Source organism: Myotis nattereri, assembly GCF_964212035.1.
Source record: "Myotis nattereri genome assembly, chromosome: 13".
Lineage (NCBI taxonomy): Eukaryota > Metazoa > Chordata > Mammalia > Chiroptera > Vespertilionidae > Myotis > Myotis nattereri.
Genome location: NC_138088.1, coordinates 7,649,992 through 7,722,080, shown reverse-complemented (window position 1 = coordinate 7,722,080; position 72,089 = coordinate 7,649,992).

Below are 72,089 nucleotides of genomic sequence, written 5' to 3'. Positions count from 1 at the left end.
CAATCCCTTCTATGAAGTCACAATGCAGTCTATGAATTAAGAATCCTCTCCATTAGTAACCAATCCTGTCTATGATGTAACAACACTGTCTATGAAGTAAAAATACTGTCTATGAAGTAACAATCCTGTTTATGAAGTAACAATCCTTTCTATGAAGTCACAATCCAGTGTATGAAGTAACAATCCTGTTTATGAAGTAACAATCCTGTCTATGAAGTCACAATGCTGTCTATGAAGTCACAATCCAGTCTATGAAGTAACAATCTTCTCTATGAAGTCAAAATGCTCTCTGTGAAGTAGGAATCCTGTCTGTGACGTAACAATCATCTCTATGAAGGCACAATCCAGTCTATGAGGTAACAATACTCTCGCTGACATAACAATCCTGTCGATTATGTAAGAACCCTCTCAATGAAGTAACAAGGCTGTCTATGAAGTCTTAATCCATTCTATGAAGCAACAGTCCTCTCCATGAAGTCACAATCCTTTATGTGAAGCAGCAATCCTGTCTGTGACGTAAGTATCGTCTCTATGAAGGCACAAAACAGACTGTGAGGTAACAATACCCTCGATGATTTCACAATCCTATCCATTATGTAAGAACCATCTCTAAGAAGTAACAATGCTGTCTATTAAGTCACAATCCAGTCTATGAAATAACAATGCTGTCTATGAATTCACAATCCAGTCTATGATGTAACCATCGTATCTATGACGTCACAATCCTGTCTATGATGTAACAATTCTGTCAATGACATCACAATCCTGTCTATGATGTAAGAACCCTCTCTATGAAGTAAAAATGCTGTCTATGAAGTAACAATGCTGTCTATGATGTAACAACCCTGTCTATGAAGTTACAATCCAGTCTATGATGTAACAATCCAGTCTATGAAGTAACACCCCTACGTATGAAGTAACAATACTGTCTATGAAGTCACAATGCAGTCTATGAAGTAACAATCCTCTCTATGAAGTCACAATCCTGTCTATGATGTAAAAATACAGTCTATGAGGTAACAATCCTCTCCATGAGTTAACAATCCTGTCTATGAAGTAACAACACTGTCTATGAAGTAACAATACATTCTATGAAGTAACAATACCGTTTATTATGTAACAATCCTGTCTATGAAGTCACAATGCTGTCTATGAAGTCACAATCCAGTCTATGATGTCAAAATACAGTCTATGAAGTAACAATCCTCTCTGTGAGTTAACAATCCTGTCTATGATGTAACAACACTTTCTATGAAGTAACAATACATCCTATGAAGTAACAATACTTTTTATTATGTAACAATCCTGTCTATGAAGTCACAATGCTGTCTATGAAGTCACAATCCAGTCTATGAAGTAAAAATCCTCTCTATGAAGTCAAAATCATCTCTGTGAAGTAGGAATCCTGTCTGTGACGTAACAATCATCTCTATGAAGGCACAATCCAGTCTATGAGGTAACAATACTCTCGATGACATCACAATCCTGTCTATGATGTAAGAACCCTCTCTATGAAGTTACAGTTCTCTCTATGAAGTCACAATCCAGTCTATGAAGTAACAATGCTGTCTATGAAATATCAATCCATTCTATGATGTAACCATCGTATCTATGACGTCACAATCCTGTCTATGAAGTAACAATACTCTCGATGACATCACAATCCTGTCTATGATGTAAGAACCATCTCTATGAAGTAACAATGCTGTCTATGAAGTAACAATGCTGTCTATGATGTAACAACCCTGTCTATGAAGTAACAATCCTCTCCATGAGTTAACAACCCTGTCTATGATGTAACAGCACTGTCTATGAAGTAACAATACAGTCTATGAAGTAACAATCCTGTTTATGAAGTAACAATCCTCTCTATGAAGTCACAATCCAGTCTATGATGTAAAAATACAGTCTATGAAGTAACAATCCTCTCTGTGAGTTAACAATCCTGTCTATGAAGTCACAATCCAGTCTATGATGTAAAAATACAGTCTATGAAGTAACAATCCTCTCTATGAATTAACAACCCTGTCTATGATGTAACAACACATTCTATGAAGGAAAAATACAGTCTATGAAGTAACAATCCTGTTTATGAAGTAACAATCCTTTCTATGAAGTCACAATCCAGTCTATGAAGTCACAATCCAGTCTATGAAGTAAGAAATCTCTCTTTGATGGTACAATCCTTTTTATGATGTAACAACCCTGTCTATGCAGTAACACTCTAGCCTATGATGTAACAATCCTGCTTATGAAGTAACAATCCCTTCTATGAAGTCACAATCCTGTCTATGAAGTAACAATCCATTCTATGAAGTAACACTCCTGCCTATGAAGTAACAATCCTCTCTACGAAGTCACAATCCTGTCTATGATGTAAAAATACAATCTATGAAGTAAAAATCCTCTCCATGAGTTTACAACCCTGTCTAGGATGTAAAAACACTGTCTATGAAGTAAAAATACAGTCTATCAAGCAACAATCCTGTTTATGATGTAACAATCCTGCCTATGAAGTCACAATCCAGTCTATGAAGTAACAATCATCTCTTTCATGGCACAATCCTGTTTATGATGTAACAGCCCTGTCTATGAAGTAACACTCTATCCTATGAAGTAACAATCCTGCTTATGAGGTAACAATCCCTTCTATGAAGTCACAATGCAGTCTATGAATTAAGAATCCTCTCCATGAGTAACCAATCCTGTCTATGATGTAACAACACTGTCTATGAAGTATAAATACTGTATATGAAGTAACAATCCTGTTAATGAAGTAACAATACTGTTTATGAAGTCACAATCCTTCCTATGAAGTAACAATCCTTTTTATGAGGTAACAATCCTGTCTATAAAGTCACAATCCAGTTTATGATGTAAAAATATAATCTATGAAGTAACAATCGTCTCTATGAGTTAACAATCCTTTCTATGATGTAACAACACTGTCTATGAAGTAACATTACATTCTATGAAGTAACAATACTGTTTATGATGTAACAATTCTGTCTATAAAGTCACAATGCTGTCTATGAAGTCACAATCCAGTCTATGAAGTAAGAAATCTCTCTTTGATGTCACAATCCTGTTTATGATGTAACAACACTTTCTATGAAGTAACACTCTAGCCTATGAAGTAACAATCCTGCTTATGAAGTAACAATCCCTTCTATGAAGTCACAATGCAGTCTATGAAGTAACAATCGTCTCAATGAAGTCACAATCCTGTCTATGAAGTAACAATCCATTCTATGAAGTAACACTCCTGCCTATGAAGTAACAATCCTCTCTATGAAGTCACAATCCTGTCTATGATGTAAAAATACAGTCTATGAAGTAAAAATCCTCTCCATGAATTTACAACCTTGTATAGGATGTAAAAACACTGTCTATGAAGTAAAAATACAGTCTATCAAGCAACAATCCTGTTTATGATATAACAATCCTGCCTATGAAGTCACAATCCAGTCTATGAAGTAACAATCATTACTTTGACGTCACAATCCTGTTTATGATGTAACAGCCCTGTCTATGAAGTAACACTCTACCCTATGAAGTAACAATCCTGCTTATGAAGTAACAATCCTGTCAATGGAGTCACAATGAACTCTATGAAGTAACAATTTCTCTCTATGATGTCACAATCCTGTATATGAAGTAACAATCCAGTCTATGAGGTAACAATACTCTCAATATCATCACAATCCTGTCTATTATGTAAGAAACCTCTCTATGATGTAACAAGGCTGTCTATGAAGTCACAATCCATTCTATGAAGCAACAGTCCTCTCTATGAAGTCACAATCCTTTCTGTGAAGCAGCAATCCTGTCTGTGACTTAAGAATCATCTCTATGAAGGCACAATCCAGACTGTGAATTAACAATACTCTCGATGACATCACAATCCTGTCTATGATGTTAGAACCCTCTATATGAAGTAACAGTGCTGTATATGAAGTCACAATCCAGTCTATGAAGTAACAATGCTGTTTCTGAACTCACAATCCAGTCTATGATGTAACCATCATATCTATGATGTCTCAATCCTGTCTATGAAGTAACAATACTCTCCATGACATCACAATCCTCTCTATGATGTAAAAACCCTCTCTATGAAGTAACAATGCTGTCTGTGAAGTAACAATGCTGTGTATGATGTAACAACCCTGCCTATGAAGTAACAATACAGTCTATGAAGTAACACTCCTGCCTATGAAGTTACAATCCTGTCTATGAAATCACAATGCAGTCTATGAAGTAACAATCCTCTCTATGAAGTCACAATCCTGTCTATGATGTAAAAATACAGTCTATGAAGCAACAATCCTGTTTATGATGTAACAATCCTTTCTATGAAGTCACAATCCAGAGTATGAAGTAACAATCCTGCCTATGATGTAACAACACTGTCTATGAAGTAACAATACATTCTATGAAGTAACAATACTGTTTATTATGTAACAATCATGTCTATGATGTCACAATGCTGTCTATGAAGTCACAATGCAGTCTATGAAGTCACTATCCTCTCTATGAAGTCAAAATCCTGTTTGTGAAGTAGGAATCCTGTCTGTGACGTAATTATCATCTCTATGAAGGCACAATCCAGTCTATGAGGTAACAATACTCTCAATGACATCACAATCGTGTCTATTATGTAAGAACCCTCTCAATGAAGCAACAAGGCTGTCTATGAAGGCACCATTCATTCTATGAAGCTACAGTCCCCTCTATGAAGTCACAAGCCTTTCTGTGAAGCAGCAATCCTGTCTGTGACGTAACAATCGTCTCTATGAAGGCACAATCCAGTCTATGAGGTAACAATACTCTAGATGACATCATAATCCTGTCTATTATGTAAGAACCCTCTCTATGAAGTAACAGTGCTGTCTATGAAGTCACAATACAGTCTATGAAGTAACAATGCTGTCTATTAAGTTAAAATCCTCTCTGTGATGTAGAAATCCTGTCTGTGACGTAACAATCCTCTGCAAGAGTTAACAACCCTGACTATGATGTAACAACACTGTCTATGAAGTAAAAATACAGTCTATGAAGCAACAATCCTGTTTATGATGTAACAATCCCTTCTATGAAGTCACAATGCAGTCTATGAAGTAACAATCGTCTCAATGAAGTCACAATCCTGTCTATGAAGTAATAATCCATTCTATGAAGTAACACTCCTGCATATGAAGTAACAATCCTCTCTATGAAGTCACAATCCTGTCTATGATGTAAAAATACAGTCTATGAAGTAAAAATCCTCTCCATGAATTTACAACCTTGTCTAGGATGTAAAAACACTGTCTATGAAGTAAAAATACAGTCTATCAAGCAACAATCCTGTTTATGATATAACAATCCTGCCTATGAAGTCACAATCCAGTCTATGAAGTAACAATCATCACTTTGACGTCACAATCCTGTTTATGATGTAACAGCCCTGTCTATGAAGTAACACTCTACCCTATGAAGTAACAATCCTGCTTATGAAGTAACAATCCTGTCAATGGAGTCACAATGAACTCTATGAAGTAACAATTTCTCTCTATGATGTCACAATCCTGTATATGAAGTAACAATCCAGTCTATGAAGTAACAATCCTCTCTATGAAGTTAAAATCCTGTCTGTGAAGTAGCAATCCTGTCTGTGACGCAACAATCCTCTCTATGAAGGCACAATCCAGTCTATGAGGAAACAATACTCTCGATGACATCATAATCCTGTCTATTATGTAAGAAACCTCTCTATGATGTAACAAGGCTGTCTATGAAGTCACAATCCATTCTATGAAGCAACAGTCCTCTCTATGAAGTCACAATCCTTTCTGTGAAGCAGCAATCCTGTCTGTGACTTAAGAATCATCTCTATGAAGGCACAATCCAGACTGTGAATTAACAATACTCTCGATGACATCACAATCCTGTCTATGATGTTAGAACCCTCTCTATGAAGTAACAGTGCTGTATATGAAGTCACAATCCAGTCTATGAAGTAACAATGCTGTCTCTGAAGTCACAATCCAGTCTATGATGTAACCATCATATCTATGATGTCTCAATCCTGTCTATGAAGTAACAATACTCTCCATGACATCACAATCCTCTCTATGATGTAAAAACCCTCTCTATGAAGTAACAATGCTGTCTGTGAAGTAACAATGCTGTGTATGATGTAACAACCCTGCCTATGAAGTAACAATACAGTCTATGAAGTAACACTCCTGCCTATGAAGTTACAATCCTGTCTATGAAATCACAATGCAGTCTATGAAGTAACAATCCTCTCTATGAAGTCACAATCCTGTCAATGATGTAAAAATACAGTCTATGAAGCAACAATCCTGTTTATGATGTAACAATCCTTTCTATGAAGTCACAATCCAGAGTATGAAGTAACAATCCTGCCTATGATGTAACAACACTGTCTATGAAGTAACAATACATTCTATGAAGTAACAATACTGTTTATTATGTAACAATCATGTCTATGATGTCACAATGCTGTCTATGAAGTCACAATGCAGTCTATGAAGTCACTATCCTCTCTATGAAGTCAAAATCCTGTTTGTGAAGTAGGAATCCTGTCTGTGACGTAATTATCATCTCTATGAAGGCACAATCCAGTCTATGAGGTAACAATACTCTCAATGACATCACAATCGTGTCTATTATGTAAGAACCCTCTCAATGAAGCAACAAGGCTGTCTATGAAGTCACATTCCATTCTATGAAGCTACAGTCCCCTCTATGAAGTCACAAGCCTTTCTGTGAAGCAGCAATCCTGTCTGTGACGTAACAATCGTCTCTATGAAGGCACAATCCAGTCTATGAGGTAACAATACTCTAGATGACATCATAATCCTGTCTATTATGTAAGAACCCTCTCTATGAAGTAACAGTGCTGTCTATGAAGTCACAATACAGTCTATGAAGTAACAATGCTGTCTATTAAGTTAAAATCCTGTCTGTGATGTAGAAATCCTGTCTGTGACGTAACAATCCTCTGCAAGAGTTAACAACCCTGACTATGATGTAACAACACTGTCTATGAAGTAAAAATACAGTCTATGAAGCAACAATCCTGTTTATGATGTAACAATCCCTTCTATGAAGTCACAATGCAGTCTATGAAGTAACAATCGTCTCAATGAAGTCACAATCCTGTCTATGAAGTAACAATCCATTCTATGAAGTAACACTCCTGCCTATGAAGTAACAATCCTCTCTATGAAGTCACAATCCTGTCTATGATGTAAAAATACAGTCTATGAAGTAAAAATCCTCTCCATGAATTTACAACCTTGTCTAGGATGTAAAAACACTGTCTATGAAGTAAAAATACAGTCTATCAAGCAACAATCCTGTTTATGATATAACAATCCTGCCTATGAAGTCACAATCCAGTCTATGAAGTAACAATCATCACTTTGACGTCACAATCCTGTTTATGATGTAACAGCCCTGTCTATGAAGTAACACTCTACCCTATGAAGTAACAATCCTGCTTATGAAGTAACAATCCTGTCAATGGAGTCACAATGAACTCTATGAAGTAACAATTTCTCTCTATGATGTCACAATCCTGTATATGAAGTAACAATCCAGTCTATGAAGTAACAATCCTCTCTATGAAGTTAAAATCCTGTCTGTGAAGTAGGAATCCTGTCTGTGACGCAACAATCCTCTCTATGAAGGCACAATCCAGTCTATGAGGTAACAATACTCTCGATGACATCACAATCCTGTCTATGATGTAAGAACCCTCTCTATGAAGTTACAGTGCTCTCTATGAAGTCACAATCCAGTCTATGAAGTAACAATGCTGTCTATGAAATATCAATCCAGTCTATGATGTAACCACCGTATCTATGATGTCACAATCCTGTCTATGAAGTAACAATACTCTCCATGACATCACAATCCTGTCTATGATGTAAGAACCATCTCTATGAAGTAACAATGCTGTCTATGAAGTAACAATGCTGTCTATGATGTAACAACCCTGTCTATGAAGTAACAATCCTCTCCATGAGTTAACAACCCTGTCTATGATGTAACAGCACTGTCTATGAAGTAACAATACAGTCTATGAAGTAACAATCCTGTTTATGAAGTAACAATCCTCTCTATGAAGTCACAATCCAGTCTATGATGTAAAAATACAGTCTATGTAGTAACAATCCTCTCTGTGAGTTAACAATCCTGTCTATGATGTAACAACACTGTCTATGAAATAACAATACATCCTGTGAAGTAACAATACTGTTTATTATGTAACAATCCTGTCTATGAAGTCACAATGCTGTCTATGAAGTCACAATCCAGTCTATGCTGTCAAAATACAGTCTTTGAAGTAACAATCCTCTCTGTGAGTTAACAATCCTGTCTATGATGTAACAACACTTTCTATGAAGTAACAATACATCCTATGAAGTAACAATACTTTTTATTATGTAACAATCCTGTCTATGAAGTCACAATGCTGTCTATGAAGTCACAATCCAGTCTATGAAGTAAGAATAATCTCTATGAAGTCAAAATCCTCTCTGTGAAGTAGGAATCCTGTCTGTGACGTAACAATCATCTCTATGAAGGCACAATCCAGTCTATGAGGTAACAATACTCTCCATGACATCACAATCCTGTGTATGATGTAAGAACCATCTCTATGAAGTTACAGTGCTCTCTATGAAGTCACAATCCAGTCTATGAAGTAACAATGCTGTCTATGAAATATCAATCCAGTCTATGATGTAACCATCGTATCTATGACGTCACAATCCTGTCTATGAAGTAACAATACTCTCGATGACATCACAATCCTGTCTATGATGTAAGAACCATCTCTATGAAGTAACAATGCTGTCTATGAAGTAACAATGCTGTCTATGATATAACAACCCTGTCTATGAAGTAACAATCCTCTCCATGAGTTAACAACCCTGTCTATGATGTAACAGCACTGTCTATGAAGTAACAATACAGTCTATGAAGTAACAATCCTGTTTATGAAGTAACAATCCTCTCTATGAAGTCACAATCCAGTCTATGATGTAAAAATACAATCTATGTAGTAACAATCCTCTCTGTGAGTTAACAATCCTGTCTATGATGTAACAACACTGTCTATGAAATAACAATACATCCTGTGAAGTAACAATACTGTTTATTATGTAACAATCCTGTCTATGAAGTCACAATGCTGTCTATGAAGTCACAATCCAGTCTATGAAGTAACAATCCTCTCTATGAAGTCAAAATCCTCTCTGTGAAGTAGGAATCCTGTCTGTGACGTAACAATCATCTCTATGAAGGCACAATCCAGTCTATGAGGTAACAATACTCTCGATGACATCACAATCCTGTCTATGATGTTATAACCCTCTCTATGAAGTTACAGTGCTCTCTATGAAGTCACAATCCAGTCTATGAAGTAACAATCCTGTCTACGAAGTAACAATCCAGTCTATGAAGTAACACTCCTTCCTATGAAGTAACAATCCTGTCTATGAAGTCACAATCCTGTCTACGAAGTAACAATACTCTCGATGACGTCAAAATCCTGTCTATGATGTAAGAACCCTCTCTATGAAGTAACAATGCTGTTTATGAAGTAACAATGCTGTCTATGATGTAACAACCCTGTCTATGAAGTAACAATCCAGTCTATGAAGTAACACTCCTTCCTATGAAGTAACAATCCTGTCTATGAAGTCACAATGCTGTCTATGAAGTAATAATCCTCTCTATGAAGTCTAAATCCTGTCTATGATGTAAAAATACAGTCTATGAAGTCACAATACTCTCGATGAGTTAACAATCCTGTCTATTATGTAACAACACTCTCTATGAAGTAATAATACAGTCTATGAAGCAACAATCCTCTTTAAGATGTAACAATCCTTTCTATGAAGTCACAATCCAGTGTATGAAGTAGCAATTCTCTCTTTGACGTCACAATCCTGTTTAGGATGTAACCACCCTGTCTATGAAGTAACACTCTAGCCTATGAAGTAACAATCCTGCTTATGAGGTAACAATCCCTTCTATGAAGTCACAATGCAGTCTATGAATTAAGAATCCTCTCCATTAGTAACCAATCCTGTCTATGATGTAACAACACTGTCTATGAAGTAAAAATACTGTCTATGAAGTAACAATCCTGTTTATGAAGTAACAATCCTTTCTATGAAGTCACAATCCAGTGTATGAAGTAACAATCCTGTTTATGAAGTAACAATCCTGTCTATGAAGTCACAATGCTGTCTATGAAGTCACAATCCAGTCTATGAAGTAACAATCTTCTCTATGAAGTCAAAATGCTGTCTGTGAAGTAGGAATCCTGTCTGTGACGTAACAATCATCTCTATGAAGGCACAATCCAGTCTATGAGGTAACAATACTCTCGCTGACATAACAATCCTGTCGATTATGTAAGAACCCTCTCAATGAAGTAACAAGGCTGTCTATGAAGTCTTAATCCATTCTATGAAGCAACAGTCCTCTCCATGAAGTCACAATCCTTTATGTGAAGCAGCAATCCTGTCTGTGACGTAAGTATCGTCTCTATGAAGGCACAAAACAGACTGTGAGGTAACAATACCCTCGATGATTTCACAATCCTATCTATTATGTAAGAACCATCTCTAAGAAGTAACAATGCTGTCTATTAAGTCACAATCCAGTCTATGATGTAACCATCGTATCTATGACGTCACAATCCTGTCTATGATGTAACAATACTGTCAATGACATCACAATCCTGTCTATGATGTAAGAACCCTCTCTATGAAGTAAAAATGCTGTCTATGAAGTAACAATGCTGTCTATGATGTAACAACCCTGTCTATGAAGTAACAATCCAGTCAATGATGTAACAATCCAGTCTATGAAGTAACACCCCTACGTATGAAGTAACAATACTGTCTATGAAGTCACAATGCAGTTTATGAAGTAACAATCCTCTCTATGAAGTCACAATCCTGTCTATGATGTAAAAATACAGTCTATGAAGTAACAATCCTCTCCATGAGTTAACAATCCTGTCTATGAAGTAACAACACTGTCTATGAAGTAACAATACATTCTATGAAGTAACAATACTGTTTATTATGTAACAATCCTGTCTATGAAGTCACAATGCTGTCTATAAAGTCACAATCCAGTCTATGATGTCAAAATACAGTCTATGAAGTAACAATCCTCTCTGTGAGTTAACAATCCTGTCTATGATGTAACAACACTTTCTATGAAGTAACAATACATCCTATGAAGTAACAATACTTTTTATTATGTAACAATCCTGTCTATGAAGTCACAATGCTGTCTATGAAGTCACAATCCAGTCTATGAAGTAAAAATCCTCTCTATGAAGTCAAAATCCTCTCTGTGAAGTAGGAATCCTGTCTGTGACGTAACAATCATCTCTATGAAGGCACAATCCAGTCTATGAGGTAACAATACTCTCGATGACATCACAATCCTGTCTATGATGTAAGAACCCTCTCTATGAAGTTACAGTGCTCTCTATGAAGTCACAATCCAGTCTATGAAGTAACAATGCTGTCTATGAAATATCAATCCATTCTATGATGTAACCATCGTATCTATGACGTCACAATCCTGTCTATGAAGTAACAATACTCTCGATGACATCACAATCCTGTCTATGATGTAAGAACCATCTCTATGAAGTAACTATGCTGTCTATGAAGTAACAATGCTGTCTTTGATGTAACAACCCTGTCTATGAAGTAACAATCCTCTCCATGAGTTAACAACCCTGTCTATGATGTAACAGCACTGTCTATGAAGTAACAATACAGTCTATGAAGTATCAATCCTGTTTATGAAGTAACAATCCTCTCTATGAAGTCACAATCCAGTCTATGATGTAAAAATACAGTCTATGAAGTAACAATCCTCTCTGTGAGTTTACAATCCTGTCTATGAAGTCACAATCCAGTCTATGATGTAAAAATACAGTCTATGAAGTAACAATCCTCTATATGATGTCACAATCCTGTATATGATTTAAAAATACAGTCTATGAAGTAACAATCCTCTCCATGAATTAACAACCCTGTCTATGATGTAACAACACATTCTTTGAAGGAAAAATACAGTCTATGAAGTAACAATCCTGTTTATGAAGTAACAATCCTTTCTATGAAGTCACAATCCAGTCTATGAAGTCACAATCCAGTCTATGAAGTAAGAAATCTCTCTTTGATGGTACAATCCTTTTTATGATGTAACAACCCTGTCTATGCAGTAACACTCTAGCCTATGATGTAACAATCCTGCTTATGAAGTATCAATCCCTTCTATGAAGTCACAATCCTGTCTATGAAGTAACAATCCATTCTATGAAGTAACACTCCTGCCTATGAAGTAACAATCCTCTCTACGAAGTCACAATCCTGTCTATGATGTAAAAATACAATCTATGAAGTAAAAATCCTCTCCATGAGTTTACAACCCTGTCTAGGATGTAAAAACACTGTCTATGAAGTAAAAATACAGTCTATCAAGCAACAATCCTGTTTATGATGTAACAATCCTGCCTATGAAGTCACAATCCAGTCTATGAAGTAACAATCATCTCTTTGATGTCACAATCCTGTTTATGATGTAACAGCCCTGTCTATGAAGTAACACTCTACCCTCTGAAGTAACAATCCTGCTTATGAAGTAACAATCCTGTCAATGGAGTCACAATGCAGTCTATGAAGTAACAATCCTCTCTATGAAGTCACAATCCTTTCTATGATGTAAAAATACAGTCTATGAAGTAACAATCCTCTCCATGAGTTAACAACCCTGTCTATGATGTAACAACACTGTCTATGAAGTATAAATACTGTATATGAAGTAACAATCCTGTTAATGAAGTAACAATACTGTTTATGAAGTCACAATCCTTCCTATGAAGTAACAATCCTTTTTATGATGTAACAATCCTGTCTATGAAGTCACAATCCAGTTTATGATGTAAAAATACAATCTATGAAGTAACAATCGTCTCTATGAGTTAACAATCCTTTCTATGATGTAACAACACTGTCTATGAAGTAACATTACATTCTATGAAGTAACAATACTGTTTATGATGTAACAATTCTGTCTATAAAGTCACAATGCTGTCTATGAAGTCACAATCCAGTCTATGAAGTAAGAAATCTCTCTTTGATGTCACAATCCTGTTTATGATGTAACAACACTGTCTATGAAGTAACACTCTAGCCTATGAAGTAACAATCCTGCTTATGAAGTAACAATCCCTTCTATGAAGTCACAAGGCAGTCTATGAAGTAACAATCGTCTCAATGAAGTCACAATCCTGTCTATGAAGTAACAATCCATTCTATGAAGTAACACTCCTGCCTATGAAGTAACAATCCTCTCTATGAAGTCACAATCCTGTCTATGATGTAAAAATACAGTCTATGAAGTAAAAATCCTCTCCATGAATTTACAACCTTGTCTAGGATGTAAAAACACTGTCTATGAAGTAAAAATACAGTCTATCAAGCAACAATCCTGTTTATGATATAACAATCCTGCCTATGAAGTCACAATCCAGTCTATGAAGTAACAATCATCACTTTGACGTCACAATCCTGTTTATGATGTAACAGCCCTGTCTATGAAGTAACACTCTACCCTATGAAGTAACAATCCTGCTTATGAAGTAACAATCCTGTCAATGGAGTCACAATGAACTCTATGAAGTAACAATTTCTCTCTATGATGTCACAATCCTGTATATGAAGTAACAATCCAGTCTATGAAGTAACAATCCTCTCTATGAAGTTAAAATCCTGTCTGTGAAGTAGCAATCCTGTCTGTGACGCAACAATCCTCTCTATGAAGGCACAATCCAGTCTATGAGGTAACAATACTCTCGATGACATCATAATCCTGTCTATGATGTTAGAACCCTCTCTATGAAGTAACAGTGCTGTATATGAAGTCACAATCCAGTGTATGAAGTAACAATGCTGTCTCTGAAGTCACAATCCAGTCTATGATGTAACCATCATATCTATGATGTCTCAATCCTGTCTATGAAGTAACAATACTCTCCATGACATCACAATCCTCTCTATGATGTAAAAACCCTCTCTATGAAGTAACAATGCTGTCTGTGAAGTAACAATGCTGTGTATGATGTAACAACCCTGCCTATGAAGTAACAATACAGTCTATGAAGTAACACTCCTGCCTATGAAGTTACAATCCTGTCTATGAAATCACAATGCAGTCTATGAAGTAACAATCCTCTCTATGAAGTCACAATCCTGTCTATGATGTAAAAATACAGTCTATGAAGCAACAAGCCTGTTTATGATGTAACAATCCTTTCTATGAAGTCACAATCCAGTGTATGAAGTAACAATCCTGCCTATGATGTAACAACACTGTCTATGAAGTAACAATACATTCTATGAAGCAACAATACTGTTTATTATGTAACAATCATGTCTATGATGTCACAATGCTGTCTATGAAGTCACAATGCAGTCTATGAAGTCACTATCCTCTCTATGAAGTCAAAATCCTGTTTGTGAAGTAGGAATCCTGTCTGTGACGTAATTATCATCTCTATGAAGGCACAATCCAGTCTATGAGGTAACAATACTCTCAATGACATCACAATCGTGTTTATTATGTAAGAACCCTCTCAAGGAAGCAACAAGGCTGTCTATGAAATCACATTCCATTCTATTAAGCTACAGTCCCCTCTATGAAGTCACAAGCCTTTCTGTGAAGCAGCAATCCTGTCTGTGACGTAACAATCGTCTCTATGAAGGCACAATCCAGTCTATGAGGTAACAATACTCTAGATGACATCATAATCCTGTCTATTATGTAAGAACCCTCTCTATGAAGTAACAGTGCTGTCTATGAAGTCACAATACAGTCTATGAAGTAACAATGCAGTCTATTAAGTTAAAATCCTCTCTGTGATGTAGAAATCCTGTCTGTGACGTAACAATCCTCTGCAAGAGTTAACAACCCTGACTATGATGTAACAACACTGTCTATGAAGTAAAAATACAGTCTATGAAGCAACAATCCTGTTTATGATGTAACAATCCTTTCTATGAAGTCACAATCCAGTGTATGAAGTAACAATCCTTTTCAAAAAGTAACAATCCTCTCTATGAAGTCACAATCCTGTCTATGATGTAAAAATACAGTGTATGAAGTAACAATCCTCTCCATCAATTAACAACCCTGACTATGATGTAACAACACTGTCTATGAAGTAAAAATACAGTCTATGAAGCAACAATCCTGTTTATGATGTAACAATCCTTTCTATGAAGTCACAATCCAGTGTATGAAGTAACAATTCTCTCTTTGACGTCACAATCCTGTTTATGATGTATCAACACTGTCTATGAAGTAACACTCTAGCCTATGAAGTACCAATCGTGCTTATGAAGTAACAATCCCTTCTGTGAGGTTACAATGCAGTCTATGTAGTAACAATCCTCTCTATGAAGTTACAATCCTGTCTATGATGTAAAAATATAGTCTATGAAGTAACAATACTCTCCATGAGTTAACAACCCTGTTTATGATGTAACAACACTGTCTATGAAGTAAAAATACTGTCTATGAAGTAACAATCCTGTTTATGAAGTAACAATACTTTCTATGAAGTCACAATCCAGTGTATGAAGTTACAATCCTCTCTATTAAGTCAAAATCATGTGTGTGAAGTAGAAATCCTGTCTGTGATGTAAAATCATCTCTATGAAGGCAAAATCCAGTCTATGAGGTAACAATACTCTCGATGACATCACAATCCTGTCGATTATGTAAGAACCATCTCTATGAAGTAACAGTGCTGTATATGAAGTCACAACCCAGTCTATGATGTAACCATCGTATCTATGATGTCACAATCCTGTCTATGAAGTGACAATACTCTCCATGACATCAAAATCCTGTCTATGATGTAAGAACCCTCTCTATATTTTGTATCAATGTTGTCTATGAAGTAACAATGCTGTCTATGATGTAACAACCCTGTCTATGAAGTAACAATCCAGTCTAGGAAGTAACAATCCTGCCTATGTAGTAACAATCCTGTCTAGGAAGTCACAATGCAGTCTATGAAGTAACAATCATCTCTATGAAGTCACAATCCTGTCTATAATGTAAAAATACAGTCTATGAAGTAACAATCCTCTTCATGATTTAACAACCCTGACTATGAAATAACAACACTGTCTATGAAGTAAAAATAGTCCATGAAGCAACAATCCTGTTTATGATGTAACAATCCTTTCTATGAAGTCACAAAACAGTGTATGAAGTAACAATCCTGTTTATGAAGTAACAATCCTGTCTATGAAGTCAAAATCCAGTCTATGATATAAAAATACAGTCTATGAAGTAACAATCCTCTCTATGAGTTAACAATCCTGGGTATGATGTAACAACACTCTCTATGAAGTAACAATACATTCTATGAAGTAACAGTACTGTTTATTATGTAACAATCCTGTCTATGATGTCACAATGCTGTCTATGATTTCCCAATGCAGTCTATGAAGTCACTATCCTCTCTATGAAGTCAAAATCCTGTTTGTGAAGTAGGAATCCTGTCTGTGACGTAATTATCATCTCTATGAAGGCACAATCCAGTCTATGAGGTAACAATACTCTCAATGACATCACAATCCTGTCTATTATGTAAGAACCCTCTCTATGAAGTAAGAGGACTGTCTATGAAGTCACAATCCATTCTATGAAGCTACAGTCCTCTCTATGAAGTCACAAGCCTGTCTGTGAAGCAGCAATCCTGTCTGTGACGTATCAATCGTCTCTTTGAAGGCACAATCCACTCTATGAGGTAACAATACTCTCGATGACATCATAATCCTGTCTATTATGTAAGAACCCTCTCTATGAACTAACAGTGCTGTCTATGAAGTCACAATACAGTCGATGATGTAACCATCGTATCTATGACGTCACAATCCTGTCTATGACGTAACAATACTCTCGATGACATCACAATCCTCTCTATGATGTAAAAACCCTCTCTATGAAGTAACAATGCTGTCTGGGAAGTAACAATGCTGTCTATGATGTAACAACCCTGCCTCTGAAGTAATAATCCAGTCTATGAAGTAACACTCCTGCCTATGAAGTTACAATCCTGTCTATGAAATCACAATGCAGTCTATGAATTAAGAATCCTCTCCATGAGTAACCAATCCTGTCTATGATGTAACAACACTGTCTATGAAGTAAAAATACAGTCTATGAAGCAACAATCCTGTTTATGATGTAACAATCCCTTCTATGAAGTCACAATGCAGTCTATGAAGTAACAATCGTCTCAATGAAGTCACAATCCTGTCTATGAAGTAACAATCCATTCTATGAAGTAACACTCCTGCCTATGAAGTAACAATCCTCTCTATGAAGTCACAATCCTGTCTATGATGTAAAAATACAGTCTATGAAGTAAAAATCCTCTCCATGAATTTACAACCTTGTCTAGGATGTAAAAACACTGTCTATGAAGTAAAAATACAGTCTATCAAGCAACAATCCTGTTTATGATATAACAATCCTGCCTATGAAGTCACAATCCAGTCTATGAAGTAACAATCATCACTTTGACGTCACAATCCTGTTTATGATGTAACAGCCCTGTCTATGAAGTAACACTCTACCCTATGAAGTAACAATCCTGCTTATGAAGTAACAATCCTGTCAATGGAGTCACAATGAACTCTATGAAGTAACAATTTCTCTCTATGATGTCACAATCCTGTATATGAAGTAACAATCCAGTCTATGAAGTAACAATCCTCTCTATGAAGTTAAAATCCTGTCTGTGAAGTAGGAATCCTGTCTGTGACGCAACAATCCTCTCTATGAAGGCACAATCCAGTCTATGAGGTAACAATACTCTCGATGACATCACAATCCTGTCTATGATGTAAGAACCCTCTCTATGAAGTTACAGTGCTCTCTATGAAGTCACAATCCAGTCTATGAAGTAACAATGCTGTCTATGAAATATCAATCCAGTCTATGATGTAACCACCGTATCTATGATGTCACAATCCTGTCTATGAAGTAACAATACTCTCCATGACATCACAATCCTGTCTATGATGTAAGAACCATCTCTATGAAGTAACAATGCTGTCTATGAAGTAACAATGCTGTCTATGATGTAACAACCCTGTCTATGAAGTAACAATCCTCTCCATGAGTTAACAACCCTGTCTATGATGTAACAGCACTGTCTATGAAGTAACAATACAGTCTATGAAGTAACAATCCTGTTTATGAAGTAACAATCCTCTCTATGAAGTCACAATCCAGTCTATGATGTAAAAATACAGTCTATGTAGTAACAATCCTCTCTGTGAGTTAACAATCCTGTCTATGATGTAACAACACTGTCTATGAAATAACAATACATCCTGTGAAGTAACAATACTGTTTATTATGTAACAATCCTGTCTATGAAGTCACAATGCTGTCTATGAAGTCACAATCCAGTCTATGCTGTCAAAATACAGTCTTTGAAGTAACAATCCTCTCTGTGAGTTAACAATCCTGTCTATGATGTAACAACACTTTCTATGAAGTAACAATACATCCTATGAAGTAACAATACTTTTTATTATGTAACAATCCTGTCTATGAAGTCACAATGCTGTCTATGAAGTCACAATCCAGTCTATGAAGTAAGAATAATCTCTATGAAGTCAAAATCCTCTCTGTGAAGTAGGAATCCTGTCTGTGACGTAACAATCATCTCTATGAAGGCACAATCCAGTCTATGAGGTAACAATACTCTCCATGACATCACAATCCTGTGTATGATGTAAGAACCATCTCTATGAAGTTACAGTGCTCTCTATGAAGTCACAATCCAGTCTATGAAGTAACAATGCTGTCTATGAAATATCAATCCAGTCTATGATGTAACCATCGTATCTATGACGTCACAATCCTGTCTATGAAGTAACAATACTCTCGATGACATCACAATCCTGTCTATGATGTAAGAACCATCTCTATGAAGTAACAATGCTGTCTATGAAGTAACAATGCTGTCTATGATATAACAACCCTGTCTATGAAGTAACAATCCTCTCCATGAGTTAACAACCCTGTCTATGATGTAACAGCACTGTCTATGAAGTAACAATACAGTCTATGAAGTAACAATCCTGTTTATGAAGTAACAATCCTCTCTATGAAGTCACAATCCAGTCTATGATGTAAAAATACAATCTATGTAGTAACAATCCTCTCTGTGAGTTAACAATCCTGTCTATGATGTAACAACACTGTCTATGAAATAACAATACATCCTGTGAAGTAACAATACTGTTTATTATGTAACAATCCTGTCTATGAAGTCACAATGCTGTCTATGAAGTCACAATCCAGTCTATGAAGTAACAATCCTCTCTATGAAGTCAAAATCCTCTCTGTGAAGTAGGAATCCTGTCTGTGACGTAACAATCATCTCTATGAAGGCACAATCCAGTCTATGAGGTAACAATACTCTCGATGACATCACAATCCTGTCTATGATGTTATAACCCTCTCTATGAAGTTACAGTGCTCTCTATGAAGTCACAATCCAGTCTATGAAGTAACAATCCTGTCTACGAAGTAACAATCCAGTCTATGAAGTAACACTCCTTCCTATGAAGTAACAATCCTGTCTATGAAGTCACAATCCTGTCTACGAAGTAACAATACTCTCGATGACGTCAAAATCCTGTCTATGATGTAAGAACCCTCTCTATGAAGTAACAATGCTGTTTATGAAGTAACAATGCTGTCTATGATGTAACAACCCTGTCTATGAAGTAACAATCCAGTCTATGAAGTAACACTCCTTCCTATGAAGTAACAATCCTGTCTATGAAGTCACAATGCTGTCTATGAAGTAATAATCCTCTCTATGAAGTCTAAATCCTGTCTATGATGTAAAAATACAGTCTATGAAGTCACAATACTCTCGATGAGTTAACAATCCTGTCTATTATGTAACAACACTCTCTATGAAGTAATAATACAGTCTATGAAGCAACAATCCTCTTTAAGATGTAACAATCCTTTCTATGAAGTCACAATCCAGTGTATGAAGTAGCAATTCTCTCTTTGACGTCACAATCCTGTTTAGGATGTAACCACCCTGTCTATGAAGTAACACTCTAGCCTATGAAGTAACAATCCTGCTTATGAGGTAACAATCCCTTCTATGAAGTCACAATGCAGTCTATGAATTAAGAATCCTCTCCATTAGTAACCAATCCTGTCTATGATGTAACAACACTGTCTATGAAGTAAAAATACTGTCTATGAAGTAACAATCCTGTTTATGAAGTAACAATCCTTTCTATGAAGTCACAATCCAGTGTATGAAGTAACAATCCTGTTTATGAAGTAACAATCCTGTCTATGAAGTCACAATGCTGTCTATGAAGTCACAATCCAGTCTATGAAGTAACAATCTTCTCTATGAAGTCAAAATGCTGTCTGTGAAGTAGGAATCCTGTCTGTGACGTAACAATCATCTCTATGAAGGCACAATCCAGTCTATGAGGTAACAATACTCTCGCTGACATAACAATCCTGTCGATTATGTAAGAACCCTCTCAATGAAGTAACAAGGCTGTCTATGAAGTCTTAATCCATTCTATGAAGCAACAGTCCTCTCCATGAAGTCACAATCCTTTATGTGAAGCAGCAATCCTGTCTGTGACGTAAGTATCGTCTCTATGAAGGCACAAAACAGACTGTGAGGTAACAATACCCTCGATGATTTCACAATCCTATCTATTATGTAAGAACCATCTCTAAGAAGTAACAATGCTGTCTATTAAGTCACAATCCAGTCTATGATGTAACCATCGTATCTATGACGTCACAATCCTGTCTATGATGTAACAATACTGTCAATGACATCACAATCCTGTCTATGATGTAAGAACCCTCTCTATGAAGTAAAAATGCTGTCTATGAAGTAACAATGCTGTCTATGATGTAACAACCCTGTCTATGAAGTAACAATCCAGTCAATGATGTAACAATCCAGTCTATGAAGTAACACCCCTACGTATGAAGTAACAATACTGTCTATGAAGTCACAATGCAGTTTATGAAGTAACAATCCTCTCTATGAAGTCACAATCCTGTCTATGATGTAAAAATACAGTCTATGAAGTAACAATCCTCTCCATGAGTTAACAATCCTGTCTATGAAGTAACAACACTGTCTATGAAGTAACAATACATTCTATGAAGTAACAATACTGTTTATTATGTAACAATCCTGTCTATGAAGTCACAATGCTGTCTATAAAGTCACAATCCAGTCTATGATGTCAAAATACAGTCTATGAAGTAACAATCCTCTCTGTGAGTTAACAATCCTGTCTATGATGTAACAACACTTTCTATGAAGTAACAATACATCCTATGAAGTAACAATACTTTTTATTATGTAACAATCCTGTCTATGAAGTCACAATGCTGTCTATGAAGTCACAATCCAGTCTATGAAGTAAAAATCCTCTCTATGAAGTCAAAATCCTCTCTGTGAAGTAGGAATCCTGTCTGTGACGTAACAATCATCTCTATGAAGGCACAATCCAGTCTATGAGGTAACAATACTCTCGATGACATCACAATCCTGTCTATGATGTAAGAACCCTCTCTATGAAGTTACAGTGCTCTCTATGAAGTCACAATCCAGTCTATGAAGTAACAATGCTGTCTATGAAATATCAATCCATTCTATGATGTAACCATCGTATCTATGACGTCACAATCCTGTCTATGAAGTAACAATACTCTCGATGACATCACAATCCTGTCTATGATGTAAGAACCATCTCTATGAAGTAACTATGCTGTCTATGAAGTAACAATGCTGTCTTTGATGTAACAACCCTGTCTATGAAGTAACAATCCTCTCCATGAGTTAACAACCCTGTCTATGATGTAACAGCACTGTCTATGAAGTAACAATACAGTCTATGAAGTATCAATCCTGTTTATGAAGTAACAATCCTCTCTATGAAGTCACAATCCAGTCTATGATGTAAAAATACAGTCTATGAAGTAACAATCCTCTCTGTGAGTTTACAATCCTGTCTATGAAGTCACAATCCAGTCTATGATGTAAAAATACAGTCTATGAAGTAACAATCCTCTATATGATGTCACAATCCTGTATATGATTTAAAAATACAGTCTATGAAGTAACAATCCTCTCCATGAATTAACAACCCTGTCTATGATGTAACAACACATTCTTTGAAGGAAAAATACAGTCTATGAAGTAACAATCCTGTTTATGAAGTAACAATCCTTTCTATGAAGTCACAATCCAGTCTATGAAGTCACAATCCAGTCTATGAAGTAAGAAATCTCTCTTTGATGGTACAATCCTTTTTATGATGTAACAACCCTGTCTATGCAGTAACACTCTAGCCTATGATGTAACAATCCTGCTTATGAAGTATCAATCCCTTCTATGAAGTCACAATCCTGTCTATGAAGTAACAATCCATTCTATGAAGTAACACTCCTGCCTATGAAGTAACAATCCTCTCTACGAAGTCACAATCCTGTCTATGATGTAAAAATACAATCTATGAAGTAAAAATCCTCTCCATGAGTTTACAACCCTGTCTAGGATGTAAAAACACTGTCTATGAAGTAAAAATACAGTCTATCAAGCAACAATCCTGTTTATGATGTAACAATCCTGCCTATGAAGTCACAATCCAGTCTATGAAGTAACAATCATCTCTTTGATGTCACAATCCTGTTTATGATGTAACAGCCCTGTCTATGAAGTAACACTCTACCCTATGAAGTAACAATCCTGCTTATGAAGTAACAATCCTGTCAATGGAGTCACAATGCAGTCTATGAAGTAACAATCCTCTCTATGAAGTCACAATCCTTTCTATGATGTAAAAATACAGTCTATGAAGTAACAATCCTCTCCATGAGTTAACAACCCTGTCTATGATGTAACAACACTGTCTATGAAGTATAAATACTGTATATGAAGTAACAATCCTGTTAATGAAGTAACAATACTGTTTATGAAGTCACAATCCTTCCTATGAAGTAACAATCCTTTTTATGATGTAACAATCCTGTCTATGAAGTCACAATCCAGTTTATGATGTAAAAATACAATCTATGAAGTAACAATCGTCTCTATGAGTTAACAATCCTTTCTATGATGTAACAACACTGTCTATGAAGTAACATTACATTCTATGAAGTAACAATACTGTTTATGATGTAACAATTCTGTCTATAAAGTCACAATGCTGTCTATGAAGTCACAATCCAGTCTATGAAGTAAGAAATCTCTCTTTGATGTCACAATCCTGTTTATGATGTAACAACACTGTCTATGAAGTAACACTCTAGCCTATGAAGTAACAATCCTGCTTATGAAGTAACAATCCCTTCTATGAAGTCACAAGGCAGTCTATGAAGTAACAATCGTCTCAATGAAGTCACAATCCTGTCTATGAAGTAACAATCCATTCTATGAAGTAACACTCCTGCCTATGAAGTAACAATCCTCTCTATGAAGTCACAATCCTGTCTATGATGTAAAAATACAGTCTATGAAGTAAAAATCCTCTCCATGAATTTACAACCTTGTCTAGGATGTAAAAACACTGTCTATGAAGTAAAAATACAGTCTATCAAGCAACAATCCTGTTTATGATATAACAATCCTGCCTATGAAGTCACAATCCAGTCTATGAAGTAACAATCATCACTTTGACGTCACAATCCTGTTTATGATGTAACAGCCCTGTCTATGAAGTAACACTCTACCCTATGAAGTAACAATCCTGCTTATGAAGTAACAATCCTGTCAATGGAGTCACAATGAACTCTATGAAGTAACAATTTCTCTCTATGATGTCACAATCCTGTATATGAAGTAACAATCCAGTCTATGAAGTAACAATCCTCTCTATGAAGTTAAAATCCTGTCTGTGAAGTAGCAATCCTGTCTGTGACGCAACAATCCTCTCTATGAAGGCACAATCCAGTCTATGAGGTAACAATACTCTCGATGACATCATAATCCTGTCTATGATGTTAGAACCCTCTCTATGAAGTAACAGTGCTGTATATGAAGTCACAATCCAGTGTATGAAGTAACAATGCTGTCTCTGAAGTCACAATCCAGTCTATGATGTAACCATCATATCTATGATGTCTCAATCCTGTCTATGAAGTAACAATACTCTCCATGACATCACAATCCTCTCTATGATGTAAAAACCCTCTCTATGAAGTAACAATGCTGTCTGTGAAGTAACAATGCTGTGTATGATGTAACAACCCTGCCTATGAAGTAACAATACAGTCTATGAAGTAACACTCCTGCCTATGAAGTTACAATCCTGTCTATGAAATCACAATGCAGTCTATGAAGTAACAATCCTCTCTATGAAGTCACAATCCTGTCTATGATGTAAAAATACAGTCTATGAAGCAACAAGCCTGTTTATGATGTAACAATCCTTTCTATGAAGTCACAATCCAGTGTATGAAGTAACAATCCTGCCTATGATGTAACAACACTGTCTATGAAGTAACAATACATTCTATGAAGCAACAATACTGTTTATTATGTAACAATCATGTCTATGATGTCACAATGCTGTCTATGAAGTCACAATGCAGTCTATGAAGTCACTATCCTCTCTATGAAGTCAAAATCCTGTTTGTGAAGTAGGAATCCTGTCTGTGACGTAATTATCATCTCTATGAAGGCACAATCCAGTCTATGAGGTAACAATACTCTCAATGACATCACAATCGTGTTTATTATGTAAGAACCCTCTCAAGGAAGCAACAAGGCTGTCTATGAAATCACATTCCATTCTATTAAGCTACAGTCCCCTCTATGAAGTCACAAGCCTTTCTGTGAAGCAGCAATCCTGTCTGTGACGTAACAATCGTCTCTATGAAGGCACAATCCAGTCTATGAGGTAACAATACTCTAGATGACATCATAATCCTGTCTATTATGTAAGAACCCTCTCTATGAAGTAACAGTGCTGTCTATGAAGTCACAATACAGTCTATGAAGTAACAATGCAGTCTATTAAGTTAAAATCCTCTCTGTGATGTAGAAATCCTGTCTGTGACGTAACAATCCTCTGCAAGAGTTAACAACCCTGACTATGATGTAACAACACTGTCTATGAAGTAAAAATACAGTCTATGAAGCAACAATCCTGTTTATGATGTAACAATCCTTTCTATGAAGTCACAATCCAGTGTATGAAGTAACAATCCTTTTCAAAAAGTAACAATCCTCTCTATGAAGTCACAATCCTGTCTATGATGTAAAAATACAGTGTATGAAGTAACAATCCTCTCCATCAATTAACAACCCTGACTATGATGTAACAACACTGTCTATGAAGTAAAAATACAGTCTATGAAGCAACAATCCTGTTTATGATGTAACAATCCTTTCTATGAAGTCACAATCCAGTGTATGAAGTAACAATTCTCTCTTTGACGTCACAATCCTGTTTATGATGTATCAACACTGTCTATGAAGTAACACTCTAGCCTATGAAGTACCAATCGTGCTTATGAAGTAACAATCCCTTCTGTGAGGTTACAATGCAGTCTATGTAGTAACAATCCTCTCTATGAAGTTACAATCCTGTCTATGATGTAAAAATACAGTCTATGAAGTAACAATACTCTCCATGAGTTAACAACCCTGTTTATGATGTAACAACACTGTCTATGAAGTAAAAATACTGTCTATGAAGTAACAATCCTGTTTATGAAGTAACAATACTTTCTATGAAGTCACAATCCAGTGTATGAAGTTACAATCCTCTCTATTAAGTCAAAATCATGTGTGTGAAGTAGAAATCCTGTCTGTGATGTAAAATCATCTCTATGAAAGCAAAATCCAGTCTATGAGGTAACAATACTCTCGATGACATCACAATCCTGTCGATTATGTAAGAACCATCTCTATGAAGTAACAGTGCTGTATATGAAGTCACAACCCAGTCTATGATGTAACCATCGTATCTATGATGTCACAATCCTGTCTATGAAGTGACAATACTCTCCATGACATCAAAATCCTGTCTATGATGTAAGAACCCTCTCTATATTTTGTATCAATGTTGTCTATGAAGTAACAATGCTGTCTATGATGTAACAACCCTGTCTATGAAGTAACAATCCAGTCTAGGAAGTAACAATCCTGCCTATGTAGTAACAATCCTGTCTAGGAAGTCACAATGCAGTCTATGAAGTAACAATCATCTCTATGAAGTCACAATCCTGTCTATAATGTAAAAATACAGTCTATGAAGTAACAATCCTCTTCATGATTTAACAACCCTGACTATGAAATAACAACACTGTCTATGAAGTAAAAATAGTCCATGAAGCAACAATCCTGTTTATGATGTAACAATCCTTTCTATGAAGTCACAAAACAGTGTATGAAGTAACAATCCTGTTTATGAAGTAACAATCCTGTCTATGAAGTCAAAATCCAGTCTATGATATAAAAATACAGTCTATGAAGTAACAATCCTCTCTATGAGTTAACAATCCTGGGTATGATGTAACAACACTCTCTATGAAGTAACAATACATTCTATGAAGTAACAGTACTGTTTATTATGTAACAATCCTGTCTATGATGTCACAATGCTGTCTATGATTTCCCAATGCAGTCTATGAAGTCACTATCCTCTCTATGAAGTCAAAATCCTGTTTGTGAAGTAGGAATCCTGTCTGTGACGTAATTATCATCTCTATGAAGGCACAATCCAGTCTATGAGGTAACAATACTCTCAATGACATCACAATCCTGTCTATTATGTAAGAACCCTCTCTATGAAGTAAGAGGACTGTCTATGAAGTCACAATCCATTCTATGAAGCTACAGTCCTCTCTATGAAGTCACAAGCCTGTCTGTGAAGCAGCAATCCTGTCTGTGACGTATCAATCGTCTCTTTGAAGGCACAATCCACTCTATGAGGTAACAATACTCTCGATGACATCATAATCCTGTCTATTATGTAAGAACCCTCTCTATGAACTAACAGTGCTGTCTATGAAGTCACAATACAGTCGATGATGTAACCATCGTATCTATGACGTCACAATCCTGTCTATGACGTAACAATACTCTCGATGACATCACAATCCTCTCTATGATGTAAAAACCCTCTCTATGAAGTAACAATGCTGTCTGGGAAGTAACAATGCTGTCTATGATGTAACAACCCTGCCTCTGAAGTAATAATCCAGTCTATGAAGTAACACTCCTGCCTATGAAGTTACAATCCTGTCCATGAAATCACAATGCAGTCTATGAAGTAACAATCCTCTCTATGAAGTCACAATCCTGTCTATGATGGAAAAATACAGTCTATGATGTAACAATCCTCTCCAAGAGATAACAACCCTGACTATGATGTAACAACACTGTCTATGAAGTAAAAATACAGTCTATGAAGAAACAATGCTGTTTATGATGTAACAATCCTTTCTATGAAGTCACAATCCAGTGTATGAAGTAACAATCCTGTTTAAAAAGTAACAATCCTCTCTATGAAGTCACAATCCTGTCTATGATGTAAAATACAGTCTATGAAGTAACAATCCTCTCCAAGAGATAACAACCCTGACTATGATGTAACAACACTGTCTATGAAGTAAAAATACAGTCTATGAAGCAACAATCCTGTTTATGATGTAACAATCCTTTCTATGAAATCACAATCCAGTGTATGATGTACCAATTCTCTCTTTGACGTCACATTCCTGTTTATGATATATCAACACTGTCTATGAAGTAACACTCTAGCCTATGAAGTAACAATCGTGCTTATGAAGTAAAAATCCCTTCTGTGAAGTTACAATGCATTCTATGAAGTAACAATCCTCTCTATGAAGTCACAATCCTGTCTATGATGTAAAAATACAGTCTATGAAGTAACAATCCTCTCCATGAGTTAACAACCCTGTCTATGATGTAACAACACTGTCTATGAAGTGAAAACACAGTCTATGAAGTAACAATCCTGTTTATGAAGTAACAATCCTTTCTATGAAGTCACAATCCAGTGTATGAAGTAACAATCCTGTTTATGAAGTAACAATACTGTCTATGAAGTCACAATCCAGTCTATGATGTAAAAATACAGTCTATGAAGTAACAATCCTCTCTATGAGTTAACAATCCTGCCTATGATGTAACAACACTGTCTATGAAGTAACAATACATTCTATGAAGTAACAATACTGTTTATTATGTAACAATCCTGTCTATGATGTCACAATGCTGTCTATGAAGTCACAATGCAGTCTATGAAGTCACTATACTCTCTATGAAGTCAAAATCCTGTTTGTGAAGTAGGAATCCTGTCTGTGACGTAATTATCATCTCTATGAAGGCACAATCTAGTCTATGAGGTAACAATACTCTCAATGACATCACAATCCTGTCTATTATGTAAGAACCCTCTCTATGAAGAAACAAGGCTGTCTATGAAGTCACATTCCATTCTATGAAGCTACAGTCCCCTCTATGAAGTCACAAGCCTTTCTGTGAAGCAGCAATCCTGTCTGTGACGTAACAATCGTCTCTTTGAAGGCACAATCCAGTCTATGAGGTAACAATACTCTCAATGACATCATAATCCTGTCTATTATGTAAGAAACCTCTCTATGAAGTATCAGTGCTGTCTATGAAGTCACAATACAGTCTATGAATTAACAATGCTGTCTATTAAGTTAAAATCCTGTCTGTGATGTAGAAATCCTGTCTGTGACGTAACAGTTATCTTTATGAAGGCACAATCCAGTCTACGAGGTAACAATACTCTCGATGACATCACAATCCTATCTATGATGTAAGAACCATCTCCATGAAGTAACAGTGCTGTCTATGAAGTCACAATCCAGTCTATGAAGTAACAATGTTGTCTATGAAGTCACAATCCAGTCGATGATGTAACCATCGTATCTATGACGTCACAATCCGGTCTATGAAGTAACAATACTCTCGATGACATCACAATCCTGTCTATGATGTAAGAACCCTCTCTATGAAGTAACAATGCTGTCTATGCAGTAACAATACTGTCAATGATGTAACAAGCCTGTCTATGAAGTAACAATCCAGTCTATGAAGTAACAATCCTGCCTATGTAGTAACAATCCTGTCTAGGAAGTCACAATGCAGTCTATGAAGTAACAATCATCTTTATGAAGTCACAACCCTGTCTATAATGTAAAAATACAGTCTATGATGTAACAATCCTCTTCATGATTTAACAACCCTGAGTATGAAGTAACAACACTGTCTATGAAGTAAAAATAGTCCATGAAGCAACAATCCTGTTTATGATGTAACAATCCTTTCTATGAAGTCACAAAACTGTGTATGAAGTAACAATCCTGTTTATGAAGTAACAATCCTGTCTATGAAGTCACAATCCAGTCTATGATGTAAAAATACAGTCTATGAAGTAACAATCCTCTCTATGAGTTAACAATCCTGGGTATGATGTAACAACACTCTCTATGAAGTAACAATACATTCTATGAAGTAACAGTACTGTTTATTATGTAACAATCCTGTCTATGATGTCACAATGCTGTCTATGATTTCCCAATGCAGTCTATGAAGTCACTATCCTCTCTATGAAGTCAAAATCCTGTTTGTGAAGTAGGAATACTGTCTGTGACGTAATTATCATCTCTATGAAGGCACAATCCAGTCTATGAGGTAACAATACTCTCAATGACATCACAATCCTGTCAATTATGTAAGAACCCTCTCTATGATGTAACAAGGCTGTCTATGAAGCCACAATCCATTCTATGAAGCTACAGTCCTCTCTATGAAGTCACAAGCCTGTCTGTGAAGCAGCAATCCTGTCTGTGACGTAACAATCGTCTCTTTGAAGGCACAATCCACTCTATGCGGTAACAATACTCTCGATGACATCATAATCCTGTCTATTATGTAAGAACCCTCTCTATGAACTAACAGTGCTGTCTATGAAGTCACAATACAGTCGATGATGTAACCATCGTATCTATGACGTCACAATCCTGTCTATGACGTAACAATACTCTCGATGACATCACAATCTTCTCTATGATGTAAAAACCCTCTCTATGAAGTAACAATGCTGTCTGTGAAGTAACAATGCTGTGTATGATGTAACAACCCTGCCTAGGAAGTAACAATCCAGTCTATGAAGTAACACTCCTGCCTATGAAGTTACAATCCTGTCTATGAAATCACAATGCAGTCTATGAAGTAACAATCCTCTCTATGAAGTCACAATCCTGTCTATGATGTAAAAATACAGTCTATGAAGCAACAATCCTGTTTATGATGTAACAATCCTTTCTATGAAGTCACAATCCAGTGTATGAAGTAACAATCCTGCCTATGATGTAACAACACTGTCTATGAAGTAACAATACATTCTATGAAGCAACAATACTGTTTATTATGTAACGATCATGTCTATGATGTCACAATGCTGTCTATGAAGTCATAATGCAGTCTATGAAGTCACTATCCTCTCTATGAAGTCAAAATCCTGTTTGTGAAGTAGGAATCCTGTCTGTGACGTAATTATCATCTCTATGAAGGCACAATCCAGTCTATGAGGTAACAATACTCTCAATGACATCACAATCGTGTCTATTATGTAAGAACCCTCTCAATGAAGCAACAAGGCTGTCTATGAAGTCACATTCCATTCTATGAAGCTACAGTCCCCTCTATGAAGTCACAAGCCTTTCTGTGAAGCAGCAATCCTGTCTGTGACGTAACAATCGTCTCTATGAAGGCACAATCCAGTCTATGAGGTAACAATACTCTCGATGACATCATAATCCTGTTTATTATGTAAGAACCCTCTCTATGAAGTAACAGTGCTGTCTATGAAGTCACAATACAGTCTATGAAGTAACAATGCTGTTTATTAAGTTAAAATCCTGTCTGTGATGTAGAAATCCTGTCTGTGACGTAACAATCCTCTCCAAGAGTTAACAACCCTGACTATGATGTAACAACACTGTCTATGAAGTAAAAATACAGTCTATGAAGCAACAATCCTGTTTATGATGTAACAATCCTTTCTATGAAGTCACAATCCAGTGTATGAAGTAACAATCCTGTTCAAAAAGTAACAATCCTCTCTATGAAGTCACAATCCTGTCTATGATGTAAAAATACAGTGTATGAAGCAACAATCCTCTCCATGAATTAACAACCCTGACTATGATGTAACAACACTGTCTATGAAGTAAAAATACAGTCTATGAAGCAACAATCCTGTTTATGATGTAATAATCCTTTCTATGAAGTCACAATCCAGTGTATGAAGTAACAATTCTCTGTTTGACGTCACAATCCTGTTTATGATGTATCAACACTGTCTATGAAGTAACACTCTAGCCTATGAAGTACCAATCGTGCTTATGAAGTAACAATCCCTTCTGTGAGGTTACAATGCAGTCTATGTAGTAACAATCCTCTCTATGAAGTCACAATCCTGTCTATGATGTAAAAATACAGTCTATGAAGTAACAATACTCTCCATGAGTTAACAACACTGTTTATGATGTAACAACACTGTCTATGAAGTAAAAATACTGTCTATGAAGTAACAATCCTGTTTATGAAGTAACAATCCTTTCTATGAAGTCACAATCCAGTGTATGAAGTTACAATCCTCTCTATTAAGACAAAATCCTGTGTGTGAAGTAGAAATCCTGTCTGTGATGTAAAATCATCTCTATGAAGGCAAAATCCAGTCTATGAGGTAACAATACTCTCGATGACATCACAATCCTGTCGATTATGTAAGAACCATATCTATGAAGTAACAGTGCTGTATATGAAGTCACAACCCAGTCTATGATGTAACCATCGTATCTATGATGTCACAATCCTGTCTATGAAGTGACAATACTCTCCATGACATCAAAATCCTGTCTATGATGTAAGAACCCTCTCTATATTTTGTATCAATGTTGTCTATGAAGTAACAATGCTGTCTATGATGTAACAACCCTGTCTATGAAGTAACAATCCAGTCTATGAAGTAACAATCCTGCCTATGTAGTAACAATCCTGTCTAGGAAGTCACAATGCAGTCTATGAAGTAACAATCATCTCTATGAAGTCACAATCCTGTCTATAATGTAAAAATACAGTCTATGAAGTAACAATCCTCTTCATGATTTAACAACCCTGACTATGAAGTAACAACACTGTCTATGAAGTAAAAATAATCCATGAAGCAACAATCCTGTTTATGAAGTAACAATCCTTTCTATGAAGTCACAAAACAGTGTATGAAGTAACAATCCTGTTTATGAAGTAACAATCCTGTCTATGAAGTCACAATCCAGTCTATGATATAAAAATACAGTCTATGAAGTAACAATCCTCTCTATGAGTTAACAATCCTGGGTATGATGTAACAACACTCTCTATGAAGTCACAATACATTCTATGAAGTAACAGTACTCTTTATTATGTAACAATCCTGTCTATGATGTCACAATGCTGTCTATGATTTCCCAATGCAATCTATGAAGTCACTATCCTCTCTATGAAGTCAAAATCCTGTTTGTGAAGTAGGAATCCTGTCTGTGACGTAATTATCATCTCTATGAAGGCACAATCCAGTCTATGAGGTAACAATACTCTCAATGACATCACAATCCTGTCTATTATGTAAGAACCCTCTCTATGAAGTAAGAGGACTGTCTATGAAGTCACAATCCATTCTATGAAGCTACAGTCCTCTCTATGAAGTCACAAGCCTGTCTGTGAAGCAGCAATCCTGTCTGTGACGTAACAATCGTCTCTTTGAAGGCACAATCCACTCTATGAGGTAACAATACTCTCGATGACATCATAATCCTGTCTATTATGTAAGAACCCTCTCTATGAAGTATCAGTGCTGTCTATGAAGTCACAATACAGTCGATGATGTAACCATCGTATCTATGACGTCACAATCCTGTCTATGACGTAACAGTACTCTCGATGACATCACAATCCTCTCTATGATGTAAAAACCCTCTCTATGAAGTAACAATGCTGTCTGTGAAGTAACAATGCTGTCTATGATGTAACAACCCTGCCTATGAAGTAACAATCAGGTCTATGAAGTAACACTCCTGCCTATGAAGTTACAATCCTGTCTATGAAATCACACTGCAGTCTATGAAGTAACAATCCTCTCTATGAAGTCACAATCCTGTCTATGATCTAAAAATACAGTCTATGAAGTAACAATCCTCTCCAAGAGATAACAACCCTGACTATGATGTAACAACACTGTCTATGAAGTAAAAATACAGTCTATGAAGCAACAATCCTGTTTATGATGTAACAATCCTTTCTATGAAGTCACAATCCAGTGAATAAAGTAACAATCCTGTTTAAAAAGTAACAATCCTCTCTATGAAGTCACAATCCTGTCTATGATGTAAAATACAGTCTATGAAGTAACAATCCTCTCCAAGAGATAACAACCCTGACTATGATGTAACAACACTGTCTATGAAGTAAAAATACAGTCTATGAAGCAACAATCCTGTTTATGATGTAACAATCCTTTCTATGAAATCACAATCCAGTGTATGATGTACCAATTCTCTCTTTGACGTCACATTCCTGTTTATGATATATCAACACTGTCAATGAAGTAACACTCTAGCCTATGAAGTAACAATCGTGCTTATGAAGTAAAAATCCCTTCTGTGAAGTTACAATGCATTCTATGAAGTAACAATCCTCTCTATGAAGTCACAATCCTGTCTATGATGTAAAAATACAGTCTATGAAGTAACAATCCTCTCCATGAGTTAACAACCCTGTCTATGATGTAACAACACTGTCTATGAAGTAAAAATACTGTCTATGAAGTAACAATCCTGTTTATGAAGTAACAATCCTTTCTATGAAGTCACAATCCAGTGTATGAAGTAACAATCCTGTTTATGAAGTAACAATACTGTCTATGAAGTCACAATCCAGTCTATGATGTAAAAATACAGTCTATGAAGTAACAATCCTCTCTATGAGTTAACAATCTTGCCTTTGATGTATCAACACTGTCTATGAAGTAACAATACATTCTATGAAGTAACAATACTGTTTATTATGTAACAATCCTGTCTATGATGTCACAATGCTGTCTATGAAGTCACAATGCAGTCTATGAAGTCACTATCCTCTCTATGAAGTCAAAATCCTGTTTGTGAAGTAGGAATCCTGTCTGTGACGTAATTATCATCTCTATGAAGGCACAATCCAGTCTATGAGGTAACAATACTCTCAATGACATCACAATCCTGTCTATTATGTAAGAACCCTCTCTATGAAGCAACAAGGCTGTTTATGATGTCACATTCCATTCTATGAAGCTACAGTCCCCTCTATGAAGTCACAAGCTTTTCTGTGAAGCAGCAATCCTTTCTGTGACGTAACAATCATCTCTTTGAAGGCACAATCCAGTCTATGAGGTAACAATACTCTCAATGACATCATAATCCTGTCTATTATGTAAGAACCCTCTCTATGAAGTATCAGTGCTGTCTATGAAGTCACAATACAGTCTATGAAGTAACAATGCTGTCTATTAAGTTAAAATCCTGTCTGTGATGTAGAAATCCTGTCTGTGATGTAACAATCATCTTTATGAAAGCACAATCCAGTCTACGAGGTAACAATACTCTCGATGAAATCACAATCCTGTCTATGATGTAACAACCATCTCCATGACGAAACATTGCTGTCTATGAAGTCACAATCCAGTCTATGAAGTAACAATGTTGTCTATGAAGTCACAATCCAGTCTATGATGTAACCATCGTATCTATGACGTCACAATCCGGTCTATGAAGTAACAATACTCTCGAAGACATCACAATCCTGTCTATAATGTAAGAACCCTCTCTATGAAGTAACAATGCTGTCTATGCAGTAACAATACTGTCAATGATGTAACAAGCCTGTCTATGAAGTAACAATCCAGTCTATGAAGGAACACTCCTGCCTATGAGGTAAGAATCCTATCTATGAAGTCACAATGCAGTCTATGAAGTAACAATCATCTCTATGAAGTCACAATCCTGTCTATAATGTAAAAATACAGTCTATGAAGTAACAATACTCTCCATGAGTTAACAACCCTGTCTATGATGTAACAACACTGTCTATGAATTAAAAATACTGTCTATGAAGTAACAATCCTGTTTATGAAGTAACAATCCTTTCTTTGAAGTCACAATCCAGTGTATGAAGTAACAACCCTGTTTATGAAGTAACAATCCTGTCTATGAAGTCACAATCCAGTCTATGATGTAAAAATACAGTCTATGAAGTAACAATCCTCTCTATGAGTTAACAATCCTGCCTATGATGTAACAACACTCTCAATAAAGTAACAATACATTCTATGAAGTAACAGTACTGTTTATTATGTAACAATCCTGTCTATGATGTCACAATGCTGTCTATGATTTCCCAATGCAGTCTATGAAGTCACTATCCTCTCTATGAAGTCAAAATCCTGTTTGTGAAGTAGGAATACTGTCTGTGACGTAATTATCATCTCTATGAAGGCACAATCCAGTCTATGAGGTAACAATACTCTCAATGACATCACAATCCTGTCAATTATGTAAGAACCCTCTCTATGATGTAACAAGGCTGTCTATGAAGCCACAATCCATTCTATGAAGCTACAGTCCTCTCTATGAAGTCACAAGCCTGTCTGTGAAGCAGCAATCCTGTCTGTGACGTAACAATCGTCTCTTTGAAGGCACAATCCACTCTATGCGGTAACAATACTCTCGATGACATCATAATCCTGTCTATTATGTAAGAACCCTCTCTATGAACTAACAGTGCTGTCTATGAAGTCACAATACAGTCGATGATGTAACCATCGTATCTATGACGTCACAATCCTGTCTATGACGTAACAATACTCTCGATGACATCACAATCTTCTCTATCATGTAAAAACCCTCTCTATGAAGTAACAATGCTGTCTGTGAAGTAACAATGCTGTGTATGATGTAACAACCCTGCCTAGGAAGTAACAATCCAGTCTATGAAGTAACACTCCTGCCTATGAAGTTACAATCCTGTCTATGAAATCACAATGCAGTCTATGAAGTAACAATCCTCTCTATGAAGTCACAATCCTGTCTATGATGTAAAAATACAGTCTATGAAGCAACAATCCTGTTTATGATGTAACAATCCTTTCTATGAAGTCACAATCCAGTGTATGAAGTAACAATCCTGCCTATGATGTAACAACACTGTCTATGAAGTAACAATACATTCTATGAAGCAACAATACTGTTTATTATGTAACGATCATGTCTATGATGTCACAATGCTGTCTATGAAGTCATAATGCAGTCTATGAAGTCACTATCCTCTCTATGAAGTCAAAATCCTGTTTGTGAAGTAGGAATCCTGTCTGTGACGTAATTATCATCTCTATGAAGGCACAATCCAGTCTATGAGGTAACAATACTCTCAATGACATCACAATCGTGTCTATTATGTAAGAACCCTCTCAATGAAGCAACAAGGCTGTCTATGAAGTCACATTCCATTCTATGAAGCTACAGTCCCCTCTATGAAGTCACAAGCCTTTCTGTGAAGCAGCAATCCTGTCTGTGACGTAACAATCGTCTCTATGAAGGCACAATCCAGTCTATGAGGTAACAATACTCTCGATGACATCATAATCCTGTTTATTATGTAAGAACCCTCTCTATGAAGTAACAGTGCTGTCTATGAAGTCACAATACAGTCTATGAAGTAACAATGCTGTTTATTAAGTTAAAATCCTGTCTGTGATGTAGAAATCCTGTCTGTGACGTAACAATCCTCTCCAAGAGTTAACAACCCTGACTATGATGTAACAACACTGTCTATGAAGTAAAAATACAGTCTATGAAGCAACAATCCTGTTTATGATGTAACAATCCTTTCTATGAAGTCACAATCCAGTGTATGAAGTAACAATCCTGTTCAAAAAGTAACAATCCTCTCTATGAAGTCACAATCCTGTCTATGATGTAAAAATACAGTGTATGAAGCAACAATCCTCTCCATGAATTAACAACCCTGACTATGATGTAACAACACTGTCTATGAAGTAAAAATACAGTCTATGAAGCAACAATCCTGTTTATGATGTAATAATCCTTTCTATGAAGTCACAATCCAGTGTATGAAGTAACAATTCTCTGTTTGACGTCACAATCCTGTTTATGATGTATCAACACTGTCTATGAAGTAACACTCTAGCCTATGAAGTACCAATCGTGCTTATGAAGTAACAATCCCTTCTGTGAGGTTACAATGCAGTCTATGTAGTAACAATCCTCTCTATGAAGTCACAATCCTGTCTATGATGTAAAAATACAGTCTATGAAGTAACAATACTCTCCATGAGTTAACAACACTGTTTATGATGTAACAACACTGTCTATGAAGTAAAAATACTGTCTATGAAGTAACAATCCTGTTTATGAAGTAACAATCCTTTCTATGAAGTCACAATCCAGTGTATGAAGTTACAATCCTCTCTATTAAGACAAAATCCTGTGTGTGAAGTAGAAATCCTGTCTGTGATGTAAAATCATCTCTATGAAGGCAAAATCCAGTCTATGAGGTAACAATACTCTCGATGACATCACAATCCTGTCGATTATGTAAGAACCATATCTATGAAGTAACAGTGCTGTATATGAAGTCACAACCCAGTCTATGATGTAACCATCGTATCTATGATGTCACAATCCTGTCTATGAAGTGACAATACTCTCCATGACATCAAAATCCTGTCTATGATGTAAGAACCCTCTCTATATTTTGTATCAATGTTGTCTATGAAGTAACAATGCTGTCTATGATGTAACAACCCTGTCTATGAAGTAACAATCCAGTCTATGAAGTAACAATCCTGCCTATGTAGTAACAATCCTGTCTAGGAAGTCACAATGCAGTCTATGAAGTAACAATCATCTCTATGAAGTCACAATCCTGTCTATAATGTAAAAATACAGTCTATGAAGTAACAATCCTCTTCATGATTTAACAACCCTGACTATGAAGTAACAACACTGTCTATGAAGTAAAAATAATCCATGAAGCAACAATCCTGTTTATGAAGTAACAATCCTTTCTATGAAGTCACAAAACAGTGTATGAAGTAACAATCCTGTTTATGAAGTAACAATCCTGTCTATGAAGTCACAATCCAGTCTATGATATAAAAATACAGTCTATGAAGTAACAATCCTCTCTATGAGTTAACAATCCTGGGTATGATGTAACAACACTCTCTATGAAGTCACAATACATTCTATGAAGTAACAGTACTCTTTATTATGTAACAATCCTGTCTATGATGTCACAATGCTGTCTATGATTTCCCAATGCAATCTATGAAGTCACTATCCTCTCTATGAAGTCAAAATCCTGTTTGTGAAGTAGGAATCCTGTCTGTGACGTAATTATCATCTCTATGAAGGCACAATCCAGTCTATGAGGTAACAATACTCTCAATGACATCACAATCCTGTCTATTATGTAAGAACCCTCTCTATGAAGTAAGAGGACTGTCTATGAAGTCACAATCCATTCTATGAAGCTACAGTCCTCTCTATGAAGTCACAAGCCTGTCTGTGAAGCAGCAATCCTGTCTGTGACGTAACAATCGTCTCTTTGAAGGCACAATCCACTCTATGAGGTAACAATACTCTCGATGACATCATAATCCTGTCTATTATGTAAGAACCCTCTCTATGAAGTATCAGTGCTGTCTATGAAGTCACAATACAGTCGATGATGTAACCATCGTATCTATGACGTCACAATCCTGTCTATGACGTAACAATACTCTCGATGACATCACAATCCTCTCTATGATGTAAAAACCCTCTCTATGAAGTAACAATGCTGTCTGTGAAGTAACAATGCTGTCTATGATGTAACAACCCTGCCTATGAAGTAACAATCAGGTCTATGAAGTAACACTCCTGCCTATGAAGTTACAATCCTGTCTATGAAATCACACTGCAGTCTATGAAGTAACAATCCTCTCTATGAAGTCACAATCCTGTCTATGATCTAAAAATACAGTCTATGAAGTAACAATCCTCTCCAAGAGATAACAACCCTGACTATGATGTAACAACACTGTCTATGAAGTAAAAATACAGTCTATGAAGCAACAATCCTGTTTATGATGTAACAATCCTTTCTATGAAGTCACAATCCAGTGAATAAAGTAACAATCCTGTTTAAAAAGTAACAATCCTCTCTATGAAGTCACAATCCTGTCTATGATGTAAAATACAGTCTATGAAGTAACAATCTTCTCCAAGAGATAACAACCCTGACTATGATGTAACAACACTGTCTATGAAGTAAAAATACAGTCTATGAAGCAACAATCCTGTTTATGATGTAACAATCCTTTCTATGAAATCACAATCCAGTGTATGATGTAGAAATTCTCTCTTTGACGTCACATTCCTGTTTATGATATATCAACACTGTCAATGAAGTAACACTCTAGCCTATGAAGTAACAATCGTGCTTATGAAGTAAAAATCCCTTCTGTGAAGTTACAATGCATTCTATGAAGTAACAATCCTCTCTATGAAGTCACAATCCTGTCTATGATGTAAAAATACAGTCTATGAAGTAACAATCCTCTCCATGAGTTAACAACCCTGTCTATGATGTAACAACACTGTCTATGAAGTAAAAATACTGTCTATGAAGTAACAATCCTGTTTATGAAGTAACAATCCTTTCTATGAAGTCACAATCCAGTGTATGAAGTAACAATCCTGTTTATGAAGTAACAATACTGTCTATGAAGTCACAATCCAGTCTATGATGTAAAAATACAGTCTATGAAGTAACAATCCTCTCTATGAGTTAACAATCTTGCCTTTGATGTATCAACACTGTCTATGAAGTAACAATACATTCTATGAAGTAACAATACTGTTTATTATGTAACAATCCTGTCTATGATGTCACAATGCTGTCTATGAAGTCACAATGCAGTCTATGAAGTCACTATCCTCTCTATGAAGTCAAAATCCTGTTTGTGAAGTAGGAATCCTGTCTGTGACGTAATTATCATCTCTATGAAGGCACAATCCAGTCTATGAGGTAACAATACTCTCAATGACATCACAATCCTGTCTATTATGTAAGAACCCTCTCTATGAAGCAACAAGGCTGTTTATGATGTCACATTCCATTCTATGAAGCTACAGTCCCCTCTATGAAGTCACAAGCTTTTCTGTGAAGCAGCAATCCTTTCTGTGACGTAACAATCGTCTCTTTGAAGGCACAATCCAGTCTATGAGGTAACAATACTCTCAATGACATCATAATCCTGTCTATTATGTAAGAACCCTCTCTATGAAGTATCAGTGCTGTCTATGAAGTCACAATACAGTCTATGAAGTAACAATGCTGTCTATTAAGTTAAAATCCTGTCTGTGATGTAGAAATCCTGTCTGTGATGTAACAATCATCTTTATGAAAGCACAATCCAGTCTACGAGGTAACAATACTCTCGATGAAATCACAATCCTGTCTATGATGTAACAACCATCTCCATGACGAAACATTGCTGTCTATGAAGTCACAATCCAGTCTATGAAGTAACAATGTTGTCTATGAAGTCACAATCCAGTCTATGATGTAACCATCGTATCTATGACGTCACAATCCGGTCTATGAAGTAACAATACTCTCGAAGACATCACAATCCTGTCTATAATGTAAGAACCCTCTCTATGAAGTAACAATGCTGTCTATGCAGTAACAATACTGTCAATGATGTAACAAGCCTGTCTATGAAGTAACAATCCAGTCTATGAAGGAACACTCCTGCCTATGAGGTAAGAATCCTATCTATGAAGTCACAATGCAGTCTATGAAGTAACAATCATCTCTATGAAGTCACAATCCTGTCTATAATGTAAAAATACAGTCTATGAAGTAACAATAATCTCCATGAGTTAACAACCCTGTCTATGATATAACAACACTGTCTATGAATTAAAAATACTGTCTATGAAGTAACAATCCTGTTTATGAAGTAACAATCCTTTCTTTGAAGTCACAATCCAGTGTATGAAGTAACAACCCTGTTTATGAAGTAACAATCCTGTCTATGAAGTCACAATCCAGTCTATGATGTAAAAATACAGTCTATGAAGTAACAATCCTCTCTATGAGTTAACAATCCTGCCTATGATGTAACAACACTCTCTATGAAGTAACAATACATTCTATGAAGTAACAGTACTGTTTATTATGTAACAATCCTGTCTATGATGTCACAATGCTGTCTATGATTTCCCAATGCAGTCTATGAAATCACTATCCTCTCTATGAAGTCAAAATCCTGTTTGTGAAGTAGGAATCCTGTCTGTGACGTAATTATCATCTCTATGAAGGCACAATCCAATCTATGAGGTAACAATACTCTCAATGACATCACAATGCTGTCTATTATGTAAGAACCCTCTCTATGATGTAACAAGGCTGTCTATGAAGCCACAATCCATTCTATGAAGCTACAGTCCTCTCTATGAAGTCACAAGCCTGTCTGTGAAGCAGCAATCCTTTCTGTGACGTAACAATCGTCTCTATGAAGGCACAATCCAGTCTATGAGGTAACAATACTCTAGATGACATCATAATCCTGTCTATTATGTAAGAACCCTCTCTATGAAGTAACAGTGCTGTCTATGAAGTCACAATACAGTCTATGAAGTAACAATGCTGTCTATTAAGTTAAAATCCTCTCTGTGATGTAGAAATCCTGTCTGTGACGTAACAATCCTCTCCAAGACTTAACAACCCTGACTATGATGTATCAACACTGTCTATGAAGTAAAAATACAGTCTATGAAGCAACAATCCTGTTTATGATGTAACAATCCTTTCTATGAAGTCACAATTCTGTGTATGAAGTAACAATCCTGTTCAAAAAGTAACAATCCTCTCTATGAAGTCACAATCCTGTCTATGATGTAAAAATACAGTGTATGAAGTAACAATCCTCTCCATGAATTAACAACCCTGACTATGATGTAACAACACTGTCTATGAAGTAAAAATACAGTCTATGAAGCAACAATCCTATTTATGATGAAATAATCCTTTCTATGAAGTCACAATCCAGTGTATGAAGTAACAATCCTGCCTATGATGTAACAACACTGTCTATGAAGTAACAATACATTCTATGAAGCAACAATACTGTTTATTATGTAACGATCATGTCTATGATGTCATAATGCTGTCTATGAAGTCATAATGCAGTCTATGAAGTCACTATCCTCTCTATGAAGTCAAAATCCTGTTTGTGAAGTAGGAATCCTGTCTGTGACGTAATTATCATCTCTATGAAGGCACAATCCAGTCTATGAGGTAACAATACTCTCAATGACATCACAATCGTGTCTATTATGTAAGAACCCTCTCAATGAAGCAACAAGGCTGTCTATGAAGTCACATTCCATTCTATGAAGCTACAGTCCCCTCTATGAAGTCACAAGCCTTTCTGTGAAGCAGCAATCCTGTCTGTGACGTAACAATCGTCTCTATGAAGGCACAATCCAGTCTATGAGGTAACAATACTCTCGATGACATCATAATCCTGTTTATTATGTAAGAACCCTCTCTATGAAGTAACAGTGCTGTCTATGAAGTCACAATACAGTCTATGAAGTAACAATGCTGTTTATTAAGTTAAAATCCTGTCTGTGATGTAGAAATCCTGTCTGTGACGTAACAATCCTCTCCAAGAGTTAACAACCCTGACTATGATGTAACAACACTGTCTATGAAGTAAAAATACAGTCTATGAAGCAACAATCCTGTTTATGATGTAACAATCCTTTCTATGAAGTCACAATCCAGTGTATGAAGTAACAATCCTGTTCAAAAAGTAACAATCCTCTCTATGAAGTCACAATCCTGTCTATGATGTAAAAATACAGTGTATGAAGCAACAATCCTCTCCATGAATTAACAACCCTGACTATGATGTAACAACACTGTCTATGAAGTAAAAATACAGTCTATGAAGCAACAATCCTGTTTATGATGTAATAATCCTTTCTATGAAGTCACAATCCAGTGTATGAAGTAACAATTCTCTGTTTGACGTCACAATCCTGTTTATGATGTATCAACACTGTCTATGAAGTAACACTCTAGCCTATGAAGTACCAATCGTGCTTATGAAGTAACAATCCCTTCTGTGAGGTTACAATGCAGTCTATGTAGTAACAATCCTCTCTATGAAGTCACAATCCTGTCTATGATGTAAAAATACAGTCTATGAAGTAACAATACTCTCCATGAGTTAACAACACTGTTTATGATGTAACAACACTGTCTATGAAGTAAAAATACTGTCTATGAAGTAACAATCCTGTTTATGAAGTAACAATCCTTTCTATGAAGTCACAATCCAGTGTATGAAGTTACAATCCTCTCTATTAAGACAAAATCCTGTGTGTGAAGTAGAAATCCTGTCTGTGATGTAAAATCATCTCTATGAAGGCAAAATCCAGTCTATGAGGTAACAATACTCTCGATGACATCACAATCCTGTCGATTATGTAAGAACCATATCTATGAAGTAACAGTGCTGTATATGAAGTCACAACCCAGTCTATGATGTAACCATCGTATCTATGATGTCACAATCCTGTCTATGAAGTGACAATACTCTCCATGACATCAAAATCCTGTCTATGATGTAAGAACCCTCTCTATATTTTGTATCAATGTTGTCTATGAAGTAACAATGCTGTCTATGATGTAACAACCCTGTCTATGAAGTAACAATCCAGTCTATGAAGTAACAATCCTGCCTATGTAGTAACAATCCTGTCTAGGAAGTCACAATGCAGTCTATGAAGTAACAATCATCTCTATGAAGTCACAATCCTGTCTATAATGTAAAAATACAGTCTATGAAGTAACAATCCTCTTCATGATTTAACAACCCTGACTATGAAGTAACAACACTGTCTATGAAGTAAAAATAATCCATGAAGCAACAATCCTGTTTATGAAGTAACAATCCTTTCTATGAAGTCACAAAACAGTGTATGAAGTAACAATCCTGTTTATGAAGTAACAATCCTGTCTATGAAGTCACAATCCAGTCTATGATATAAAAATACAGTCTATGAAGTAACAATCCTCTCTATGAGTTAACAATCCTGGGTATGATGTAACAACACTCTCTATGAAGTCACAATACATTCTATGAAGTAACAGTACTCTTTATTATGTAACAATCCTGTCTATGATGTCACAATGCTGTCTATGATTTCCCAATGCAATCTATGAAGTCACTATCCTCTCTATGAAGTCAAAATCCTGTTTGTGAAGTAGGAATCCTGTCTGTGACGTAATTATCATCTCTATGAAGGCACAATCCAGTCTATGAGGTAACAATACTCTCAATGACATCACAATCCTGTCTATTATGTAAGAACCCTCTCTATGAAGTAAGAGGACTGTCTATGAAGTCACAATCCATTCTATGAAGCTACAGTCCTCTCTATGAAGTCACAAGCCTGTCTGTGAAGCAGCAATCCTGTCTGTGACGTAACAATCGTCTCTTTGAAGGCACAATCCACTCTATGAGGTAACAATACTCTCGATGACATCATAATCCTGTCTATTATGTAAGAACCCTCTCTATGAAGTATCAGTGCTGTCTATGAAGTCACAATACAGTCGATGATGTAACCATCGTATCTATGACGTCACAATCCTGTCTATGACGTAACAATACTCTCGATGACATCACAATCCTCTCTATGATGTAAAAACCCTCTCTATGAAGTAACAATGCTGTCTGTGAAGTAACAATGCTGTCTATGATGTAACAACCCTGCCTATGAAGTAACAATCAGGTCTATGAAGTAACACTCCTGCCTATGAAGTTACAATCCTGTCTATGAAATCACACTGCAGTCTATGAAGTAACAATCCTCTCTATGAAGTCACAATCCTGTCTATGATCTAAAAATACAGTCTATGAAGTAACAATCCTCTCCAAGAGATAACAACCCTGACTATGATGTAACAACACTGTCTATGAAGTAAAAATACAGTCTATGAAGCAACAATCCTGTTTATGATGTAACAATCCTTTCTATGAAGTCACAATCCAGTGAATAAAGTAACAATCCTGTTTAAAAAGTAACAATCCTCTCTATGAAGTCACAATCCTGTCTATGATGTAAAATACAGTCTATGAAGTAACAATCCTCTCCAAGAGATAACAACCCTGACTATGATGTAACAACACTGTCTATGAAGTAAAAATACAGTCTATGAAGCAACAATCCTGTTTATGATGTAACAATCCTTTCTATGAAATCACAATCCAGTGTATGATGTAGAAATTCTCTCTTTGACGTCACATTCCTGTTTATGATATATCAACACTGTCAATGAAGTAACACTCTAGCCTATGAAGTAACAATCGTGCTTATGAAGTAAAAATCCCTTCTGTGAAGTTACAATGCATTCTATGAAGTAACAATCCTCTCTATGAAGTCACAATCCTGTCTATGATGTAAAAATACAGTCTATGAAGTAACAATCCTCTCCATGAGTTAACAACCCTGTCTATGATGTAACAACACTGTCTATGAAGTAAAAATACTGTCTATGAAGTAACAATCCTGTTTATGAAGTAACAATCCTTTCTATGAAGTCACAATCCAGTGTATGAAGTAACAATCCTGTTTATGAAGTAACAATACTGTCTATGAAGTCACAATCCAGTCTATGATGTAAAAATACAGTCTATGAAGTAACAATCCTCTCTATGAGTTAACAATCTTGCCTTTGATGTATCAACACTGTCTATGAAGTAACAATACATTCTATGAAGTAACAATACTGTTTATTATGTAACAATCCTGTCTATGATGTCACAATGCTGTCTATGAAGTCACAATGCAGTCTATGAAGTCACTATCCTCTCTATGAAGTCAAAATCCTGTTTGTGAAGTAGGAATCCTGTCTGTGACGTAATTATCATCTCTATGAAGGCACAATCCAGTCTATGAGGTAACAATACTCTCAATGACATCACAATCCTGTCTATTATGTAAGAACCCTCTCTATGAAGTAACAGTGCTGTCTATGAAGTCACAATACAGTCTATGAAGTAACAATGCTGTTTATTAAGTTAAAATCCTGTCTGTGATGTAGAAATCCTGTCTGTGACGTAACAATCCTCTCCAAGAGTTAACAACCCTGACTATGATGTAACAACACTGTCTATGAAGTAAAAATACAGTCTATGAAGCAACAATCCTGTTTATGATGTAACAATCCTTTCTATGAAGTCACAATCCAGTGTATGAAGTAACAATCCTGTTCAAAAAGTAACAATCCTCTCTATGAAGTCACAATCCTGTCTATGATGTAAAAATACAGTGTATGAAGCAACAATCCTCTCCATGAATTAACAACCCTGACTATGATGTAACAACACTGTCTATGAAGTAAAAATACAGTCTATGAAGCAACAATCCTGTTTATGATGTAATAATCCTTTCTATGAAGTCACAATCCAGTGTATGAAGTAACAATTCTCTGTTTGACGTCACAATCCTGTTTATGATGTATCAACACTGTCTATGAAGTAACACTCTAGCCTATGAAGTACCAATCGTGCTTATGAAGTAACAATCCCTTCTGTGAGGTTACAATGCAGTCTATGTAGTAACAATCCTCTCTATGAAGTCACAATCCTGTCTATGATGTAAAAATACAGTCTATGAAGTAACAATACTCTCCATGAGTTAACAACACTGTTTATGATGTAACAACACTGTCTATGAAGTAAAAATACTGTCTATGAAGTAACAATCCTGTTTATGAAGTAACAATCCTTTCTATGAAGTCACAATCCAGTGTATGAAGTTACAATCCTCTCTATTAAGACAAAATCCTGTGTGTGAAGTAGAAATCCTGTCTGTGATGTAAAATCATCTCTATGAAGGCAAAATCCAGTCTATGAGGTAACAATACTCTCGATGACATCACAATCCTGTCGATTATGTAAGAACCATATCTATGAAGTAACAGTGCTGTATATGAAGTCACAACCCAGTCTATGATGTAACCATCGTATCTATGATGTCACAATCCTGTCTATGAAGTGACAATACTCTCCATGACATCAAAATCCTGTCTATGATGTAAGAACCCTCTCTATATTTTGTATCAATGTTGTCTATGAAGTAACAATGCTGTCTATGATGTAACAACCCTGTCTATGAAGTAACAATCCAGTCTATGAAGTAACAATCCTGCCTATGTAGTAACAATCCTGTCTAGGAAGTCACAATGCAGTCTATGAAGTAACAATCATCTCTATGAAGTCACAATCCTGTCTATAATGTAAAAATACAGTCTATGAAGTAACAATCCTCTTCATGATTTAACAACCCTGACTATGAAGTAACAACACTGTCTATGAAGTAAAAATAATCCATGAAGCAACAATCCTGTTTATGAAGTAACAATCCTTTCTATGAAGTCACAAAACAGTGTATGAAGTAACAATCCTGTTTATGAAGTAACAATCCTGTCTATGAAGTCACAATCCAGTCTATGATATAAAAATACAGTCTATGAAGTAACAATCCTCTCTATGAGTTAACAATCCTGGGTATGATGTAACAACACTCTCTATGAAGTCACAATACATTCTATGAAGTAACAGTACTCTTTATTATGTAACAATCCTGTCTATGATGTCACAATGCTGTCTATGATTTCCCAATGCAATCTATGAAGTCACTATCCTCTCTATGAAGTCAAAATCCTGTTTGTGAAGTAGGAATCCTGTCTGTGACGTAATTATCATCTCTATGAAGGCACAATCCAGTCTATGAGGTAACAATACTCTCAATGACATCACAATCCTGTCTATTATGTAAGAACCCTCTCTATGAAGTAAGAGGACTGTCTATGAAGTCACAATCCATTCTATGAAGCTACAGTCCTCTCTATGAAGTCACAAGCCTGTCTGTGAAGCAGCAATCCTGTCTGTGACGTAACAATCGTCTCTTTGAAGGCACAATCCACTCTATGAGGTAACAATACTCTCGATGACATCATAATCCTGTCTATTATGTAAGAACCCTCTCTATGAAGTATCAGTGCTGTCTATGAAGTCACAATACAGTCGATGATGTAACCATCGTATCTATGACGTCACAATCCTGTCTATGACGTAACAGTACTCTCGATGACATCACAATCCTCTCTATGATGTAAAAACCCTCTCTATGAAGTAACAATGCTGTCTGTGAAGTAACAATGCTGTCTATGATGTAACAACCCTGCCTATGAAGTAACAATCAGGTCTATGAAGTAACACTCCTGCCTATGAAGTTACAATCCTGTCTATGAAATCACACTGCAGTCTATGAAGTAACAATCCTCTCTATGAAGTCACAATCCTGTCTATGATCTAAAAATACAGTCTATGAAGTAACAATCCTCTCCAAGAGATAACAACCCTGACTATGATGTAACAACACTGTCTATGAAGTAAAAATACAGTCTATGAAGCAACAATCCTGTTTATGATGTAACAATCCTTTCTATGAAGTCACAATCCAGTGAATAAAGTAACAATCCTGTTTAAAAAGTAACAATCCTCTCTATGAAGTCACAATCCTGTCTATGATGTAAAATACAGTCTATGAAGTAACAATCCTCTCCAAGAGATAACAACCCTGACTATGATGTAACAACACTGTCTATGAAGTAAAAATACAGTCTATGAAGCAACAATCCTGTTTATGATGTAACAATCCTTTCTATGAAATCACAATCCAGTGTATGATGTAGAAATTCTCTCTTTGACGTCACATTCCTGTTTATGATATATCAACACTGTCAATGAAGTAACACTCTAGCCTATGAAGTAACAATCGTGCTTATGAAGTAAAAATCCCTTCTGTGAAGTTACAATGCATTCTATGAAGTAACAATCCTCTCTATGAAGTCACAATCCTGTCTATGATGTAAAAATACAGTCTATGAAGTAACAATCCTCTCCATGAGTTAACAACCCTGTCTATGATGTAACAACACTGTCTATGAAGTAAAAATACTGTCTATGAAGTAACAATCCTGTTTATGAAGTAACAATCCTTTCTATGAAGTCACAATCCAGTGTATGAAGTAACAATCCTGTTTATGAAGTAACAATACTGTCTATGAAGTCACAATCCAGTCTATGATGTAAAAATACAGTCTATGAAGTAACAATCCTCTCTATGAGTTAACAATCTTGCCTTTGATGTATCAACACTGTCTATGAAGTAACAATACATTCTATGAAGTAACAATACTGTTTATTATGTAACAATCCTGTCTATGATGTCACAATGCTGTCTATGAAGTCACAATGCAGTCTATGAAGTCACTATCCTCTCTATGAAGTCAAAATCCTGTTTGTGAAGTAGGAATCCTGTCTGTGACGTAATTATCATCTCTATGAAGGCACAATCCAGTCTATGAGGTAACAATACTCTCAATGACATCACAATCCTGTCTATTATGTAAGAACCCTCTCTATGAAGCAACAAGGCTGTTTATGATGTCACATTCCATTCTATGAAGCTACAGTCCCCTCTATGAAGTCACAAGCTTTTCTGTGAAGCAGCAATCCTTTCTGTGACGTAACAATCGTCTCTTTGAAGGCACAATCCAGTCTATGAGGTAACAATACTCTCAATGACATCATAATCCTGTCTATTATGTAAGAACCCTCTCTATGAAGTATCAGTGCTGTCTATGAAGTCACAATACAGTCTATGAAGTAACAATGCTGTCTATTAAGTTAAAATCCTGTCTGTGATGTAGAAATCCTGTCTGTGATGTAACAATCATCTTTATGAAAGCACAATCCAGTCTACGAGGTAACAATACTCTCGATGAAATCACAATCCTGTCTATGATGTAACAACCATCTCCATGACGAAACATTGCTGTCTATGAAGTCACAATCCAGTCTATGAAGTAACAATGTTGTCTATGAAGTCACAATCCAGTCTATGATGTAACCATCGTATCTATGACGTCACAATCCGGTCTATGAAGTAACAATACTCTCGAAGACATCACAATCCTGTCTATAATGTAAGAACCCTCTCTATGAAGTAACAATGCTGTCTATGCAGTAACAATACTGTCAATGATGTAACAAGCCTGTCTATGAAGTAACAATCCAGTCTATGAAGGAACACTCCTGCCTATGAGGTAAGAATCCTATCTATGAAGTCACAATGCAGTCTATGAAGTAACAATCATCTCTATGAAGTCACAATCCTGTCTATAATGTAAAAATACAGTCTATGAAGTAACAATAATCTCCATGAGTTAACAACCCTGTCTATGATGTAACAACACTGTCTATGAATTAAAAATACTGTCTATGAAGTAACAATCCTGTTTATGAAGTAACAATCCTTTCTTTGAAGTCACAATCCAGTGTATGAAGTAACAACCCTGTTTATGAAGTAACAATCCTGTCTATGAAGTCACAATCCAGTCTATGATGTAAAAATACAGTCTATGAAGTAACAATCCTCTCTATGAGTTAACAATCCTGCCTATGATGTAACAACACTCTCTATGAAGTAACAATACATTCTATGAAGTAACAGTACTGTTTATTATGTAACAATCCTGTCTATGATGTCACAATGCTGTCTATGATTTCCCAATGCAGTCTATGAAATCACTATCCTCTCTATGAAGTCAAAATCCTGTTTGTGAAGTAGGAATCCTGTCTGTGACGTAATTATCATCTCTATGAAGGCACAATCCAATCTATGAGGTAACAATACTCTCAATGACATCACAATGCTGTCTATTATGTAAGAACCCTCTCTATGATGTAACAAGGCTGTCTATGAAGCCACAATCCATTCTATGAAGCTACAGTCCTCTCTATGAAGTCACAAGCCTGTCTGTGAAGCAGCAATCCTTTCTGTGACGTAACAATCGTCTCTATGAAGGCACAATCCAGTCTATGAGGTAACAATACTCTAGATGACATCATAATCCTGTCTATTATGTAAGAACCCTCTCTATGAAGTAACAGTGCTGTCTATGAAGTCACAATACAGTCTATGAAGTAACAATGCTGTCTATTAAGTTAAAATCCTCTCTGTGATGTAGAAATCCTGTCTGTGACGTAACAATCCTCTCCAAGACTTAACAACCCTGACTATGATGTATCAACACTGTCTATGAAGTAAAAATACAGTCTATGAAGCAACAATCCTGTTTATGATGTAACAATCCTTTCTATGAAGTCACAATTCTGTGTATGAAGTAACAATCCTGTTCAAAAAGTAACAATCCTCTCTATGAAGTCACAATCCTGTCTATGATGTAAAAATACAGTGTATGAAGTAACAATCCTCTCCATGAATTAACAACCCTGACTATGATGTAACAACACTGTCTATGAAGTAAAAATACAGTCTATGAAGCAACAATCCTATTTATGATGAAATAATCCTTTCTATGAAGTCACAATCCAGTGTATGAAGTAACAATCCTGCCTATGATGTAACAACACTGTCTATGAAGTAACAATACATTCTATGAAGCAACAATACTGTTTATTATGTAACGATCATGTCTATGATGTCACAATGCTGTCTATGAAGTCATAATGCAGTCTATGAAGTCACTATCCTCTCTATGAAGTCAAAATCCTGTTTGTGAAGTAGGAATCCTGTCTGTGACGTAATTATCATCTCTATGAAGGCACAATCCAGTCTATGAGGTAACAATACTCTCAATGACATCACAATCGTGTCTATTATGTAAGAACCCTCTCAATGAAGCAACAAGGCTGTCTATGAAGTCACATTCCATTCTATGAAGCTACAGTCCCCTCTATGAAGTCACAAGCCTTTCTGTGAAGCAGCAATCCTGTCTGTGACGTAACAATCGTCTCTATGAAGGCACAATCCAGTCTATGAGGTAACAATACTCTCGATGACATCATAATCCTGTTTATTATGTAAGAACCCTCTCTATGAAGTAACAGTGCTGTCTATGAAGTCACAATACAGTCTATGAAGTAACAATGCTGTTTATTAAGTTAAAATCCTGTCTGTGATGTAGAAATCCTGTCTGTGACGTAACAATCCTCTCCAAGAGTTAACAACCCTGACTATGATGTAACAACACTGTCTATGAAGTAAAAATACAGTCTATGAAGCAACAATCCTGTTTATGATGTAACAATCCTTTCTATGAAGTCACAATCCAGTGTATGAAGTAACAATCCTGTTCAAAAAGTAACAATCCTCTCTATGAAGTCACAATCCTGTCTATGATGTAAAAATACAGTGTATGAAGCAACAATCCTCTCCATGAATTAACAACCCTGACTATGATGTAACAACACTGTCTATGAAGTAAAAATACAGTCTATGAAGCAACAATCCTGTTTATGATGTAATAATCCTTTCTATGAAGTCACAATCCAGTGTATGAAGTAACAATTCTCTGTTTGACGTCACAATCCTGTTTATGATGTATCAACACTGTCTATGAAGTAACACTCTAGCCTATGAAGTACCAATCGTGCTTATGAAGTAACAATCCCTTCTGTGAGGTTACAATGCAGTCTATGTAGTAACAATCCTCTCTATGAAGTCACAATCCTGTCTATGATGTAAAAATACAGTCTATGAAGTAACAATACTCTCCATGAGTTAACAACACTGTTTATGATGTAACAACACTGTCTATGAAGTAAAAATACTGTCTATGAAGTAACAATCCTGTTTATGAAGTAACAATCCTTTCTATGAAGTCACAATCCAGTGTATGAAGTTACAATCCTCTCTATTAAGACAAAATCCTGTGTGTGAAGTAGAAATCCTGTCTGTGATGTAAAATCATCTCTATGAAGGCAAAATCCAGTCTATGAGGTAACAATACTCTCGATGACATCACAATCCTGTCGATTATGTAAGAACCATATCTATGAAGTAACAGTGCTGTATATGAAGTCACAACCCAGTCTATGATGTAACCATCGTATCTATGATGTCACAATCCTGTCTATGAAGTGACAATACTCTCCATGACATCAAAATCCTGTCTATGATGTAAGAACCCTCTCTATATTTTGTATCAATGTTGTCTATGAAGTAACAATGCTGTCTATGATGTAACAACCCTGTCTATGAAGTAACAATCCAGTCTATGAAGTAACAATCCTGCCTATGTAGTAACAATCCTGTCTAGGAAGTCACAATGCAGTCTATGAAGTAACAATCATCTCTATGAAGTCACAATCCTGTCTATAATGTAAAAATACAGTCTATGAAGTAACAATCCTCTTCATGATTTAACAACCCTGACTATGAAGTAACAACACTGTCTATGAAGTAAAAATAATCCATGAAGCAACAATCCTGTTTATGAAGTAACAATCCTTTCTATGAAGTCACAAAACAGTGTATGAAGTAACAATCCTGTTTATGAAGTAACAATCCTGTCTATGAAGTCACAATCCAGTCTATGATATAAAAATACAGTCTATGAAGTAACAATCCTCTCTATGAGTTAACAATCCTGGGTATGATGTAACAACACTCTCTATGAAGTCACAATACATTCTATGAAGTAACAGTACTCTTTATTATGTAACAATCCTGTCTATGATGTCACAATGCTGTCTATGATTTCCCAATGCAATCTATGAAGTCACTATCCTCTCTATGAAGTCAAAATCCTGTTTGTGAAGTAGGAATCCTGTCTGTGACGTAATTATCATCTCTATGAAGGCACAATCCAGTCTATGAGGTAACAATACTCTCAATGACATCACAATCCTGTCTATTATGTAAGAACCCTCTCTATGAAGTAAGAGGACTGTCTATGAAGTCACAATCCATTCTATGAAGCTACAGTCCTCTCTATGAAGTCACAAGCCTGTCTGTGAAGCAGCAATCCTGTCTGTGACGTAACAATCGTCTCTTTGAAGGCACAATCCACTCTATGAGGTAACAATACTCTCGATGACATCATAATCCTGTCTATTATGTAAGAACCCTCTCTATGAAGTATCAGTGCTGTCTATGAAGTCACAATACAGTCGATGATGTAACCATCGTATCTATGACGTCACAATCCTGTCTATGACGTAACAATACTCTCGATGACATCACAATCCTCTCTATGATGTAAAAACCCTCTCTATGAAGTAACAATGCTGTCTGTGAAGTAACAATGCTGTCTATGATGTAACAACCCTGCCTATGAAGTAACAATCAGGTCTATGAAGTAACACTCCTGCCTATGAAGTTACAATCCTGTCTATGAAATCACACTGCAGTCTATGAAGTAACAATCCTCTCTATGAAGTCACAATCCTGTCTATGATCTAAAAATACAGTCTATGAAGTAACAATCCTCTCCAAGAGATAACAACCCTGACTATGATGTAACAACACTGTCTATGAAGTAAAAATACAGTCTATGAAGCAACAATCCTGTTTATGATGTAACAATCCTTTCTATGAAGTCACAATCCAGTGAATAAAGTAACAATCCTGTTTAAAAAGTAACAATCCTCTCTATGAAGTCACAATCCTGTCTATGATGTAAAATACAGTCTATGAAGTAACAATCCTCTCCAAGAGATAACAACCCTGACTATGATGTAACAACACTGTCTATGAAGTAAAAATACAGTCTATGAAGCAACAATCCTGTTTATGATGTAACAATCCTTTCTATGAAATCACAATCCAGTGTATGATGTAGAAATTCTCTCTTTGACGTCACATTCCTGTTTATGATATATCAACACTGTCAATGAAGTAACACTCTAGCCTATGAAGTAACAATCGTGCTTATGAAGTAAAAATCCCTTCTGTGAAGTTACAATGCATTCTATGAAGTAACAATCCTCTCTATGAAGTCACAATCCTGTCTATGATGTAAAAATACAGTCTATGAAGTAACAATCCTCTCCATGAGTTAACAACCCTGTCTATGATGTAACAACACTGTCTATGAAGTAAAAATACTGTCTATGAAGTAACAATCCTGTTTATGAAGTAACAATCCTTTCTATGAAGTCACAATCCAGTGTATGAAGTAACAATCCTGTTTATGAAGTAACAATACTGTCTATGAAGTCACAATCCAGTCTATGATGTAAAAATACAGTCTATGAAGTAACAATCCTCTCTATGAGTTAACAATCTTGCCTTTGATGTATCAACACTGTCTATGAAGTAACAATACATTCTATGAAGTAACAATACTGTTTATTATGTAACAATCCTGTCTATGATGTCACAATGCTGTCTATGAAGTCACAATGCAGTCTATGAAGTCACTATCCTCTCTATGAAGTCAAAATCCTGTTTGTGAAGTAGGAATCCTGTCTGTGACGTAATTATCATCTCTATGAAGGCACAATCCAGTCTATGAGGTAACAATACTCTCAATGACATCACAATCCTGTCTATTATGTAAGAACCCTCTCTATGAAGCAACAAGGCTGTTTATGATGTCACATTCCATTCTATGAAGCTACAGTCCCCTCTATGAAGTCACAAGCTTTTCTGTGAAGCAGCAATCCTTTCTGTGACGTAACAATCGTCTCTTTGAAGGCACAATCCAGTCTATGAGGTAACAATACTCTCAATGACATCATAATCCTGTCTATTATGTAAGAACCCTCTCTATGAAGTATCAGTGCTGTCTATGAAGTCACAATACAGTCTATGAAGTAACAATGCTGTCTATTAAGTTAAAATCCTGTCTGTGATGTAGAAATCCTGTCTGTGATGTAACAATCATCTTTATGAAAGCACAATCCAGTCTACGAGGTAACAATACTCTCGATGAAATCACAATCCTGTCTATGATGTAACAACCATCTCCATGACGAAACATTGCTGTCTATGAAGTCACAATCCAGTCTATGAAGTAACAATGTTGTCTATGAAGTCACAATCCAGTCTATGATGTAACCATCGTATCTATGACGTCACAATCCGGTCTATGAAGTAACAATACTCTCGAAGACATCACAATCCTGTCTATAATGTAAGAACCCTCTCTATGAAGTAACAATGCTGTCTATGCAGTAACAATACTGTCAATGATGTAACAAGCCTGTCTATGAAGTAACAATCCAGTCTATGAAGGAACACTCCTGCCTATGAGGTAAGAATCCTATCTATGAAGTCACAATGCAGTCTATGAAGTAACAATCATCTCTATGAAGTCACAATCCTGTCTATAATGTAAAAATACAGTCTATGAAGTAACAATAATCTCCATGAGTTAACAACCCTGTCTATGATGTAACAACACTGTCTATGAATTAAAAATACTGTCTATGAAGTAACAATCCTGTTTATGAAGTAACAATCCTTTCTTTGAAGTCACAATCCAGTGTATGAAGTAACAACCCTGTTTATGAAGTAACAATCCTGTCTATGAAGTCACAATCCAGTCTATGATGTAAAAATACAGTCTATGAAGTAACAATCCTCTCTGAGTTAACAATCCTGCCTATGATGTAACAACACTCTCTATGAAGTAACAATACATTCTATGAAGTAACAGTACTGTTTATTATGTAACAATCCTGTCTATGATGTCACAATGCTGTCTATGATTTCCCAATGCAGTCTATGAAATCACTATCCTCTCTATGAAGTCAAAATCCTGTTTGTGAAGTAGGAATCCTGTCTGTGACGTAATTATCATCTCTATGAAGGCACAATCCAATCTATGAGGTAACAATACTCTCAATGACATCACAATGCTGTCTATTATGTAAGAACCCTCTCTATGATGTAACAAGGCTGTCTATGAAGCCACAATCCATTCTATGAAGCTACAGTCCTCTCTATGAAGTCACAAGCCTGTCTGTGAAGCAGCAATCCTTTCTGTGACGTAACAATCGTCTCTATGAAGGCACAATCCAGTCTATGAGGTAACAATACTCTAGATGACATCATAATCCTGTCTATTATGTAAGAACCCTCTCTATGAAGTAACAGTGCTGTCTATGAAGTCACAATACAGTCTATGAAGTAACAATGCTGTCTATTAAGTTAAAATCCTCTCTGTGATGTAGAAATCCTGTCTGTGACGTAACAATCCTCTCCAAGACTTAACAACCCTGACTATGATGTATCAACACTGTCTATGAAGTAAAAATACAGTCTATGAAGCAACAATCCTGTTTATGATGTAACAATCCTTTCTATGAAGTCACAATTCTGTGTATGAAGTAACAATCCTGTTCAAAAAGTAACAATCCTCTCTATGAAGTCACAATCCTGTCTATGATGTAAAAATACAGTGTATGAAGTAACAATCCTCTCCATGAATTAACAACCCTGACTATGATGTAACAACACTGTCTATGAAGTAAAAATACAGTCTATGAAGCAACAATCCTATTTATGATGAAATAATCCTTTCTATGAAGTCACAATCCAGTGTATGAAGTAACAATCCTGCCTATGATGTAACAACACTGTCTATGAAGTAACAATACATTCTATGAAGCAACAATACTGTTTATTATGTAACGATCATGTCTATGATGTCACAATGCTGTCTATGAAGTCATAATGCAGTCTATGAAGTCACTATCCTCTCTATGAAGTCAAAATCCTGTTTGTGAAGTAGGAATCCTGTCTGTGACGTAATTATCATCTCTATGAAGGCACAATCCAGTCTATGAGGTAACAATACTCTCAATGACATCACAATCGTGTCTATTATGTAAGAACCCTCTCAATGAAGCAACAAGGCTGTCTATGAAGTCACATTCCATTCTATGAAGCTACAGTCCCCTCTATGAAGTCACAAGCCTTTCTGTGAAGCAGCAATCCTGTCTGTGACGTAACAATCGTCTCTATGAAGGCACAATCCAGTCTATGAGGTAACAATACTCTCGATGACATCATAATCCTGTTTATTATGTAAGAACCCTCTCTATGAAGTAACAGTGCTGTCTATGAAGTCACAATACAGTCTATGAAGTAACAATGCTGTTTATTAAGTTAAAATCCTGTCTGTGATGTAGAAATCCTGTCTGTGACGTAACAATCCTCTCCAAGAGTTAACAACCCTGACTATGATGTAACAACACTGTCTATGAAGTAAAAATACAGTCTATGAAGCAACAATCCTGTTTATGATGTAACAATCCTTTCTATGAAGTCACAATCCAGTGTATGAAGTAACAATCCTGTTCAAAAAGTAACAATCCTCTCTATGAAGTCACAATCCTGTCTATGATGTAAAAATACAGTGTATGAAGCAACAATCCTCTCCATGAATTAACAACCCTGACTATGATGTAACAACACTGTCTATGAAGTAAAAATACAGTCTATGAAGCAACAATCCTGTTTATGATGTAATAATCCTTTCTATGAAGTCACAATCCAGTGTATGAAGTAACAATTCTCTGTTTGACGTCACAATCCTGTTTATGATGTATCAACACTGTCTATGAAGTAACACTCTAGCCTATGAAGTACCAATCGTGCTTATGAAGTAACAATCCCTTCTGTGAGGTTACAATGCAGTCTATGTAGTAACAATCCTCTCTATGAAGTCACAATCCTGTCTATGATGTAAAAATACAGTCTATGAAGTAACAATACTCTCCATGAGTTAACAACACTGTTTATGATGTAACAACACTGTCTATGAAGTAAAAATACTGTCTATGAAGTAACAATCCTGTTTATGAAGTAACAATCCTTTCTATGAAGTCACAATCCAGTGTATGAAGTTACAATCCTCTCTATTAAGACAAAATCCTGTGTGTGAAGTAGAAATCCTGTCTGTGATGTAAAATCATCTCTATGAAGGCAAAATCCAGTCTATGAGGTAACAATACTCTCGATGACATCACAATCCTGTCGATTATGTAAGAACCATATCTATGAAGTAACAGTGCTGTATATGAAGTCACAACCCAGTCTATGATGTAACCATCGTATCTATGATGTCACAATCCTGTCTATGAAGTGACAATACTCTCCATGACATCAAAATCCTGTCTATGATGTAAGAACCCTCTCTATATTTTGTATCAATGTTGTCTATGAAGTAACAATGCTGTCTATGATGTAACAACCCTGTCTATGAAGTAACAATCCAGTCTATGAAGTAACAATCCTGCCTATGTAGTAACAATCCTGTCTAGGAAGTCACAATGCAGTCTATGAAGTAACAATCATCTCTATGAAGTCACAATCCTGTCTATAATGTAAAAATACAGTCTATGAAGTAACAATCCTCTTCATGATTTAACAACCCTGACTATGAAGTAACAACACTGTCTATGAAGTAAAAATAATCCATGAAGCAACAATCCTGTTTATGAAGTAACAATCCTTTCTATGAAGTCACAAAACAGTGTATGAAGTAACAATCCTGTTTATGAAGTAACAATCCTGTCTATGAAGTCACAATCCAGTCTATGATATAAAAATACAGTCTATGAAGTAACAATCCTCTCTATGAGTTAACAATCCTGGGTATGATGTAACAACACTCTCTATGAAGTCACAATACATTCTATGAAGTAACAGTACTCTTTATTATGTAACAATCCTGTCTATGATGTCACAATGCTGTCTATGATTTCCCAATGCAATCTATGAAGTCACTATCCTCTCTATGAAGTCAAAATCCTGTTTGTGAAGTAGGAATCCTGTCTGTGACGTAATTATCATCTCTATGAAGGCACAATCCAGTCTATGAGGTAACAATACTCTCAATGACATCACAATCCTGTCTATTATGTAAGAACCCTCTCTATGAAGTAAGAGGACTGTCTATGAAGTCACAATCCATTCTATGAAGCTACAGTCCTCTCTATGAAGTCACAAGCCTGTCTGTGAAGCAGCAATCCTGTCTGTGACGTAACAATCGTCTCTTTGAAGGCACAATCCACTCTATGAGGTAACAATACTCTCGATGACATCATAATCCTGTCTATTATGTAAGAACCCTCTCTATGAAGTATCAGTGCTGTCTATGAAGTCACAATACAGTCGATGATGTAACCATCGTATCTATGACGTCACAATCCTGTCTATGACGTAACAATACTCTCGATGACATCACAATCCTCTCTATGATGTAAAAACCCTCTCTATGAAGTAACAATGCTGTCTGTGAAGTAACAATGCTGTCTATGATGTAACAACCCTGCCTATGAAGTAACAATCAGGTCTATGAAGTAACACTCCTGCCTATGAAGTTACAATCCTGTCTATGAAATCACACTGCAGTCTATGAAGTAACAATCCTCTCTATGAAGTCACAATCCTGTCTATGATCTAAAAATACAGTCTATGAAGTAACAATCCTCTCCAAGAGATAACAACCCTGACTATGATGTAACAACACTGTCTATGAAGTAAAAATACAGTCTATGAAGCAACAATCCTGTTTATGATGTAACAATCCTTTCTATGAAGTCACAATCCAGTGAATAAAGTAACAATCCTGTTTAAAAAGTAACAATCCTCTCTATGAAGTCACAATCCTGTCTATGATGTAAAATACAGTCTATGAAGTAACAATCCTCTCCAAGAGATAACAACCCTGACTATGATGTAACAACACTGTCTATGAAGTAAAAATACAGTCTATGAAGCAACAATCCTGTTTATGATGTAACAATCCTTTCTATGAAATCACAATCCAGTGTATGATGTAGAAATTCTCTCTTTGACGTCACATTCCTGTTTATGATATATCAACACTGTCAATGAAGTAACACTCTAGCCTATGAAGTAACAATCGTGCTTATGAAGTAAAAATCCCTTCTGTGAAGTTACAATGCATTCTATGAAGTAACAATCCTCTCTATGAAGTCACAATCCTGTCTATGATGTAAAAATACAGTCTATGAAGTAACAATCCTCTCCATGAGTTAACAACCCTGTCTATGATGTAACAACACTGTCTATGAAGTAAAAATACTGTCTATGAAGTAACAATCCTGTTTATGAAGTAACAATCCTTTCTATGAAGTCACAATCCAGTGTATGAAGTAACAATCCTGTTTATGAAGTAACAATACTGTCTATGAAGTCACAATCCAGTCTATGATGTAAAAATACAGTCTATGAAGTAACAATCCTCTCTATGAGTTAACAATCTTGCCTTTGATGTATCAACACTGTCTATGAAGTAACAATACATTCTATGAAGTAACAATACTGTTTATTATGTAACAATCCTGTCTATGATGTCACAATGCTGTCTATGAAGTCACAATGCAGTCTATGAAGTCACTATCCTCTCTATGAAGTCAAAATCCTGTTTGTGAAGTAGGAATCCTGTCTGTGACGTAATTATCATCTCTATGAAGGCACAATCCAGTCTATGAGGTAACAATACTCTCAATGACATCACAATCCTGTCTATTATGTAAGAACCCTCTCTATGAAGCAACAAGGCTGTTTATGATGTCACATTCCATTCTATGAAGCTACAGTCCCCTCTATGAAGTCACAAGCTTTTCTGTGAAGCAGCAATCCTTTCTGTGACGTAACAATCGTCTCTTTGAAGGCACAATCCAGTCTATGAGGTAACAATACTCTCAATGACATCATAATCCTGTCTATTATGTAAGAACCCTCTCTATGAAGTATCAGTGCTGTCTATGAAGTCACAATACAGTCTATGAAGTAACAATGCTGTCTATTAAGTTAAAATCCTGTCTGTGATGTAGAAATCCTGTCTGTGATGTAACAATCATCTTTATGAAAGCACAATCCAGTCTACGAGGTAACAATACTCTCGATGAAATCACAATCCTGTCTATGATGTAACAACCATCTCCATGACGAAACATTGCTGTCTATGAAGTCACAATCCAGTCTATGAAGTAACAATGTTGTCTATGAAGTCACAATCCAGTCTATGATGTAACCATCGTATCTATGACGTCACAATCCGGTCTATGAAGTAACAATACTCTCGAAGACATCACAATCCTGTCTATAATGTAAGAACCCTCTCTATGAAGTAACAATGCTGTCTATGCAGTAACAATACTGTCAATGATGTAACAAGCCTGTCTATGAAGTAACAATCCAGTCTATGAAGGAACACTCCTGCCTATGAGGTAAGAATCCTATCTATGAAGTCACAATGCAGTCTATGAAGTAACAATCATCTCTATGAAGTCACAATCCTGTCTATAATGTAAAAATACAGTCTATGAAGTAACAATACTCTCCATGAGTTAACAACCCTGTCTATGATGTAACAACACTGTCTATGAATTAAAAATACTGTCTATGAAGTAACAATCCTGTTTATGAAGTAACAATCCTTTCTTTGAAGTCACAATCCAGTGTATGAAGTAACAACCCTGTTTATGAAGTAACAATCCTGTCTATGAAGTCACAATCCAGTCTATGATGTAAAAATACAGTCTATGAAGTAACAATCCTCTCTATGAGTTAACAATCCTGCCTATGATGTAACAACACTCTCTATGAAGTAACAATACATTCTATGAAGTAACAGTACTGTTTATTATGTAACAATCCTGTCTATGATGTCACAATGCTGTCTATGATTTCCCAATGCAGTCTATGAAATCACTATCCTCTCTATGAAGTCAAAATCCTGTTTGTGAAGTAGGAATCCTGTCTGTGACGTAATTATCATCTCTATGAAGGCACAATCCAATCTATGAGGTAACAATACTCTCAATGACATCACAATGCTGTCTATTATGTAAGAACCCTCTCTATGATGTAACAAGGCTGTCTATGAAGCCACAATCCATTCTATGAAGCTACAGTCCTCTCTATGAAGTCACAAGCCTGTCTGTGAAGCAGCAATTCTTTCTGTGACGTAACAATCGTCTCTATGAAGGCACAATCCAGTCTATGAGGTAACAATACTCTAGATGACATCATAATCCTGTCTATTATGTAAGAACCCTCTCTATGAAGTAACAGTGCTGTCTATGAAGTCACAATACAGTCTATGAAGTAACAATGCTGTCTATTAAGTTAAAATCCTCTCTGTGATGTAGAAATCCTGTCTGTGACGTAACAATCCTCTCCAAGACTTAACAACCCTGACTATGATGTATCAACACTGTCTATGAAGTAAAAATACAGTCTATGAAGCAACAATCCTGTTTATGATGTAACAATCCTTTCTATGAAGTCACAATCCTGTGTATGAAGTAACAATCCTGTTCAAAAAGTAACAATCCTCTCTATGAAGTCACAATCCTGTCTATGATGTAAAAATACAGTGTATGAAGTAACAATCCTCTCCATGAATTAACAACCCTGACTATGATGTAACAACACTGTCTATGAAGTAAAAATACAGTCTATGAAGCAACAATCCTATTTATGATGAAATAATCCTTTCTATGAAGTCACAATCCAGTGTATGAAGTAACAATTCTCTCTTTGACGTCACAATCCTGTTTATGATGTATCAACACTGTCTATGAAGTAACACTCTAGCCTATGAAGTACCAATCGTGCTTATGAAGTAACAATCCCTTCTGTGAGGTTACAATGCAGTCTATGTAGTAACAATCCTCTCTATGAAGTCACAATCCTGTCTATGATGTAAAAATACAGTCTATGAAGTAACAATACTCTCCATGAGTTAACAACCCTGTTTATGATGTAACAACACTGTCTATGAAGTAAAAATACTCTCTATGAAGTAACAATCCTGTTTATGAAGTAACAATCCTTTCTATGAAGTCACAATCCAGTGTATGAAGTTACAATCCTCTCTATTAAGTCACAATCCTGTGTGTGAAGTAGAAATCCTGTCTGTGATGTAAAATCATCTCTATGAAGGCAAAATCCAGTCTATGAGGTAACATTACTCTCGATGACATCACAATCCTGTCGATTATGTAAGAACCATCTCTATGAAGTAACAGTGCTGTATATGAAGTCACAACCCAGTCTATGATGTAACCATCGTATCTATGATGTCACAATCCTGTCTATGAAGTGACAATACTCTCCATGACATCAAAATCCTGTCTATGATGCAAGAACCCTCTCTATATTTTGTATCAATGTTGTCTATGAAGTAACAATGCTGTCTATGATGTAACAACCCTGTCTATGAAGTAACAATCCAGTCTATGAAGTAACAATCCTGCGTATGTAGTAACAATCCTGTCTATGAAGTCACAATGCAGTCTATGAAGTAACAATCATCTCTATGAAGTCACAATCCTGTCTATGATGTAAAAATACAGTCTATGAAGTAACAATCCTCTTCATGATTTAACAACCCTGACTATGAAGTAACAACACTGTCTATGAAGTAAAAATAGTCCATGAAGCAACAATCCTGTTTATGATGTAACAATCCTTTCTATGAAGTCACAAAACAGTGTATGAAGTAACAATCCTGTTTATGAAGTAACAATCCTGTCTATGAAGTCACAATCCAGTCTATGATATAAAAATACAGTCTATGAAGTAACAATCCTCTCTATGAGTTAACAATCCTGGGTATGATGTAACAACACTCTCTATGAAGTAACAATACATTCTATGAAGTAACAGTACTGTTTATTATGTAACAATCCTGTCTATGATGTCACAATGCTGTCTATGATTTCCCAATGCAGTCTATGAAGTCACTATCCTCTCTATGAAGTCAAAATCCTGTTTGTGAAGTAGGAATCCTGTCTGTGACGTAATTATCATCTCTATGAAGGCACAATCCAGTCTATGAGGTAACAATACTCTCAATGACATCACAATCCTGTCTATTATGTAAGAACCCTCTCTATGAAGTAAGAGGACTGTCTATGAAGTCACAATCCATTCTATGAAGCTACAGTCCTCTCTATGAAGTCACAAGCCTGTCTGTGAAGCAGCAATCCTGTCTGTGACGTAACAATCGTCTCTTTGAAGGCACAATCCACTCTATGAGGTAACAATACTCTCGATGACATCATAATCCTGTCTATTATGTAAGAACCCTCTCTATGAAGTATCAGTGCTGTCTATGAAGTCACAATACAGTCGATGATGTAACCATCGTATCTATGACGTCACAATCCTGTCTATGACGTAACAATACTCTCGATGACATCACAATCCTCTCTATGATGTAAAAACCCTCTCTATGAAGTAACAATGCTGTCTGTGAAGTAACAATGCTGTCTATGATGTAACAACCCTGCCTATGAAGTAACAATCAGGTCTATGAAGTAACACTCCTGCCTATGAAGTTACAATCCTGTCTATGAAATCACACTGCAGTCTATGAAGTAACAATCCTCTCTATGAAGTCACAATCCTGTCTATGATCTAAAAATACAGTCTATGAAGTAACAATCCTCTCCAAGAGATAACAACCCTGACTATGATGTAACAACACTGTCTATGAAGTAAAAATACAGTCTATGAAGCAACAATCCTGTTTATGATGTAACAATCCTTTCTATGAAGTCACAATCCAGTGAATAAAGTAACAATCCTGTTTAAAAAGTAACAATCCTCTCTATGAAGTCACAATCCTGTCTATGATGTAAAATACAGTCTATGAAGTAACAATCTTCTCCAAGAGATAACAACCCTGACTATGATGTAACAACACTGTCTATGAAGTAAAAATACAGTCTATGAAGCAACAATCCTGTTTATGATGTAACAATCCTTTCTATGAAATCACAATCCAGTGTATGATGTAGAAATTCTCTCTTTGACGTCACATTCCTGTTTATGATATATCAACACTGTCAATGAAGTAACACTCTAGCCTATGAAGTAACAATCGTGCTTATGAAGTAAAAATCCCTTCTGTGAAGTTACAATGCATTCTATGAAGTAACAATCCTCTCTATGAAGTCACAATCCTGTCTATGATGTAAAAATACAGTCTATGAAGTAACAATCCTCTCCATGAGTTAACAACCCTGTCTATGATGTAACAACACTGTCTATGAAGTAAAAATACTGTCTATGAAGTAACAATCCTGTTTATGAAGTAACAATCCTTTCTATGAAGTCACAATCCAGTGTATGAAGTAACAATCCTGTTTATGAAGTAACAATACTGTCTATGAAGTCACAATCCAGTCTATGATGTAAAAATACAGTCTATGAAGTAACAATCCTCTCTATGAGTTAACAATCTTGCCTTTGATGTATCAACACTGTCTATGAAGTAACAATACATTCTATGAAGTAACAATACTGTTTATTATGTAACAATCCTGTCTATGATGTCACAATGCTGTCTATGAAGTCACAATGCAGTCTATGAAGTCACTATCCTCTCTATGAAGTCAAAATCCTGTTTGTGAAGTAGGAATCCTGTCTGTGACGTAATTATCATCTCTATGAAGGCACAATCCAGTCTATGAGGTAACAATACTCTCAATGACATCACAATCCTGTCTATTATGTAAGAACCCTCTCTATGAAGCAACAAGGCTGTTTATGATGTCACATTCCATTCTATGAAGCTACAGTCCCCTCTATGAAGTCACAAGCTTTTCTGTGAAGCAGCAATCCTTTCTGTGACGTAACAATCGTCTCTTTGAAGGCACAATCCAGTCTATGAGGTAACAATACTCTCAATGACATCATAATCCTGTCTATTATGTAAGAACCCTCTCTATGAAGTATCAGTGCTGTCTATGAAGTCACAATACAGTCTATGAAGTAACAATGCTGTCTATTAAGTTAAAATCCTGTCTGTGATGTAGAAATCCTGTCTGTGATGTAACAATCATCTTTATGAAAGCACAATCCAGTCTACGAGGTAACAATACTCTCGATGAAATCACAATCCTGTCTATGATGTAACAACCATCTCCATGACGAAACATTGCTGTCTATGAAGTCACAATCCAGTCTATGAAGTAACAATGTTGTCTATGAAGTCACAATCCAGTCTATGATGTAACCATCGTATCTATGACGTCACAATCCGGTCTATGAAGTAACAATACTCTCGAAGACATCACAATCCTGTCTATAATGTAAGAACCCTCTCTATGAAGTAACAATGCTGTCTATGCAGTAACAATACTGTCAATGATGTAACAAGCCTGTCTATGAAGTAACAATCCAGTCTATGAAGGAACACTCCTGCCTATGAGGTAAGAATCCTATCTATGAAGTCACAATGCAGTCTATGAAGTAACAATCATCTCTATGAAGTCACAATCCTGTCTATAATGTAAAAATACAGTCTATGAAGTAACAATAATCTCCATGAGTTAACAACCCTGTCTATGATGTAACAACACTGTCTATGAATTAAAAATACTGTCTATGAAGTAACAATCCTGTTTATGAAGTAACAATCCTTTCTTTGAAGTCACAATCCAGTGTATGAAGTAACAACCCTGTTTATGAAGTAACAATCCTGTCTATGAAGTCACAATCCAGTCTATGATGTAAAAATACAGTCTATGAAGTAACAATCCTCTCTATGAGTTAACAATCCTGCCTATGATGTAACAACACTCTCTATGAAGTAACAATACATTCTATGAAGTAACAGTACTGTTTATTATGTAACAATCCTGTCTATGATGTCACAATGCTGTCTATGATTTCCCAATGCAGTCTATGAAATCACTATCCTCTCTATGAAGTCAAAATCCTGTTTGTGAAGTAGGAATCCTGTCTGTGACGTAATTATCATCTCTATGAAGGCACAATCCAATCTATGAGGTAACAATACTCTCAATGACATCACAATGCTGTCTATTATGTAAGAACCCTCTCTATGATGTAACAAGGCTGTCTATGAAGCCACAATCCATTCTATGAAGCTACAGTCCTCTCTATGAAGTCACAAGCCTGTCTGTGAAGCAGCAATCCTTTCTGTGACGTAACAATCGTCTCTATGAAGGCACAATCCAGTCTATGAGGTAACAATACTCTAGATGACATCATAATCCTGTCTATTATGTAAGAACCCTCTCTATGAAGTAACAGTGCTGTCTATGAAGTCACAATACAGTCTATGAAGTAACAATGCTGTCTATTAAGTTAAAATCCTCTCTGTGATGTAGAAATCCTGTCTGTGACGTAACAATCCTCTCCAAGACTTAACAACCCTGACTATGATGTATCAACACTGTCTATGAAGTAAAAATACAGTCTATGAAGCAACAATCCTGTTTATGATGTAACAATCCTTTCTATGAAGTCACAATTCTGTGTATGAAGTAACAATCCTGTTCAAAAAGTAACAATCCTCTCTATGAAGTCACAATCCTGTCTATGATGTAAAAATACAGTCTATGAAGTAACAATCCTCTCCAAGAGATAACAACCCTGACTATGATGTAACAACACTGTCTATGAAGTAAAAATACAGTCTATGAAGCAACAATCCTGTTTATGATGTAACAATCCTTTCTATGAAATCACAATCCAGTGTATGATGTACCAATTCTCTCTTTGACGTCACATTCCTGTTTATGATATATCAACACTGTCTATGAAGTAACACTCTAGCCTATGAAGTAACAATCGTGCTTATGAAGTAACAATCCCTTCTGTGAAGTTACAATGCAGTCTATGAAGTAACAATCCTCTCTATGAAGTCACAATCCTGTCTATGATGTAAAAATACAGTCTATGAAGTAACAATCCTCTCCATGAGTTAACAACCCTGTCTATTATGTAACAACACTGTCTATGAAGTAAAAATACTGTCTATGAAGTAACAATCCTGTTTATGAAGTAACAATCCTTTCTATGAAGTCACAATCCAGTGTATGAAGTAACAATCCTGTTTATGAAGTAACAATCCTGTCTATCAAGTCACAATCCAGTCTATGATGTAAAAATACAGTCTATGAAGTAACAATACTCTCTATGAGTTAACAATCTTGCCTTTGATGTATCAACACTGTCTATGAAGTAACAATACATTCTATGAAGTAACAATACTGTTTATTATGTAACAATCCTGTCTATGATGTCACAATGCTGTCTATGAAGTCACAATGCAGTCTATGAAGTCACTATCCTCTCTATGAAGTCAAAATCCTGTTTGTGAAGTAGGAATCCTGTCTGTGACGTAATTATCATCTCTATGAAGGCACAATCCAGTCTATGAGGTAACAATACTCTCAATGACATCACAATCCTGTCTATTATGTAAGAACCCTCTCTATGAAGCAACAAGGCTGTTTATGATGTCACATTCCATTCTATGAAGCTACAGTCCCCTCTATGAAGTCACAAGCTTTTCTGTGAAGCAGCAATCCTTTCTGTGACGTAACAATCGTCTCTTTGAAGGCACAATCCAGTCTATGAGGTAACAATACTCTCAATGACATCATAATCCTGTCTATTATGTAAGAACCCTCTCTATGAAGTATCAGTGCTGTCTATGAAGTCACAATACAGTCTATGAAGTAACAATGCTGTCTATTAAGTTAAAATCCTGTGTGTGATGTAGAAATCCTGTCTGTGATGTAACAATCATCTTTATGAAAGCACAATCCAGTCTACGAGGTAACAATACTCTCGATGAAATCACAATCCTGTCTATGATGTAACAACCATCTCCATGACGAAACATTGCTGTCTATGAAGTCACAATCCAGTCTATGAAGTAACAATGTTGTCTATGAAGTCACAATCCAGTCTATGATGTAACCATCGTATCTATGACGTCACAATCCGGTCTATGAAGTAACAATACTCTCGAAGACATCACAATCCTGTCTATAATGTAAGAACCCTCTCTATGAAGTAACAATGCTGTCTATGCAGTAACAATACTGTCAATGATGTAACAAGCCTGTCTATGAAGTAACAATCCAGTCTATGAAGGAACACTCCTGCCTATGAGGTAAGAATCCTATCTATGAAGTCACAATGCAGTCTATGAAGTAACAATCATCTCTATGAAGTCACAATCCTGTCTATAATGTAAAAATACAGTCTATGAAGTAACAATACTCTCCATGAGTTAACAACCCTGTCTATGATGTAACAACACTGTCTATGAATTAAAAATACTGTCTATGAAGTAACAATCCTGTTTATGAAGTAACAATCCTTTCTTTGAAGTCACAATCCAGTGTATGAAGTAACAACCCTGTTTATGAAGTAACAATCCTGTCTATGAAGTCACAATCCAGTCTATGATGTAAAAATACAGTCTATGAAGTAACAATCCTCTCTATGAGTTAACAATCCTGCCTATGATGTAACAACACTCTCTATGAAGTAACAATACATTCTATGAAGTAACAGTACTGTTTATTATGTAACAATCCTGTCTATGATGTCACAATGCTGTCTATGATTTCCCAATGCAGTCTATGAAATCACTATCCTCTCTATGAAGTCAAAATCCTGTTTGTGAAGTAGGAATCCTGTCTGTGACGTAATTATCATCTCTATGAAGGCACAATCCAATCTATGAGGTAACAATACTCTCAATGACATCACAATGCTGTCTATTATGTAAGAACCCTCTCTATGATGTAACAAGGCTGTCTATGAAGCCACAATCCATTCTATGAAGCTACAGTCCTCTCTATGAAGTCACAAGCCTGTCTGTGAAGCAGCAATTCTTTCTGTGACGTAACAATCGTCTCTATGAAGGCACAATCCAGTCTATGAGGTAACAATACTCTAGATGACATCATAATCCTGTCTATTATGTAAGAACCCTCTCTATGAAGTAACAGTGCTGTCTATGAAGTCACAATACAGTCTATGAAGTAACAATGCTGTCTATTAAGTTAAAATCCTCTCTGTGATGTAGAAATCCTGTCTGTGACGTAACAATCCTCTCCAAGACTTAACAACCCTGACTATGATGTATCAACACTGTCTATGAAGTAAAAATACAGTCTATGAAGCAACAATCCTGTTTATGATGTAACAATCCTTTCTATGAAGTCACAATCCTGTGTATGAAGTAACAATCCTGTTCAAAAAGTAACAATCCTCTCTATGAAGTCACAATCCTGTCTATGATGTAAAAATACAGTGTATGAAGTAACAATCCTCTCCATGAATTAACAACCCTGACTATGATGTAACAACACTGTCTATGAAGTAAAAATACAGTCTATGAAGCAACAATCCTATTTATGATGAAATAATCCTTTCTATGAAGTCACAATCCAGTGTATGAAGTAACAATTCTCTCTTTGACGTCACAATCCTGTTTATGATGTATCAACACTGTCTATGAAGTAACACTCTAGCCTATGAAGTACCAATCGTGCTTATGAAGTAACAATCCCTTCTGTGAGGTTACAATGCAGTCTATGTAGTAACAATCCTCTCTATGAAGTCACAATCCTGTCTATGATGTAAAAATACAGTCTATGAAGTAACAATACTCTCCATGAGTTAACAACCCTGTTTATGATGTAACAACACTGTCTATGAAGTAAAAATACTCTCTATGAAGTAACAATCCTGTTTATGAAGTAACAATCCTTTCTATGAAGTCACAATCCAGTGTATGAAGTTACAATCCTCTCTATTAAGTCACAATCCTGTGTGTGAAGTAGAAATCCTGTCTGTGATGTAAAATCATCTCTATGAAGGCAAAATCCAGTCTATGAGGTAACATTACTCTCGATGACATCACAATCCTGTCGATTATGTAAGAACCATCTCTATGAAGTAACAGTGCTGTATATGAAGTCACAACCCAGTCTATGATGTAACCATCGTATCTATGATGTCACAATCCTGTCTATGAAGTGACAATACTCTCCATGACATCAAAATCCTGTCTATGATGCAAGAACCCTCTCTATATTTTGTATCAA